This window comes from Leucoraja erinacea, chromosome 26, assembly GCF_028641065.1.
Source record: "Leucoraja erinacea ecotype New England chromosome 26, Leri_hhj_1, whole genome shotgun sequence".
NCBI lineage: Eukaryota > Metazoa > Chordata > Chondrichthyes > Rajiformes > Rajidae > Leucoraja > Leucoraja erinaceus.
This window is the reverse complement of record NC_073402.1, coordinates 24,381,331-24,446,585: the sequence shown is the minus strand read 5'-3', so window position 1 is coordinate 24,446,585 and position 65,255 is coordinate 24,381,331. Positions and strand designations below refer to the sequence as shown.

Sequence of the window (65,255 nt, the reverse complement as noted above, 5' to 3'; positions counted from 1 at the left end):
CTCAATCGGATCAGAGCTGGTCTACGACTTTATCTTCCATGGTCTTGTAATCCTGTGCACAAAATGAATGGAAATACGGGTAAGGAGTAAAGGTTATGAAATATTGTGCAGAGACCGCTGTAAATGATGGTTCTGATGGCTGAATCACTGAAAGGTGTCTGAAAAGCGGGCAGGTCCACATCTGATTTACTACAACAGCCTTTTAAAAAAGAAACTTAAGTCGAAGTAATAGTGAAGTGAGACTCCACGGGGCTGTTAAATGCACAGGGATTTGGGTGTACGATTTGCAAAAGACTTGCCTGCAGGTACAGCAAGTCATTAGCAACGCAATCAGAATGTTAATATATATCGAAGGAGATACAATCAAATGCAAAAGTGGAGAGAATATGCTTCAGTTACACAAGGCATTGGAACTGAGACTACTTCTGATGCACAATATTGACTCATAATCCAACGGTTGATGTTAATGAATTGTAAACAGGAGAGAGAGACCTTAAAACTAGATTAAAACTGGCCGTCACGAAGAGTTGGAATAAACAGATTATTTTCAGACTGGAGAGATGTCGGCAGTAGAGTACCTCAGGGACGTCCTTGGCCATCAATTATTTACATTAATGACCTGAAGGAGGAACAAAATCGCAAGTCTGAAGAGAAGGGTCCTGACCCGAAATGTCACCTATCCGTGCTCCACAGAGAGGCTGCCTGACCCGCTGTGTTACTCCAGCACTTTGTGCCCTTGTGTGTATTAACCACCACCTGCAGTTCTTATTGATTGATTCAACAAAATCGCAAAATCAATAGTTCTCAATGGAAAACCAAACAAGGTGGTCGCATCCCGGCCACTCCCTCTTCTCCCCTCTCCCATCAGGCAAGAGGTACAGAAGTGTGAATACACACACCTCCAGATTCAGGGACTGTTTCCTCCCAGCTGTTATCAGGCAACTGAACCATCCCACCAACAACCAGAGAGCGGTCCAAAACGACTATCTACCACATTAGAGACCCTCGGACTATCTTTGATCAGAGTTCACCTTGCACTGAACTTTATTTATGTTCTGTATACTGTGGACGGCTCGATTGTAATCATGTATTATCTTTCCGCTGACTGGTTAGCACGCAACAAAAGCTTCTCACTGTACCTCGGCACACGAGACAATAATCATAACTAAACTTAACTCAAAGGCTCTCCCATCCCTTCTGCTGTGCCAACACTTGGCAACAACACTCCCAATGAAGCTCTACCAATGGCAAACTCTTTAGATGCATGATCAAACATCTTGCTTCCTGCAACATGACAAATCACCACATAATTAATCTCTCTAACCAGTATCGCACCAGTGGGTTCTTTAAACATTAGTTGGACAGATCACAAAGTGTTTATAAACACTGAGGTGCATAATGTCACAATTCAAAACTAATTATGAAGTTCGTACCACCATCCACATCGTTATAGATTCCACTCCTTGATGTTTATATTCTACTTAATAATCCCACATACTCCCTTACGCTGCATATTCTTAAATACACAACACAATAAATTGTGTCGCTTCTGTAGGATGAGAACTCTAGTAATAACTATGACTGAACATTTCTAAACTAACTTAAAGATGTATTCGTGATCCCCAAACAACCGCGTAGCATTTTGAACTTTTTTTAATCTGCTTTTTCTCTCCAGCCGTAACATTGTATTCTGCAGAGTTCATTCACCATCTCACTGCCTGTGTACGTGTGTGTGGTTTTGATTATACTCACATATGGATGTTTTTTTAACCTGGATAGCACACACAACTATCTCTGTACACGTGGCAATAACAAAGCTTTACCGCAAAGATAAATCAAGCAACAATTTAGCTTCAGGTCTTTCTGAATGGCTGCATATGGAGTACTGTGAGCAAATTTGGGCCCCATATCTGAGGATGTGCTGGCTCTGGAGAGGGTCCAGAGGAGGTTTACAAGAATGATTCCAGGAATGAGTGGGTTAACATATGATGAGCGTTTGACAACACTGGGCCTCTACTCGCTGGAGTTTAGAAGGTTGAGGGGGGACCTCATTGAAACTTACAGAATAATGCTAGGCGTAGATAGAGTGGATGCTGAAGGGTGTTTCCACTGGTGGGAGAGTCAAGGACTAGAGGTCATAGCCTCAGAATTAAAAGGCGCTCTTTTAGAAAGGTGAGGAGGAACTTCTTTAGTCAGAGGAGAGTTAATTTGTGGAACTGATTGTCACAGAGGGCTGTGGAGGCCAAATCGGTGGATATTTTTAAGGCAGAGATAGACAAATTCTGATTCTGATTAGAACAGGTGTCAAGGATTACATAGAAACATAGAAAATAGGTGCAGGAGTAGGCCATTCGGCCCTTCGAGCCTGCACCGCCATTCGATATGATCATGGCTGATTATCCAACTCAGTATCTCATCCCTGCCTTCTCTCCATACCCCCTGATCCCTTTAGCCACAAGGGCCACATCTAACTCCCTCTTAAATGTAGCCAATGAACTGGCCTCAACTACCTTCTGTGGCAGAGAATTCCACAGATAAATTCCACAGAACTCCACAGATTATGGGAAGAAGGCAGGAAAATGGGATTAGGAGGCAGAGATCAGCCATGATTGAATGGCAGAGTAGACTCGATGGAAACAAATGGCCTAATTCTACTCCTATGACCTGTGAACTTGTGAAGGCTTTTCATTCTCATTCCCTCAGCTTCCACACTATTGAAACATATCATTAGTTCTCAACATGGCCATTCAATCAATCCAAAGGTGGACACACAGTGGTGAATAACTCTGCGGGTCAGGCAGCATTTCTGGAGATAAAGGATGGGTGATGTCATCCTCTTGCAGATTGGTAACTCTCTGTAAGTCTTTTCCCCCACGGGTGGTGGAGGGCAAGTCATGAATAATATTTGAAATGTAGAAATATGAACGATCAAGGAATTGAGGGCTACTGGGAACTGACATTGAAGGGGGTGGTAAGGGGTCACACTTCGGAGGTCTGGTGGCCTTCGCCCCCTAGTTTATTGCCTCCTTGTCAAAGACTAGTACCTTCAATGGGCAGATCATTTTAGGAGGAAAGGTTGAAGAGACTGTGTTTGCAGCTGCTGGAGTCTAGAAGAGAAATGGAATGAAGGATGAAGCATGAGATGGTCTTGAGTGGGATGGATGCGGAGAAGATGAAACCTTGTAGTAAAAAAACCTAGATTTGTGTCTTAAGTAGGCAATCCTTTTTCTCTCAGAGGGATGTGGACCCTTTGGCTGCTCAGCCTTAAGGAGTAGAGGATGATCTTTGAACTAAGGGAGAGATCAATGGACACTTGATTGGTGAAAGGATGAAAGGAGACTGTGTATAGACAGGACACTGGAGTTGAGAATACAACTGGACAGGCCCATGATTCTCCAAAATGGCAAAGTGGCCATAGTAACACAGAACATAGAAAATAGGTGCAGGAGGAGGCCATTCGGCCCTTTGAGCCAGCACCGCCATTCATTCATGGGTGATCGTCCCCAATCAATAACCCGTGCCTGCCTTCTCCCCATATCCCTTGATTCCACTAGCCCCTAGAGCTCTATCTAACTCTCTCTTAAATCCATCCAGTGACTTGGCCTCCACTGCCCTCTGTGGCAGGGATTCCCACAAATTCACAACTCTCTGGGTGAAAACGTTTTTTCTCACCTCAGTCTTAAATGGCTTCCCCTTTATTCTAAGACGGTGGCCCCTGGTTCTGGACTCGCCCAACATTGGGAACATTTTTCCTGCATCTAGCTTGTCAAGTCCTTTTATAATTTTATATGTTTCTATAAGATCCTCCCTTGGAAGGTGAAGGTGGGTGGTGGAGAATCCCTTGTCATAAATTGCACCTTCACAGAAGCTGCAGTTCCACAAGGCTCTAGTTAGAGTCTGCTGCAGTGAATGTTTGTCACACGACTTCAGGAAGGAGGGAATGCTGCATCAGTTAATCAAAACGGTTCTGGGACACATGTGAACGGTGAAGGCAGGTTACGCAAGATAGTGTTGAATCCCCGAACTGTAGAAGATTAAATGGCAATTGGATTCCTGTGCTGAATAGGGTTTGATAGGGTGGTTGGCAAGAATCCAATTGGTAGGGGGTGGTGGCAATGAATGGATCAGTATGAATGAGAGTCTAGATCCTTAATTTCAAGCTCTCAGCTTCAGGGGTATTCAAAAACAATTCTTTAAACAGGCAAAGGAAATTCAGTACTCTGCTCCCTCAAGAATCTGTTGAATTTCATTTCCATTAACAAAGATTTCACTTTCGAATTTACAGAATCAAGGCTGTTACGTGGATATCAGATATTGATCAGATATTGATCAGATACAATGTGATGGAATAGTCTTTGCTAAATCTTTGCACATCCCAATCCTTCCAACTCGTCAGTTTAATTTCATGTATTTTGTATTTTTATGACTGTTGGCAGATCAATTTCCCTCCTGGGATAAAGTTATATCGTATCATATTGTGATAGAATAACTCCACGATACTCACCAAGATCTTAACTCGTTGGTTTGTTCATTGGAACATCAGAGATTCAATTTGCTTTAATAATCAAAAGTCATGCTATATTTTTACATATTTAAAGCATATATTTCGCTTCAATGCCAACTGTGTCCTTGGCGTTGCTTGCAGCGGCAGGTTCATAATTCCAAGAGGCTCTAGCATAGTATCGGAGAGTTGGTAACACTGGCCACAGACCTTCCCCATGCGGCCAAGAACTGTCACATTGAACTCTACATTAACCCCCCCCCCACACACACACACACACACACACGCACGGACACAGAAAAAACACAATAATGGGACTTTTAAACACATTTACTGAATTACAATTAATTTCCCTAGTAGAAAAATATTTGTCTTTAAGAAAATGGTTATATGTACAGTGCAAAAACCGGAACAAAAAAACTACAAGGGCTCCGTTGCTTAACAGATCCTAAATGGAGAGGACTCTTTGCAAACCAGAAATGGGATTTTCACAATGTTTAGTTCCTCATTGCCAGCATAGAATTGATGTCCCATATGAGACTCCGTAGCTGATCCATAATGTGCTTCAGTTCTTGATTCTTCTGATGTAGTTTCTACGAGAGTAAAATAACAATGTTGAAGAGCGTGAAAAGCTGTAAATACTTTTCCATTAGTCACAGATTCCAGCAATCCCAACTTTAATTATCTGATTAGTTAAACAAAATTCCTGATGCAAAACAATGGAGAGGGGGGGGGGGGGGGGGGCACAGTGGTGCAACGGTGCAGTTGCTGCAATACAGCGCCAGATACCCGGGTTCGATCCTGACTATGGGTGATGCCTGTTTGGTGAGTTTGTACGTTCTCTCCATGACCGTGTGGGATTTCCCTGGGTGCCCCGGTTTCCTTCCATGCTCCAAAGACGTACGTGTTTATAGCTAATTGTGTTTGGTAAAGACTGTAAATTGTCCTAGTGTGTCGGATAATGTTAGAGTACAGGGATTGCTGGTCGCCATGGACTCTGTGGGCCACAAAGGGCCTGTTTCCACACTTTATTTCTAAACTACCCCCATCCACATGCACACCCCCATCCACATTAACGGGACGGAGGGTGGAACGTTTGGCTCATCAGCGTCTAAAGGACTGTCTCCTCAGATCCTGGTAAATTGTCCTAGGCATTGTGTGTCAAAGGATAATGCGCTAGGACTGTGTACAGCTTCTTTCCGGCCGGTCACTCTACTGCTGGTCGCCATGGACTCTTATTTATTTGGGCCACAAAGGGTCGGCCTAAATGCATTTCGTTGTCTCTGTACTGTACACTGACAATGACAATTTTATTGAATCTAAACTCTGAACTAAACTAAAAATCCATTTCATATCCTATGTTGCATTTGTTGTTCTTGAATCCACATGAACCTGGAATGCACGGTTTCATTCCAACAGCCACCCCCATGCACCAACAATGAGACCGAGTAATATTTGGAACTTTATTTCCACTTAGATGACTACACTGACCTTTTTACTGATTATTTGCAGTTGGTTTTCAAGCATGAATTAACCATCAATTGGGGAATTATTTGGCATTTAAAACGGAAAACCAAAAAACCTAATGAGCAACCTTTTACATAAATTGTACAAGGTCCAATGCAAGTGGGCATCAAGGCATTTTAGCAAGGCCAAATAGCAAAATATAGCCTGACCTGCCATAGTTTAATACATGCACTCCAGTAGCCTTTAGACTTTAGAGATACAGCTTGAAAATCGGCCATTCGGCCCACCGAGTCCGTACTGACCAGCGATCACCCCGTACACCAGCACGATCCTACACATTGGGGACAATTTACAATTGTATTGAAGCCAATTAACCTACAAACCTGTAGGTCTTTGGAATGTGGGAGGAAACTGGAGCACCCGGAGAAAACCCACGTGGTCACAGGGAGAACGTACAAACTCTGTACAGACAGCGCCCATAGTCAGGATCGTACCCGGTTCTCTGGCGCTGCAAGGCAGCAACTTTACCTCCATGTACCTCCATGCCACCCCCAGTAGCTCAATACAATAGTTCGCTGTCATTCTCAAATTGACCTGGAACAGAGACTTTATTTGTCCAGGTACAGACCTTGGTCGGATGATGAAAGGAAATGGAAGGGGATGCAAACTGAGGAGACGGTGTACCCCATGGGTGCCTACCACAACCCAAAGGGATGTCCCAACATGCATTTTAATGGAAATGCCACTGAATATTAGTGAAGAGTGTTTTATTGTCGTATATGTCCCTAAACAGAACAATGAAATTCTTACTTGCAGCAGCACAACAGATGTGTAAACATAATACTCAGTGAACAAAAATGTGAATCTCAATAATAAAAACATTACAAAATAACAATCACATTTGTTTTGTGTGTTCTGGTTTACATCAGAGATAGACACAAAATGCTGACATAACCCAGCAAGACAGGCAGCATCTCTGGAGATAAGGGATGGGTGACATTTTGGGTCAAGACCCTTCTTCAGAAGAAGCATTTTGTGTCTATCTAATTAGCTTTTTGTCGGGTCCCACATACAATTATTGCACTATTGTATTAAGTGTTAATTGTAAGGCAAGTATTGGCCAGGACAAATCCAAAATCTCCCTCTGTTTAAATTAGTGTCAGGATTATTTGTTTACATTTACCCAAGGCTTTGCCTCATTTGCAGGGTTGCCTAATGCCATTTAATTTGAGTGCAATGTTTAGGTGACACCAGCTTATTTATTAGATGGGTTGAAGATACTGAAGGGTTCCGACCTGAAATGTCACCTAATTCGTTTTCTCCAGAGTCGCTGCCTGACCCGGTGAGTTACTCCAGCGTTTTGTCTATTTTCTTGGTATAAACCAGCATCTGCCGTTCCTTCGCACACACTAGCTCATTTGTTGGGAGACCAAGCAAAAAGTTTGCAGATGCTAGATTTTAGGTCAATCCATCCTCATTTCTAAGAAACTTTCTGTAAACCACAAGTTAGTTGGGGTCCCTGTATTTTAAGTTGCCATTAATGTCCATCCGGGACTTCACCTAAACCACACAACCAGAATCATTACTAGACACAGCATGAACGGGAGCTACAGAGCTATTATTGCTGTGCTGGGGGTTTTTGGTAGAGTTACCCAATTAATAGGTTTAAGGTGAGGGTCTCACCTCACCAGACTCCACTGCTTTTTTTTTTTAATTGCTGTTTTTTTCCCTTTTTCATAGAAACATAGAAACATAGAAATTAGGTGCAGGAGTAGGCCATTCGGCCCTTCGAGCCTGCACCGCCATTCAATATGATCATGGCTGATCATCCAACTCAGTATCCCGTACCTGCCTTCTCTCCATACCCCCTAATCCCCTTAGCCACAAGGGCCACATCTAACTCCCTCTTAAATATAGCCAATGAACTGGCCTCAACTACCCTCTGTGGCAGAGAGTTCCAGAGATTCACCACTCTCTATGTGAAAAAAGTTCTTCTCATCTCGGTTTTAAAGGATTTCCCCCTGATCCTTAAGCTGTGACCCCTTGTCCTGGACTTCCCTAACATCGGGAACAATCTTCCTGCATCTAGCCTGTCCAACCCCTTAAGAATTTTGTAAGTTTCTATAAGATCCCCTCTCAATCTCCTAAATTCGAGAGAGTATAAACCAAGTCTATCCAGTCTTTCTTCATAAGACAGTCCTGACATCCCAGGAATCAGTCTGGTGAACCGTCTCATACAACCGTCTCATACATTTCCTTCCGCATACAATATTTAATATGGAAAATAATACGTGATTCTGTTACATTCTGTTTGTAGTTTGTTTGTTTGGTTTGTTTGTTTGTCTTTGTGCACAAAGTCCACGAGCATTGCCACTTTTCATTTCACTGCACATCTCGTATTTGTGTATGTGACAAATAAACTTGACTTACTTGACTTGACTTGAGGGGTGGGGGGAAGATTTAATAGGAATCTGAGGGGTAACATTTTCACGCAAAGTGTGGTAGGTGTATGGAACGAGCTGCCGAAGGAGGTAGTTGAGGCAGGTTCTATTAGATAACATTTAGACAGGTACATGGATAGGACAGGTTTAGAGGGATATGAGCCAAATGCAGGCAGGTGGGACTAGTATGGATGGGAATGTTGGCTGGTGTGGGCAAGTTGGGCCGATTGGCCTGTTTCCACATTGTATGACTCTAAGCTCACTGTCCTGTTCTTTTTTCATTCTCCTGCAATCTGTTGCCATTCAAAGTATTCATCTAAACTTCATTGAGTTAATGGCCATTACCACCGTCTTTGCCAGAGTCTTGCGTTACAGGTGACAACAACATACAATGCAAAATAAACCTTGCTGGTGCTGCTTCTAATTCACTGATCCTCCAGACCAGGCAAAGGCAAGGGTGGGGGCTACCTGGTCATTAAAATGGCTGCAGACAGCGACCTACTGAAGCGAGGTACTGATGATTCCAAGGTCAAGTTCCACGCGCATACATTACCTCAAGGATTTCTTGGTACTCTGTATTTATCAACCCCCCAACATTCGGAAGATCTGAAGGTCTGAAAGGCTCATCACCCACAAAGGGAATCAACTGTGGACCGAAAATAACAGGCAAAGTTTAGAAAGGAATATATTTTCCACATATATACATAGTTGATGTATACCTCAACAGAAATTACCCACGTTAGGTTGCTTAATACTCAAAAATATTTGCCTTGAAAGATTAAAGTGAGTCCTGGAATCCACGGAGTTGCAGATACGGATGTAGAGGATTTTTACCATAGTGGTCCGCTCAGTCCCTTGTGTCTGCTACATGTTTATTCAGACCAAGGCTGATGGGGAGTTGAGGGAACAATCAGTATCCATCCACCCATGGTTCCCCAATGTCATACAGTGATAAATATCTACCATTATCGTAATAGCTAGAGATTCGGATCCCACCGTCCTTTGAGGAAGAATTTCAAAGACTTCCAACCAGAGAAATAAACGAAGGAGATTGAGGGGAGACCTGATGGGAGTAGATCACAATTCTCAGGGCCACAGATAGAGTAGGTAGTAAGAATCTTTTTCCCTGGATGAAAATTAGAAGCAGCATCAGTGAGGGACAAATTAGTGTTTGCACAAAGGATGGGTGGGTGGATGTAACACACTGCTAGGGATGTTGGTGGAGGCAGATACAATAGTGGTATTTAGAGGCATTTGGATAGACACAGGGATATGTAGGGAATGGAGGGATATGGATTACGTGCAGGCAGATAAGAATTAGTCTTGACATCATATTCGGCACAGACACTGCTGGCCGAGGAGAGTGTCCCTGTGCTGTGTTGTTCTATTTTCTGTTCAAAAACATTGGCCCAATTCAGTATTAAGTTAAGAGAGAGGTGCTTGCTAATACTACACTTGTTTCGGATGTCCTCTGCTGCATTGAGAAAACCAATTAACAAGTCACTAATTACATTACGATACGATGGAATTTTATTCGTCCCAGGGGGGAAATTGATCTGCCGACTGTCACAAAACGCAAGTGACTAGTTACCTCTGTTACGGAAACGTCTGTCACCCCGCACATTTCTCCACACTTGTCGTACAACAACCGCAGCTTCTTGAAGAGCAGGGTGAGCTGGCGCAGGTGCTCCTGCAGCTTGTTGGACCGTTCCTGGTACACCGCATGGTTCTGAGTCACACCATTTGGCAGCTGCATGGAAACCGGGGTGGAATACAACAAGAAATAAATAACATCCCCACACATACACAGTCATTGTGGACCACAAACTCCTCATCTCTCCCTCCCTATTTCTCTCCCTCCATACAGTGGCACAGCAGGTAGAGCTGTTGCATCACAGCATCAAGAGAGCCAGGTTCCAACCTAACCTCAGACGTTGTCTGTGTGGAGTTTGCAGGTTCTTCATGTGACCCCCCCCACCAGGCTTCCTCCAGTTTCCTCCCACATCCCAAAGATGTACAGATTTGTTGGGTAATTGACCCCTAATGTGTAGGGAGTGGATGCGAAAATGGAATTAGTGTGAACATGAGATCGATGTTTAAATTCCATTTGGAATATTTCGGAGGACAAAGAAACTAAATGCGGACTCGTTGGGCCGAAGTGCCTGTTTCCATGCTTTCAATTCAATTCAATTCAGTGCACTGAAATATCAAGAGACACAGGATAGGTTTTAAAATGTTTGAGAAGGATACACAAGATCCCCCTCATTACCTTTTCACCCCAATTGTGCTTAGGGAGAAGGAACAAAGATCTACTATAGAGGCACGAGGAATGAGGAACTTGAGTTAGTGGGAGAGAATAGAGCAACCATGATTATTGAAGTGGAGTAGGTTACTGGGGATTTAAGAGACATCGAAGTGAAAAATAAGAAATGGGTTGAGGTTCGTAGTTAGCTATAGGCACTGAATGTAAAATATAGTACAGCCATTACTGCAATTTTTTTCCAGTTACTGAACCTTGTATTGAAATGAAATTCAACGCAAAATGTTTGTTTAGTGCACATAGCAAAGGACAAATGCTTAACTGCGTACGCAGGCAAGAGGGGCAATAACAAGTGGACAAAGAGGTAAGACAAATGTCGAGAAGTCGATGGGCTGGCGATAGGGTGAGCGTCAGGAGAAGGGGAGTGCGCGAGAGAAGGGGAGATTTGTTTTTTAAACGCACAAATGTCTGCAGCGCACAGTTTGAAAGGTCGGAGGAAAGCAATTTAGTGAGAACGATCAAATGAGAATTAATAACAGATGTGAAGAAGAAGTGTAGAGAAGAGCAGAGGGAGTGGAACTAATGTGATGGCTTTTTCAAAGGGTTGACACTGACAGGGTGATTTGCTGCAGGATCAACACATTTGTGACTTTTTTTTATTATATCTTGGAGCAATTTTTTTGCTTTGAAGATTTTTTCTTTTACAGAATAAAAGCAAGTGACATTTCAACATCGCGGCTTAATTAAATCACGTCACAGGTGCTGAAGGAATTAGTTACATCCTGACTGCTTTAATCACAGGATGTTTAACTGGGACACTGCATTGGTAATTAAAGAAGAAAATAAAAAAAGATAGAGCAATCAGAATGATGTGAGCTTTTGCAATTAATGTCTATGCAAATCCAGTGGGCACATTGACCTAAGAGGTGGTTCAACATGGATTCAATGTGACACCAGGGCTAAACGGGTTACATTTAGATGTTTTACAAACTCTGCTCATGTTCTCGTGATTACAGAGAGTCAAGGTGGATCCAATTCACAAGTTTAATAATAATTCACATGTTTGATATTATGCAGGGAGAAATGATTCTCTTAGTTCAGAGGGCCAGAACTACATAATTAGAGCTGGATAGGTCATAGTGACACCGACAATCTCCTCACACAGTGAGGGCTGTGATATCCTCAACACACCAATCTTACCACCTCACAAAGTGCTGCTCAATCTGGTACATCAGGATGTTTCAATTTGAGATTGATAGCTTTTGCAGGGCACAAAAAGTTAAGAGTTACAGAATTAGGTATGACAGGCAGCACAGTGACACAGCAGGCAGTGTGGTTGCTGCCTCACAGCGCCAGATACCCAGCTTTGATCCAGACTACGGGTGCTGGCTGTATTGAGTTTGTACGTTCTCCCCGTGACCATGTGGGTTTTCTCCATGTGCTCCGGTTTCCTCCTACTATCCAAAAACGTGCAGGTCTGTAGGTTAATACCAAAGATCCTATAGCGGAGCAAGATAGACCACTCCTTCTAAATGCAATGGGCTGACGTGTAATACGCAACGGTGCGGAATGTGGGCCTTTTTTTCATCCATTTCAGTAACCCAACCCGACCCGACCCGACCCGACTCGCAGTGTAATCAACGTTGCGGGGGAACAGTTTGTGTTCATAAATTATAATTCTGAAAATGAGGAGAAGATTTTTACCAAATAAAAACTTTTATTTTTACGAGGATGTTTCCGTAACCGGCTTCCGTCTCCGCACTAGTATCTTTGCTCCGCTACGGGATCTTTGGTGCGGAGACGGAAGCCGGTTACGGAAATGGGGCTGAAAATTACCCATGAATCTGCCCATGACCGTACTATGTCTTTTTCGTCGAGTGATCTATCTTGCTCGCTGTAGGATCTTTGGTTAATACTAGATTAGAATACCACATTAGAAAGCTCCACGATCAAGCAGAGCTGATCATCTAACTTTATTTAAATGCACAGGACCGGGCAAATTGGACATATGCTTACTTCTCCAATATGCAGTCGTTCATTAACTGCACTCACGGTCTTAATTAGTAATATTCCTTACACAAATCATCCTTATAAAACCTGGCTATTGCTTGGGGCTGGAGGATATCTTTAACCATCTCACAGGAACAATATGGCTCCTGTGGGTATTGCTGTTCACTGGCCTGTCCTTCTAATGCTTGGGAGTACAAAGTTACACATGGAAACCACAAAACATAGTTCTGTGAAACCTGCAGTTGAAAATTATGAGGTGTGGAAACTTTTAAAGAGAGTTTTAGAGAAACGTGCAGTGCTGTTGTGAAGCCTTCGAAATGTTCTAAAGGACATTCGGCCCTTCAAGCGGTGCTGGCTCGAAGGGCCAAACGGCCTACTCCTGCACCTATAGTCTATTGTCTATTGACATTTCACATCAGCTCAGTGAATAGTGGCTCCTTCAATTAAAAGTGATGCATATTCTGTCAGGGTGTGGTGTCCCGTTAGGTAACATGTCTTCCAGAACGGTGCAGTTTCAAAATATCTGCACTAGTACTCAGAGGGAGTACAAGCTGATATTGATTCAGTGAACGTAAAGGGACTGGATGAACCCATCTGAAAGGCTAGCCCATCTCCTCCTGTTTGTTAATCTGGCACAGTGGCAGAGCAGTGGAGATGCTGACTTACAGCACCAGGGACCCACGTTTGATCCTGACTAGGGGTGCTACCTGTACGGAGTTTGCATGTTCTCCCTGTGACCCTGTGCGCTATCTCCTTGATCTACGGTTTCTTCGCGCGCTCCAAAGACATACAGGCTTGTAAATTAATTGGTTTCGGTACGTTGCAGAAATTGTCCCTAGCGTGTAGGATGGTGTTAATGTACAGGGTGATCGCTGGACGGCACAGACTCGGTGGGCCGAAGGGCCCGTTTCTGCACTGTGTCTCTAAAGTTTAAAGTCAAATCAAGTGGAGGATTGAGGCAGAAACAGGAAGGAGGGAATGAAGGAATAGAGTGTATTACAGACAACCCCAAACCAAGAACGTTTTAAAACCCACAGAAACAAAGGTGTAGATTTCAGTTCTTTCCCATCCAAGTCAGAGGTTGATTAGTATTACCCAGTGAATTGGCTTCCCTAGTCCTAGTTTACTTATCCAATTATTTAAGTTTGTATTAGATATCTAGCCCACCTTTCCAGAATTCGTGTTTTTTGTCCTTTCCCTCATGTGCAAGAAGGATTGGTTTATATTGAAGGAGCAAGCTCAGATCCCTTGTTTCTAAATGAAAATGGACACTGGAGCCTTGCACCAGAAAACAGCTGGGATTGTTCAAAGAACAGTGTCATCTGGTGGTTAGTGATTATATTGCAGCTCGTAAATAGCTGGTGACTCGAATTACAGCACCGCTTAGATGTAAATATATAAATCGACCACAGCCAATACAAGCCTAGCCTTAATTTTTTCCCGAAGGTAGACACAAAATCCTGGAGTAACTCAGCGGGACAGGCAGCATCTCTGGAGAGAAAGAATGGGTTGTTCTTACCTAACCTATTCTTTCAGCATCTGCAGTTCTTTCCTGCTTAATGGGTGGGGTGGGGGGGGGTAGGGGCGTCGAGAACAAAAAGGGGTCATAATGAATATTTGTAACTTTGTGACCTTGTCAGCGCGCTATTAGTTGCAACTTTTTGCATATTTGTGCATTGTATGCAAAGCTAAGAATTTCCCTCTACCCAGGTACATGTCATAGGGTTTTATTCATTCATAACAATCATGAGCATGCTATTTTCATGCCAGGAATATTAAGCAAATCAGTCTGTCTATTGGTAAATTACAATCCGTCCACAAGGAGTTATTCGTCAACGTAGAAACATAGAAAATAGGTGCAGGAGTAGGATCATTCAATATGATGTTTAAGAAGGAACTGCAGATGCTGGAAAATCGAAGGTAGACAAATGTGCTGGAGAAACTCAGCGGGTGCAGCAGCATCTATGGAGCGAAGGAATTAGGCAACGTTTCAGGCCGAAACCCTTCTTCAGACTACCTTCAGAATGTCTACCTTCATTCAATATGATCATGGCTGATCATTCAGAATCAGTACCCTGTTCCTGCTTTCCCCCTTGATTCCGTTAGCCCTAAGAGCTATATCAAACTCTCTCTTTAATACGTCCAGTGAATTGGCCTCCACTGCCTTCTGTGGCAGAGAATTCCACAGATTCACAACTCTCTGGCTGAAGAGGTTTTTCCTCATCTCAGTCCTAAATGGCCAACTACCCCTTATTCTTAAACTGTGACCCCTGGTTCTGGACTCCCCCAACATGGGGAACACGAGAAAAGTAGCTCTAGCCAAAACACAAGTGGTTCTAAAACTAACCAAGGAAACTGTATGATTGAGGTGGCTACAATGAATTAAGGAGCTTCATTGAAAATCATAATGATGGCTAGACTTCAGGTGACAATGCAGGATCAGCAGCTTTCACCTTCCTTCTCCAATTACTGCAATAAAAGCCACCCACACAATTACTAACATAAATTATAGGATTACATTTATGGTCAAAGTTGTCATTAAAAAAAATAGCAAATATGAGGATTGGGGACGATTCAGAATGCAACAAAAATAGACGAAAATACATTGAGTCATACAGCGGGAAAACAGGCCCTTTGGCCCATCACGTCCATGCTGACCAAGATGACCCATCTAAGCAAGTCCATTTGGTCCATATCCCTCGAAACCTTTCCTATCCCATGTACCTGTCATGGTTGATTAAGGGATCAAAAGTGGAGTACAAGTGTATGAATCTGGCAATGATTATTGGCGTAGACTATTAGTGTGCATAAGTACAAAGGAAAATTAACAAAGTCAAATGCAGATCCTTTACAGTCAAAAAGGGAACAATTAAACGGGGAACACAAAGCAATTAAACTAATACTTTAATTCTGTCTTCACCAGAGGGCACAAATAACCAGAAATACTAAGGAACCAAGAGTCTAATGAAAAGAAATTAAAAGGAAATTAATATCGGTAGAAAATTACTACAGGAGAAATTAATGAATGTGAGACTAGAATGTGATAAATCCCCACAGCCTTATTGCAGAGAACTAAAAGAGGTAACCATGGAGACAGTGACATCATCCAAAATGAGCAGATGTAAACTCCTTTTTTTGAGAAAAAATAAGGAACTACACACCATATAGCCAGATATCTTTAGACTTTAGATACGGAGTGGAAACAGGATCTTCGGCCCACCGAGTCAACAATGACCTGCGATCACTCCACACACCAGGGACAATTTTCTACAATTTACAGAAGCCAATTAACCTACAAACCGGTACGTCCTTGGAGCTTGGAGGAAACCGGAGCACCCGGAGGAAACCCACGTGGTCGTGGGGAGAATGTAAAACTTTGTACAGACAGCACCCGTAGTCAGGAACAAACCCAGGTCTCTGGTGTTGTAAAGCATCAACTATCTCTGTGCTGCCCTAGTGAGAAAAATATTGAAGTCTATTGCAAGGCTATGAAAGCAGGACACTTAAAAAACTGTTTGATTAAACAGAGTCACCATGGATTTGTGAAAGGGAAATTGTGTTTGACAAATCTATTGGAGGTTTTTTTTAAATAGATAAGGGAGAACTAGTAAATGCAGTGCATTCAGATTTTCAGAAGGCCTTGATAAAGGATAGTGTACAAAATTGAAGTGAATGGTATTGGGAGTGAAATATTGACATTGTTGTGTCTATTTAAGGCGGGTAATGAGATTTCTAGACACAAGAGGCATGAAAGAGTACGGGAGAAATTAGAAATGGTGTGGAGGCAGTATCAACCAAAATCCAATGATAGAATCAACTCAAAGGGCTGAATGGTCTATTCTAAGTCCTAGGGCAAACAATGTTTGATAGCATGTTAAATGGTAATAGAATAGGAACATAGTCAATTTTAAAAGAGTGTCCTAAAAGAGAATGCACCAGAGAGAGAGCGCTAAGGAGGGAATTCCTCTGAACCAAAGCAGAGGCCTGGCCTCAATCCTCACCCCTGCCGCTGAGTATGTGGAGTTTGCACGTTCTCCCCGAGACCCCATGGGTTAATAGATAAAAGATCAATAAATAATCATTGCAGTGGCATTCTTTGCCACAGAAGGCTGTGGATATTTTAGTGCCGGCATGGTGGTGCAGCAGTAGAGCTGCTGCCTTACAGTGCCGGAGACCCGGGTTTGATCCTTAATGACTACGGGTGCTGTCTGTACGGAGTTTGCACGTTCTCCCCGTGACCTGCGTGGGGTTTTTTCCAAGATCTTTGATTTCCTCACACATACCAAAGACGTACAGGTTTGTAGGTTAATTGACTTGGTATAGATGTTAACATTGTCCCCGGTTGGTGTAGGATGGTGTTAATGTGCGGGGATTGCTGGTCGGTGTGGACCCGTTGGGCCGAAGTGCCTTTTTCCGCACCGTATCTCTATACTAAACTAAAAGTCATGAAGTCATACCAGTCCAGAAGAACCTGCAGCACTGAAACTAACCACTGATTTGCCACAACTCCATTGTTTATCCCTTTATGGGCTTTCTTCCAGTCTTACTTTAACCCACCTCTTCACCACTCATGCTAACTCTTTCTCCTCCCCCGCCCTCCCTCCACTTGCCTGACTTCCTCTTCTATGGAACTACACTATTGGCCAGTTCTTTTTTCTGACCACTGAGAGAAAAAGCAAAACCTCTATTCCTTATCCCTTTGAATCGTGACAATCTTAGAAGTGGGGAAAAAAAACTTCCATACATCTACCCTATCAAATCCGTTCATAATTTTTAATATCAAATCCTTGTGTGATTTTTAAAGAGCTCCAGCAATCTCCCGTTCCCAGCAAACTGCTCCACCTGTTCCTTTTCCCCCCCACATATATTTATAACTACCTCATGTATTATCAACCGTGCAAATATTTTATCGTTTCTGCAACAATTCTGTCCTGATTATGCGAGGTGGTCCTTATGCAATAAAAAGACCGGCATCAGTAAAGAGATCGCGAAGCTATCAGGCTGTAATACAAATCCATCCAGTTCACAGTAACCTCCTTCTGCAGCGGGATGCATACGTGGCTGAAACAGCGCGAGGGAGATCTCTCCAAGATGCAGTAAGGAGGGGGCGTCTCTAGAGTGATTATGAAACGGTAGCTCATTCCTCATCCCTATCCCAGCTCCCTTGGCAAGTGGGTGGTGTTGCTTGTACCATAGAGACCAAGCCAATACAAGAGTTGCTGACTAACACAAGACCAAATTGACATCGCCTTTCAGTATGACAAAAATGCTGGAGAAACTCAGCGGGTGAGGCAGCATCTATGGAACGAAGGAACAGGCAATGTTTCGGGTCAAGACCCTTCTTCAGACTGATGTCGGGGGGGGAAGAAAGGAAGAGGCGGAGACATAGTATGCAACTTTTCACAGAAGTAATTGTATCAAGCGACTAGTTATTCCAAGACAGTCTCGGACCCAAGATAGGCAAAACTCCCAGTGTGGAATACTATGTTTCAGTTTAGTTTATCTTCAGGTGTGCCGAGGTACAGTGAATGAAAAGCTTTTGTTGTAAGCTAACCAGTCAACGGAAAGACAATATATGACTTTGGAAATTATAGGTCCAAAATGATTTCTCACAAACACGCTACACCCACCACGTCATGTCCTAAATTAGCTCCAAATTGCAGCCCAAAATCTTATCTACATTTCAATGAACCAAACCCAGTACATCCATGTAAATGCTTTTTGCACCTTGCCCAGTTTATCCAGTGTAATGACACCCATCCTCCAGCAGGGTGACCAAAATTGTCCACAGTCCTCCAAATGTGGTATTATCAATGTCTAAAACAGCATTTAGACAATAGACAATAGGTGAAGGAGATGGCCATTTGGCCCTTCAAGCCAGCACCGCCATTCACTGTGATCATGGCTGATCATCCACAATCAGTACCCCTTTCCTGCCTTCTCCCCATATCTCCTGACTCCGCTATCTTTAAGAGCTCTATGAAAGCATCCAAAAAATTAGCCTCCACCGCCTTCTGAGGCAGAGAATTCCACAGATTCACAATCCTCTGTGTGAAAAATATTTTGCTCATCTCCGTTCTAAATGGCTTACCACTTATTCTTAAAGTGTGGCCCCTGGTTTTAAGATACTATAATAGAATTGAAAGGTTTTTATAACAGCGTTTTAAAATGCACTTGGACCAGTGCATGGGCAGGGAAGGTTTAGAGGGATATGGGCCAAATGCAGGCAAATGGGTGTAGCTGAGGTGGGGCATCTAGATTGGCATGGACTAGTTGGGCCAAAGGGCTGTATCCGTGCTGTATGACTATAACTCAATGAAGTCATAATAATGATAACAGTTACAGTTGGGGCCAATGTTTCCAACTTCTGCTCCGGGGAGCTGGATCCACAGGTCGACTTAAATATTATTTGTCCAGACCAGTTGCAAAGTCCAATCACTTATCAAGACTTAAGTTATCCAAATCCTTTGTGACCAGTGTGGCTCAGTCATTGCACCATTAGGAGACCACATGTCTACTTCATGCCAGGTGTTGGCAGAGCAATTATGCATTTACTGTGTTTGTGTAAAAAAACCCTCTTGCTCCTGACTTTCAGCAGGAAATACTGCTGCAGCCTCCAATTTTAATAGCTCTGATAAAGATGCACAGCTGTGGCTGTATGAGCAACACTTCCCCCCCTCCCTCCCCCCCCCCCCCCCCCCCCCCCCCCCCACCACCCCCCTCCCCCAAGTCTCAGAGCGTAAGCTGGAAGGAGGCTCCTTGTAATAAAAAGGAACTGCAGATCCTGGCTTACAACAAAGGGACACAAAATGCTGGAGTAACTCAGCGGGCCAGGCAGCATCTCTGGAGAAAATGGATGGGTGACGTTTTGTGTTGGGTCCCTTCTTCAGCTACTTCAAACTGCATTTGCTGCCCTCTCAGGAGAACGTAAAATAATTTAGTTGGGTTTTTACTTTTAGTTTTGGAGATACAGCGTGCAAACAGTCCATGAGTCAGCGGCGACCAGCGATCACTGTACACTAGTTCTAACCTGACCATTACTGGTCTCTCAAGCCAAATCATTCAGCCAGATTGCACGATGATTTTAATCACATTACCTTTGAAAGCCTCTCTCATTTTACAATTAATAGCAATATTTGATTAGTACCAAAGCCCTTGTCAAAAAATATAAAGTTTTTACTAAGATCCCTGCAATACATTGATGTGCACAAATTAAGCTGCTGTCCCATTGTCACACCCCACTGATTGATCAAGCAACACGCAGGAACATTCTTGTGCCGATATTTTGGGTTTGAAAGGAAAGGTTTTACCAGCAGTAATTTAAAGTGGATGGTGTGGGTTCTCGATTAGTAAGGACGTCAAAGGTTACAGGGAGAAGCCAGGAGAATGGGAGAATGCGGGAAAAATTGATCAGCCATGATCAGCCATTGATCACCATTTGATAATGGTGGAGCAGATGCGGTGTTTAGTTCAGTTTAGAGATAGACTGAAATAGGCCCTTCGGCCCACAGGGTCCGTGCCGACCAACGATCACCTGTGCACTTGTTCTATCTACACACTAGGGATAAGTTACAGAAGCCAATTAACCTACAAAGCTGATGTCTTGGGAGGAAACTGGAGCACCCAGGGAAAACCTACATGGTCACAGGGAGAATGTACAAACTTTGTACAGACAACACCCGTAGTCAGGATTGAACCCGGGTCTCTGGCACTATACGGCAGCAGCTCTACCGCTGCGAACAGTGCCACTATACTGGTTAATGGGCTCGATGGGCCGAATGGCCTCATTCTGCCTCTACGTCTAATGAACTGCTCCCACAATTCAGGGGAGATCATGGGCGGACAATATTTCACACAAAAGATGGTGGGTGTATGGAACGAGCCGCCAATGGAGGTAGTTGAGGCTGGGGCAATTGCAACGTTTAAGAAACAATTAGACAGGTACATGGATAGGACAGGTTTAAAGGGATATGGGCCAATCGCAGGCAGGTGGGACTAGTGTGGAAGGGACATGTTGGCCGGTGTGGGCAAGTTGGGTTGAAGGGCCTGTTTCCATGCTGTATGACTCTAATATATCTCTAGCAGAAACCACATCCCATGATTAAATAACGTATTTTTTCCAACAAAAAAGAAAATCATGGGTTTGACGAGAGCGCTGGTGAGAGGCAGTTACATAGAAACGTAGAAAATAGGTGTAGGAGTATCCCATTCAGCCCTTCGAGCCAACGCCACCTGTGGGAGCCTTTCATGCTGAGGCTAGTTACTGTTAGCATATTATATTATTTTGTCTAGAGATTTCTAGCAGTATCATTTTGAACACTTGGGGATGGGCATTTGATACGTAGATGGGTGTGATAGAGGGAGAGGGTCTGACCAGACCAGCCATGGGATTTGGAGAGAAAACAGTTCTTACCGGATAGTAAGAACGGAAAGCTACAATTCGTATAAGAATAAAGAGGATCTGGCATGTTCATTTTTTGTTTGTAAAACTACTTCACGAAAGAACCAATAACGACTGGAAGACTGGCAACTGATTGAGAAACAATGTTTTTTGTTTCATCTGTGTATGTAAGTACCCAGTTAAAATGACATTAAGGTAAATACTGAATACTAAAGATCATTTTTTTCTTGTCTGCGTAAGATCATTTCCACCACCCGTGCAGTAATGGCAACGGAAAGTTGGACATCGGAAAAGTTTGAAATTGCCATTACACCGCCATTCAGTATGATCATGGCTGATCATCCAAATTCAGTACCCCGTTCCTGCTTTCTCCCCATTCCCCCTGATTCCTTTGACCCTAAGGGCATGAAGCAATTACCTGTGTTGCCCGCAGCATGTGGAAGATGTCCATTGTGCGAGCCACGATGTCCTGAACAGTCTCCTGACCAACCTTACAAAGGGTGACGCAGGTGATCTCACGCAGGGCACTCTGTGGCTGCTGTGGGGGGATGGACGGGGCAGCGGGGTGGACAGGGGCGACGGGGAGCGAGTGGAGGCCAGGGATCCGTGGCCCACCCCCTGGTAGTGCCGTCATTGCCAGTCCAGTCAAATCTGCAGGGAAGAGGAAAGGGTGAATGAAAGTGATGCAAATGATTAGAATGGCAAAACACAAAGTGCCGGAGTAACTCAGCATCTCCAAGACAGCATCTCTGGAGGACATGAATAGGTGACATTTCGGGTGATGGACCATGAAGGAGGGTCCCAATCCGAAATGATGCAAACCATGCCTGGACCACACCTGGGGTACTGTGTGCAGTTTTGGTCCCCTAATTTGAGGAAGGACATTCTTGCTATTGAGGGAGTGCAGCGTAGGTTTACAAAGTTAATTCCCGGGATGGCGGGACTGTCATATGCTGAGAGAATGTAGCGGCTGGGCTTGTACACTCTGGAGTTTAGAAGGATGAGAGGGTATCTTATTGAAACATATAAGATTGTCAGGGGATACAGGGAGAAGGCAGAAACGGGGTACTGATGTGGATGATCAGCCACGCTAGAGGCAGGAAACATGTTCCCGATGTTGGGGGAGTCCCGAACCAATGGCCACAGTTTAAGAATAAGGGGTAAGCCATTTAGAACAGAGACGAGGAAACACTTTTTCTCATTGTGTGTCTGTGGAATTCTCTGCCTCAGAGAGCGGTGGAGGCCGGTTCTCTGGATACGTTCAAGAGAGAGCTAGATAGGGCTCTTAAAGATAGCGGAGTCAGGGGATACGGGGAGAAGGCAGGAACGGGGTACTGATGTGGATGATCAGCCATGATCACATTGAATGGTGGTGCTGGCTCGAAGGGCCGAATGGCCTACTGTTGCACCTATTGTCTGTTGTCTATTGAATCCATGTCTTCCAGGGATACTACCCGAATGCAGTACTTTGTTTTTTCATTATAAATGAAGCAGATCCCCTCCCATAGCAGACTCCCAAGGCCTATATCTCGGGTCCCCGGCAGCATAGGCGTACTGTTCTGATTCCGATCGACCCCTCTAGGAGGCCGTGACCTCTGATTGTCTGGCAATATGGATAATCCAGAAAGGCTTTGGAACCAAGACTGCTGGAAAATTGGTGGTGGTCCCTGTATCTATCCAATGGCTTGGATAGAGTGCATGTGGGAGAGTCTCAGACTAGAAGTCATAGCCTTAGAATGAAAGGATGTTCTTTTAGGAAGGAGATTAGGAGAAATGTCTTTAGTCAGAGGGTGATGAATCTGTGGCATTCTTTGCCACAGAAGGCTGTAGAGGCCAAGTCAGTGGATATTTTTAAGGCAGAGTTAGATAGATTTTTTATTGGTACAGGTGTCAGAGGTTATGAGGAGAAGACAGGAGAATGAGGTTGGGAGGGAGAGATAGATCTGCTATGATTGAATGGCAGAGTAGACTTGATGGGCCGAATGGCCTAATTCTACTCCTATTAAATGAACTCATGATCTCTCACTTACCAAAAATGATGTCCATTACTCAACTGATCTGCATGTTTATTAACATAATCCTGCATTTTGTCACAATCATCCTGTCTATTAATTACACCTTCTGACTTCCAGGCATGCTGCAAACTTTGACATGACAGGTAAAAAACTACATCCCGCAGTCTGTTATAACTAACTCCGAGCATCCACAATGATTCAGAAAAGGGAATTTCTATTTATCACTTTGTCTGAAAAGCTGCTCATGACTTCAGTGGTACATAGCCTGATTTATAAAGATCACTCTGGATTTCCCCCAGAGAAAATAGTTTGCTTCAACCCAAGCCTACTTGAAATATATATATAGAGAGAGATTAGAGGAATAGCCAGTCTTTCCCCTGTGTTTAAGGTAAGAGGGGAAAGATTTAAAGGGGACCCAAGACCAGGTTTAACCCATGCAGTGGGCGGTAGGGGATTTGTAACAATCTACCAGAGGAAGGGATAGAGGTGGCAAATTTACAACTTTTTAGAAAGAAACTTGGGACAGATACATGGGTGGAGAAAGTTTGGAGGATTATGGTCAGATTGTGATTAGATCCATTGGGACAATTGGTTGGCATGTCTGAATTGGATTGAAGGGCCTATTTCCATGCTGTGTAAGTCAGTGACTATTTGCTCTCAATTTTTAAAACCTGGAGTTTTCACAAGCAATGATTATGCATTCCCTCTTTAAGTGTTAACTTAATGAAATATCTAAGAGTGGATAGTGGGAGAGCTGTTGAATTATTATTCTTCGAAAGTGCTGAAGGGTCTGATGAAGGGTCTCCACCCGAAACGTCACCTATTCCGTTTCTCCAGAGATGCTGCCTGACCCAGTTACTCCAGCACTTTGTGTCCATCTTCAGTGTAAACCAGCATCTGCAGTTCCTTCTTACACAAGTGTTGATGTCAGAATGGGGCAGATCCGAGGGAGAGAGAGGGGGATGGGGGGGATCTGAGAAAAGAGAGGGGGGGGGGAGGTAGGCTGGAGGAAATGAGGATTGAAAGAGTCTACAGAACACTTCCACGTCCTTACCTCTTCAAATATCGAATGTTCAAGATCTTCCTCCTTCCACTGAGTGGTCAAGCTTCCGAAAGCCAACAGTCTGTGCCTGCCTTTATGCAAAGAAGGGAAACAGAAGGAATTGGACATCAAGATAGACACAAAAAGCTGGAGTAACTCAGCGGGACAGGCAGCATCTCAGGAGAGAAGGAATGAATGGGTGACGTTTCGGATCTGAAGAAGGGTGTCGACCCGAAAAACGTCACCCATCCCTTCTCTCCAGGGATGCTGCCTGTCCCGCTGAGTTACTCCAGCTTCGTCTTCGAATTGGACATCAATTTGTGGACAGCGACTCTTTTGCCTTTAATCCTGAGAGCAGTAACTCCTCGTGGACCCCTCCCTCCAGAAGGTTTCCCACGTAATGTATCTCATGGGGAGGAAAGCGATTCTCGGAATGCATTCAAACCCGAACAATCAGTGGTATCGGGAGACACAAATGTGATGTTGATTTTTAAACCGGTTACAATATAGCTTGGTATACAATATAGAGAGGAGAACAATTCTATTCAAAATGATACAAGAATTTGAAGCAAATGATCGGCCCTTTGCCAGCTCCACCATTCAATGGCTGATTGAAGATAGACACGAAGTGCTGGAGTAACTCAGTGAACCAGGCAGCATCTCTGGAGAAAAGGGATGGGTGATCCGAAACATCATCCATCCTTTTTCTCCAGAGATGCTGTCTGACCCGCTGAGTTACTCCAGCACTTTCTGATATGATCCAGCATCTGCTGTTCCTTTCCACACATCATGGCTGTTTGAGTTGTCTTATTCTGCAGGAGGGGGTCAGAGCTTCGACTCGGAGGGAGGACGAGAGGAGATGGGTGGTCTGGGCAGTTCCTCTTGGTATATATATATACTGCTGGTCTATGCCGCAGATAGACACAAAGTGTCGGGGAGTTACTCAGTGAATGAGCTCCGGTCAGTTTCAGCCGCCCCCAGACACATTGCAACAGCATTTGGAACACAGCGAGCCCAGCGCTCGCTACATTCCCGCACAAAACGTTACACTATTCCAAGTTCACAACACAAAGTATCGCCGCAAACAAAGCGACGCCACTTCAGGCAAAGGTCTCACCCCACAAACAAAACGTCTGTTCTCATTCAGGATGGAGCAGGATTCGCGAACAAGTGAGCGGGCAATGGTCTCACAGAACAAGCAAGCAATCAATCACACCGCAAGGACACAAAGAACTGGAGATGCTGAGATCTAGCGGAGAGCACAGAGTGCTGGAGTAAGTCAGCGGCTCAGGCAGACTGCCCTGGAGTATATGTAGAGGCGGCGTTTCGGGTCGGGACCGGGGGGGACTCTGCAAAGCAGAAGCGATCCTTCTTGCTAGAAACAGAAAAAGTGAACATGTTATTTCCCACGAATTCATTCAAATCAGGAGAGGGGAGGCGCCGCATTTGGCAAACAGAAACATGTAACTTTTTTATTTTACCCTTTCAAGATGAAAATCCCAAACCAGCCACCTCTCTGCCCGTCCTTGCGTGTAACATAAAGTTTCAATATTGTGACAGGAAAGGGATCTCGATATTCGGTAACAAATCAGAGATGGGAGGTGACTTCACTTCCGTATTTTGAATTGTGCTGTTTCATTGGCCTTGAGGAGGGGAGGGGAGGGGGCGTAGTGTTAATGTTGGGGGTAGAGGGACATCACTGCACAGAACTGCATCCGTCCGCTTTCATGAAACGACAAAGAGCCTCTCGCCGTGAAATGCAATAGGCACTATTAAACTGTGGTGCAGAATCGCCGTTCCGTGTCCGATTTTTTTTTTCTCCACCGAAAGCATGTCCCACACACACTGGACCAGAGATAGACGCAGAATGCTGGAGTAACTCAGTGGGACAGGGTGCATCCCCGTGTGAGTGCGGACAAAGTCTGAAGAAGGGTCTCGACCCGTTCCTTCTCTCCAGAGATGCTGCCTGTCCCGCTGAGTTACTCCAGCATTTTGTGTCTATCGTGGGTGCGGACAAAGACTCGCTACTCCCTTCTTATCTCGCCAGTGGCGAGCCGCCGCCAGCAGTCTGGAGATGGGCTCTCGTTCCAACCCCCGCCCCAATACTTGCAGAGGAGATCCTTTTTTGGACCAGGTGGGGACCTCGGATGCCAGAAGCAAGACATTGAGGATGCCCTTGGATACTTGAATCACTGGCCATTAGGACTCCACCAGCTATCTTACCTGGGGTGAACTGTTTGTGTGGATTCTCCCTCTTGAAGGATGCTCTGGCATTGTGCTGGACCACTTAGAAAGTCCAGTATAGGCATCGTCCTCAGAGACTGAGATCATAGGGTTGTCAGAGGCTGTGAGGGCTCTTGTACATCTCTCAACTCGTTATCTTTCACCTTGCTATCACTTGATGAATTCTTCTGTTATGTGTAATCACAGTCATTTCATTTTATTCCCCCACCTTCCGTAAGGGCAAGACCCCTGATGTTGGTGAACATAGATTGGTGATATTTAGGATTAGCAACTATTTCAAATTGGGTGTGAAGAAGAGTCCCGACCCGAAACATTACCTATCCGTGTTCTCCAGCGATGCTGCCTGACCTGCTGAGTCATTCCACCACTTTGTGAACCAGAATCTGTGGTTCCTCGTTTCTACCCCTGACTTTGATTTATTTTTAATTCCACAAAAATCTCAAGTTTTCTCATTAGAATATATCTGATTCCATGTTATCCGAGAAAAATCCCACTGAAGTAAGCTCCCTACCAATTTAGAAGTTCCACTTTAAATCATTCCTTGACGTTTCCCCATTGCTAACCGATATCTTCTGATACCAAGATCTCACTTGCTCCAGTTTCTGGCCCACCTGATCCACATAGTTTGGGAGTACTGGAGAATTTCCCACGAACTGACATCCGTCTCCTCTCAAAGATAGACACAAAATGCTAGAGTAACTCAGCAGGATCTCTGCAGAGAAGGAATGGGTGACATTAAATCGAGACCCTTCTTCAGACACCCTCTCCTCTCCTTATCTGGCCATCTTTGTATCCCAGGGGCATCTCCTCTGACTAACCTTCGGTGATGCATTCTAATGCCTCATTTTGCTCAGTCACAGTGACACAAAGTGGGATGCTTTATGTTGAATATGCTATTTAAATTTCAACTTGTTCTAGTGCATCACAGGGGAGTCATGGATTGATGTAGAATGCTGGCTGGGCTTTCAATGGATATTCCCTGCCTTTCTTAAAGGAGTGCCATACACAATACAATACAATACCCTTTATTGTCATTTGAGCCTCAGTGAGGCTCAAACGAAATTCTGTTTCCACAGCCATACAAACAACGACAATTCCCAGACACGCACACAATTCAATTCACACAAACATCCATCACAGTGGACCCACAGTGAATCCATCCATTGTCATCACATCACTTAATATTCACCAGAGTTGGACATTTTTCACTGGCAAACAACCTTGTGTGATAGTGAGGTGGAGATGAAGTATCAGCCCAGATTGTGTGCTCAGATGCTGCAGTAAAAGTTATTCTCTCAAGAAGGGCACAGTGGCACAGTTGTAGAGCTACTGAGACCCGGATCAATCCTGACTACGGGTGCTGTCTGTGTGCAGTTTCTACATTCTCCTTGTAACTGCATGGCTTTTTACCGGTTGCTCTGGTTTTCTCCCTTATCCTATAGACGTGCAGGTTTGTAGGTTAATTGGCTTCTGCAAATTGACCCTAGTGTGTAGGATAGAACTAGTGTAAGGGTCGGTGCGGACCTAATGGGCTGAAGGGCCATTTCCATACCATGTCTCTAAACTAAACTAAAAACTAAACCTTGTGGTCAGTTGATAAGTTGCCCTAACTAAAAGCTCATAATAATACCACACAGGAAGCCACTGGGCCCAACTAATTAGTCCCACACTGTAGCAATTATTCAGGTATTCTTGAATCCATTTCATGCATTCCACCAACACCACACATTGGCTAATGCATTTTTCATCTGTGACTCTAATGTCAATTGCTCTACCCAGTGAATCAGACACATGATACTCAATATACACAAAGCCTTGGAGTAACTCAGTGGGTCACACAGAATCTCTGGGGGGAAAAGGATGGGTGATGTTTCAGGTCAGGTCCCTTCTTTAGACTAACCATCACCCATCCTTTTTCTCCAGAGAAGCTGCCTGACCCACTGAGTTATTCCAGCACTTTGTGTCTACCTTCAGTATTATCCAGCATCTGCAGTTCCTTTCTACACACAGAACATTACTGGGGGAAAAAAAAAAAGATTGCCCTATCAATAGAGACAACAACATTTTGTAAATGGGGTTTATTTTTGCTAAGCGTAAACTTACATTACGAATTCTTGCACGAATATGAACAGTTTGGACCCATCAGTGAACATAATCAACAATATTTTTTTTTAAAAGTGCCCGCGTTAGTCTCTCTTCAGTCCCATCGACGTAAAGGGTGTCAGAAGAGCAACATATTGCATCCATCAAGTGTGGCTTCATTCCCTTCCCAAAAGGACAGACATACTCAGAGATTATCCCTACTAGTGCCAGCTAGCTAAATATCCATATTTATGGTCACACCATTTTCAAGTCTCAAGTTTGGCTGCTCTTTGGTTACAAGAGCCCGATTCTCGAGCTTCCAACATACAAAAGCAACACCCTGCAATATTTGCTCCCATACATTTTCCAGTGTGGATGTCTGTGGTCAGATGGCATGCCTCTCTATCAGGCATGTTGGAGAAATTCCAAGGACCTCTGCAGTTAGTCTCTAGGCTCCTGGCACTCTTTGCACTCGGTCATATCGTCAGAGTAATTCTCGACTTGAATAGTGATGGAGCAAAAGTCAAACTTTTTCTGGAGCACTTGGTTAGCTTCAGCCAAAATAACCTGAGGATTGGCCACATCATCTGCAAGAAACACGACTGTTAGATCAAATCTAGTCGAGTCAAGTCCAGTGGAGTTGAGTCTATTGTCATGTATACAAGTCTGAGGTACAGGTAACAATGAAAAATGTTGCTTGCAGCAGCCACCCAGGCAAATAAGCTCAGACATACACCCAAAACAGAAATTCTACAAGACATTGAAAAGAAAAAAAAGACTGCAAAAAAAATATTTTAGTGCAACAAAACATAATTAGAAAACATTACACAACATCAAAATCTGCTGGATAGGCTAAATAATATCAAGATAAATTCTGGAGCTATATCCCAAGTGAAGTACGGAATGGAGTGAATGTAATAGTTTTACTAAACTCTCATTAGTCTATTTCTTGAGGATTTAAAAAAATCTGCAGAGGTTGAAAACCTGCAATATAAACCAATAAATGATTGAGTGGATCATCAGCCTGCAACAAAAACTCATCCTCTTTCTCTGTAGCTGCTGCCTGATACTCTGAGTATTGCCTCTATTTTCTATATTTATATTTTGAGGACTGTGCTTTACTGGGCAGCAAGTCCCAGGAAGTTTATATTGAACTGGGTGCAGCAGAATGATAAATGCTTAAGAATTCGCAGGTAAATTGCATGGACTACATTAATATTGCCTTGGATTTGGAAGATTAAGGGGTGCTCTAAATGCAAGATTAGAATTAGTTAGAAGACAACCAGAAAGTTATACCTTTATGGGTTTAGACCGTGGGTCCAATATTAAAATGAGATAATCTATTCAGAGAGCGTGTCATCTTAGGACATGGATCTCTGGAGCTTCCCCAAACCAGTTAATATTAAGTTTAATCTGGATATACATCGTGGAAATAGGCCCTTTGGCCCAACAAATTCCACGCTGACCTACGATCACTCGTACAGTAGTTCTATGTTACCCTTGTTTCGCATCCCGCACACTAATGTCAACTTATAACAATACAATTAGCCTACAAACCTGCACGTCTTTGGAATGTGGGAGGAAACTGGAGCACCTGGCTTGGTTAAATTGTAAATTGTCCCCAGTGTGTGCAGGATAGCGTTAGTGTGCGGGATTCGCTGGTCGGTGCGGACTCAGTGGGCCGAAGGGCCTGTTTCTGCACTGTATCTCTAAACTGAACATCCTCTTTCCCCAGCCTCCCACTACCCACGTCTCCAGCAGGCAGCCAGGATTTGCCAGTGTCTTTACAATAAATGGAGCTTTGAAACACCATTTCCCTCCCAGGAAAGCCTCGATTATGGTCGATGCCTTCAAATTCTACTCAAACACCAGGAGCCTAGCGTAAAATTCTCAAGTATTCAATATCATTCAAAACTGGATGCAGGAAATGTTAGATACAAGACTGAAATAGTTAATTATCTGAAATTGTTGGATTAAATGCAAGCTTCTGAAAAGCATCTTATATGGGAACTGGGAAGGAATGAAACTGGTGCCAGAGGATCATCATGAACTGTGATCTTGTTCATTGCTGGTCGTGACCTTATTTCTTATATTCTCATGATCTATTGTGCTATTTTAGATTCCATTCAACTCCAAAGAAGCACAAATTTGCATCATGGTCGGCATGGACAAGTTGGGCTGAAGAGCCTGTTTCTATGCTATGATAGATAGGCACAAAATGCTGGAGTAACTCAGCGGGTCAGGCAGCATCTCTGGAGAAAAAAAGAATGGGCGAGTTTGAACCAAAACATCATCCATCTGTTTTTTCCAGAGATGCTACCTGACCTCCTGGCGTTACTCCAGCACTGTGGGTCTACAGTATCTTTGGTATAAACCAGCATCTGCCGTTCTTTGTTTCTCCATGCTATACGACTGACTACTTCTTATTTCACTTCTGCTTTTACAATCTTCTTTCTGCTTCTAAATTTAATAACATTTGTGCTATTCGGCATCATGTAGTGCCTCTCTCTCTCTCTCCCCCTCTCCCTCTCTCTCTCTAATCCAGACCACCAAGGACTCATCCCCCTCCTCCACCTTTCCCATGAATTTAAAATGCATTTCAATTCTACTTTTTCTCACGTCTGATAAAAGGCGAATATCCTACAACAGTAACCCTGTCTCTCCCTAAATGCTGTTCAAGAAGGAACTGCAGATGCTGGAAAATCGAAGGTACACAAAAATGCTGGAGAAACTCAGCGGGTGCAGCAGCATCTATGGAGCGAAGGAAATAGGTAAAGTTTCGGGCCAAAACCCTTCTTCAGACTGAACCCTTCTTCAGACGAAACACTTCTTCTCCCTAAATGCTGCCTGACCCGGTGAATATTTCTAGCATTTTAATATTTTTGTCGTTGAACAACAATCTTGCTTTATGTGCACTGTAGCCCCATCATCTGGCGTTTTCTGGTATAATAAATATTCATAATCTGGGCAGATCCAAACTTGTAATCATTCTTGTGCAAACAATCAAATTTCCATAAAACTGAAAGAATTTATTAAAAGTTGCATAAAATAACAATGTGACATTATTTCCCAATATAAAGGGGAGGAAAGAAACAATGGCTTGTCTAAGTTTTGGATATCATTATTCCAGCAGTCCAAAGCAAGGGTAAGGTACACAAAAAAGCTGGAGAAACTCAGCGGGTGCAGCAGCATCTAGATGCTGCTGCACCCGCTGAGTTTCTCCAGCTTTTTTGTGTACCTTCGATTTTCCAGCCTCTGCAGTTCCTTCTTAAACACAAAGCAAGGATAAGGTTGACAACTGCCTGAATTGCCTTTGGGTTTTCAGGAACCAAAGATTCATTGCTGTTGACTATTCTGTAAGGAATGGAGTGGGCCAGTGGTTTCCACCATTCAATGGGATTATGGCTCTATATAAAGTTCCACCACATCTATATTTCCCTAAGAATTGTGCCTAAGAATCCAGCAATTACTGTTTGGCATATATAGACCATTGCATTAAATACTTCAAAAGATCTCCGAGCCAACTAAAAACTTTTCTCATCCCAATTACAAATTGCTGGCCACTTACCTGACAATATTGACCCCCCTAGTCCCAGAACTCTGGCCCTGGAGAAAGATTCTCAGTAACTACCCCCTTTGAACCTTACAGAAGTTGTAAAATTGTCCCTAGTATGTGTAGGTTAGTGTGCGCGGGGGGGGGGGGTGGTGTTCCCTGGTCAGCCCGGACTCGGTGGGCCAAAGTTCTTTCTCTAAAGTCTAAAGAATCGTTGGTTCAATGGGATTAGCCAGGTATGCACAACGACAGGGCAATCTGCTCATTCTCACGAATTAATTAAATCAGTAATGCAATGCTGTGTGAATTAATATTAATAAACTAGTTACAAGACTCCAAGAGAGGTCTCATCATAGCACTGTACCGAAAGCAATTTTAAAGCAATAAATGATCAAAGAAAAATATATTTTAATGGTTTCCTTCTTTGATCATTTGTTGCAAAGGTTTCAGAAGGTGGAAAGGCTTTTTGACTGATACTCAAGTAGCGGCACAGTGGTATAGTACTCAGTGCTGCTGCCTCATAGCTCCAGGGGCTCGAGTTTGATCCTAACGTCGGGCACTGTGTGATGCAGGTTGTATTTTCTTCCTTTGACTGACTGCAGCTTTCCATTGCATGCTCTGGTTTCCTGCCACATTCCAAAGTCTGCAGTTTTGGTTAACTACTGTAAGTTGCCCCTTTGTGTAGTCAGTGGCACCCTGCAGTGTTATAGCGATGCCCAAAGCAAGCTCGAGGAAGAACATCACATCTTTCATCTGGGCAATGGATAACTTGTTAATGGATATTTCAGCTTGTATCCAGAATGGCCAGTTTTGACAGCCATCCTTCTCTTTTGTAATCGGCCACACTATACAGCATTACCATGACTTTATAATATCTGCAGCACACTACACAAAGGAGCTAACCAAGCCATAAAGCTACATTATTTCACCCCATCTTAGAAATCCCCCCCCCCTTTATCGACTTATTACAAGCATAAGGTGCAACGCAACCTTAGAAATTAACTGTTTCAGAGCGGGTGAGGGGTGGGTAAAGATACGAAGTAGGTATATCCCTTTCAATGTCTCTTTTTTCTTCTTCTTTATTCTCTTTTTCTTATTTCACCTTTTTTTGTTTTCCTTTTCGCGCTATACAGCCTTATAGGCTTTTTTTTTTCTCTTTCTTCACGAACTAACAAAATCACTACTTTATATAATATTCTCTTTCTCTCTATTTCTTGCTTCTCTTACTCTTTTTTTTAACTATTATATATATATATTTTTTTTAAATATTTTATTTTAATAGAAGTACAGTCATATGGCACCAAAGTGCCTAATATATATTTTCATAATACATTTTATGTACAACTTCTTTTTTTTTGTTACATTGAAAAAAGATAAGAATAAGAAAAAGAAGTTAGATAGTAAAGGATAGAAAGATGTGAAATATATAGTGTGTGAAGAAAGAAAACGAGTAAATGAAGAAAGTTGAGAGAGAAAATAGTGAAAAGAAAATAAAATTTTTAAAAAAGGAGATCATTATTTATAATCTTGACCAACCCTCGTCCAGTCCTGAAACAGTTATTTTTTACAATTGTGTTGCACCATATGATTCCTTAACTATAATATTTAAAATGCGTTGTACATGAAATGTAATATGTTATTCATCTTATATTATTGTACACTACTTCTAATAAAAATATATATATTTAAAATAAATCCCCTCGCTCGCTTCTCTGCTGCCTAGACTTGTTTTCTATCTTTCTCGGTTCTGACAAAGGATCTTTAACATGAAACGCGTGCTGTGAAAGTTGAGTTTTTCTCAGCATTCTGAGTTTGTACTTCAGATCTGCAACAACTGCAGTTTTTGTTTTGTTCATGATATAGATTGATCAGAATAGGATGAGCTCAAAGCTCCTCCCCGAGATTCTTTCCCTGCATTAATAAAGCACAAACAAAAATACGTTTTGCAAACATGCGAACTATACATTCTACCCGTTTTAATATTTTGAAATATCTTTTACAATTTCAGGATCTCGTTTCCTCTTCCCAGTTTTTATCAGGCAACTGAGCCAACGAGAGAGCGGTCCTGAGCTACCATCGGAGACCCTCAGACCATCTTTAGTCGGACTTTATCTTGCACTAAACAGTATTCCCTTTATCCTGCATCTGTATATTGTGGTCGACTTGATTGTAATCATGTACAGTTTTTCTGCTAAATGGATAGCGTGCAACAAAAAAAGTATTTCACTGTACCACAGTACACGAGTCACATAAACTAAACTAAATCTCAAGCCACTTTACTGCTTTTAAAGTGACTGGGAAATAGTTGACCATGTGCGCTCAGTTACTCAGGGGCTACACACACCATGGAGAGTTTCCCTGCTTCTCTTTCTAATAAAGCCACGTTCTTTTACATCTATAGATGGGGACAAACTGTGACACTGTTTAATGTAGAATCAAGAAACTGCAGATGCTGGTTAATACACAGCAAGGCACAAACTGCTGGAGTAACTCTGCAGGACTCTGGAGAACATGGAAAAGTTGACATTGCAAGTTGAGATCCTTCTTCAGACCAAAATGGTGTCTAGCACCTGATGACTAGGACTCCGTCGATACCACTCTAGAAGCATCACGTTGGATTGCAGCCCGAGATTTTTTGCAGTGCGGCTTAAAGCAATAGCAATTAAATGTAATTACAACTGGCAAACGCAGGCGAGCAAACATACAGGCACCAAACATACCAAGATGGCGAGTGCCATCTTCTTCACTGTCGTGTGCTGGGGCTGCAGGGCGAAGGTCGCAGACGCCAACAGGATTAACAAGCTCATCAGGAAGGCTGGCTCCATCCTGGGGGTGCAGTTGGATTGATCGGAGGTGGTCTTGGAGGGGAGGATGCTCCTCAAACTGTGAAGCATCTTGGACAGTACAGCTCACCACCTCCATGACACACTGGTCAACCTGAGGAGCACCTTCAGCAACAGACTGGTTCCACCAAGATGCAGCACAGAAAGCCACACGAGATCCTTATTCCCTGTGGCTATCAAACTGTGCAACTCCTCCCCCTTCGGTCATGGGGTAGACCGACTCTCCCCATCCCCATCTCCCCCCCAAAAATCTTTGTATATCCCCAATCCTTTCCACTGGTCAATTTAATTTCATGTTTCATGCATCTTGTTGTGGTTTGTGACTGTTGACAGATCCATTTCCCTCCTGGGATAAATAAGGTTCTATCGTCACGTATCTCCACTATTGTTACTTACTGGTGGCGATGTGAGCGGATAGCACAAGCTGGTTCATGGTGAGGGCCCAGATGCGGAGGCTGTGCACCGCTTTCACCTCATCAATTAACAGGAGAGTCTCCTTGACGTTGTTAAAATCCATTCCTATTGGGGTACCTGGAATGAAATAAAGAGCATAGCATTGCTGCATGAATCGCTGTACAAGAACATTTCTTTTTCCTGGAAAATACCCTCGCCCCCTCTCATCTCAAGCAAAACTCCACGATTTCCAGCATTCTGTAGCTTCTTTGCGTAGTTTATCTCAAGACTCTTCCTGCCAAGCATCAATATTGGGCGTAGTTCAAATCTTATTAACCCTCAACTATCTGCTGTCAAATTGGACCCGCACTCTTTGTCAACAGAAATCAAACACATTCTTTCAAAATGGAGTAATTGGTCTTCCGACTCTCTCTTTGTTCCCTCTTGAAGCCCTTCATTCAGCTTATCAAAATCAATCTTACAATGATCCCTCTGGCTACAAGTATAAATCATGGTATCCCAAAGGGCCTGGTTCCTTATGCCCCTGTCCCACTTAGGAAACCTGAACGGAAACTTCTGGAGACTTTGCGCCCCACCCATGGTTTCCGTGCGGTTCCCGGAGGTTTTTGTCAGTCTCCCTACCTGCTTCCACTACCCTGCAACCTCCAGCAACCACCTGCAACCTCCGGGAACCGCACGGAAACCTTGGGTGGGGCGCAAAGTCTCCAGAGGTTTCCGTTCAGGTTTCCTAAGTGGGACAGGGGCATAACTATTCTCACTTCATCCTCTCCTCTATGGACTGATTGTCTCTCAAACTAAACGGATCTGTTTGCCTCTTCAATGCAAACGTTCCTTCTCAAATTAATCACTTTCTACAATGATGAATGCCAACACCTTAAACGCACTTCCTCTGCGCTCCAACATATTTTAACCTGCAAGTTGTTATTGTGTATTTCATCAACTCCCTTAGTTCTCCAGATTTATTTTTGCACCTTCATTTTATTTGGCATTGAGAATGTTTTTTTAGTCAAAACTCCAGACTTGCCTTCCATCAGTACACGAAGGACATCTTTCAGGATAGAGAAGGTAGTCCCGAGAACCAGTACCGAGAAGAGGAAGGTACAGATTGGATCAGCAATTTTATATTCAGGCTAAACACAAAGTAAAAGAAAATAATACTGATAAGTGCAATGGAACCATCTTTTACTTAAGACATTGGAGAGATAACTCAGAAATAGGCCCTTCGGCCCAGGAGGTCCATGCCGACCAGCGATCACCCACACACTAGTTCCATCCTACACACACTAGGGACAATTTACATTTTTTCTTAAGCCAATTAAATGACAAACCTGCACGTTATTGGAGTGTGGGAGGAAACCGGAGCACCTGGTGAAAACCCACGGGATCACAGGGAGAATGTGTAAACTCTGTACAGACAGCACCCATAGTCAGGATCGAACCCGGGTCTCTGCCGCCGTAAGGTGGCACCTCTACTGCTGTGTCACTTGGACCACCCTGATATATCAGATGGGCTAAAATGGAAAATGTTAGCTCATTGTATGTAGAAGTGGCTTTAATCTCTTGGCTCTGGTGCCAAACTAATCCCAAGAATGTTATCACTCTAGAACAGAGCTGGACAATGACACAGGAATCAGGCTCCCAAATTAGTGCAGTACATCTCAAAATGTGGGCAGCACAGTGGTGCAGCTGGTCAAACCACTGCCTCGTAGCCACGGTGGCTTTACAAATACAGTTTGGAAACAGGCCCTTCAGCCCACCAGGTCCATGCTGGCCGGCGATCACCCCACACACTAGCACTATCCGACACAGTAGAGACAATTTACAGAAGCCAATTAACCTACAAACCGGTACATTTCTTGGAGTGTGGAAACTGGAGCACCCAGAGAAAACCCATGCACCCATACTGACAGCACCCATAGTCTGGATCAAACCCAGGGCTCAGGCAACAACACTACCACTGCACCACTGTGCTGCCCAAACTGCGCACTGGGACACGTTGGGCCGAAGGACCCGTTTCCACACTATACGACTCAAACCCACTTTCCCCTTCCAAAATTCCGAGTAACAGCGCAGCGACACACCTGAAACATTATCCACGTACCCGAAAATAGATGACAAAAGCAGCGATCAGCACTCCAAAACTCTGCAGCAGATCCCCAACTACGTGGATGAACGCAGCCCGTACACTGGGGTTCCTACGGCCACTCAACTTTGACCCCTGGGGGGTGGACTCCGTGTCATGTGATCTGCCCTCGCTTGTGCCGCCATGGGTGTGGTTGTGTCCAGACTGATGAAGGATTACGGCCATTCTGTGGAGCGTGTGGAGAAGTGGAGGGAAAAACAAATCAGGGTTGAGGGAGCAGTCAACTTTACAACACTTGGGCTGAAATCATTGGTCAAAGCGCCTGTTCTGTACTGTTCTATGTTCTGAATGGAACTGGGACATTTTTTTGTTTATTCGGCAATCCCTTTAAACCCAATCCACCATCACCAAGTGATAACTCTGAAAAAGGCCAACACAAGGTTTTAAGTACTTGCCTTTTCCACTTTAGTTTAGAGATACAGCGCGGAAACAGGCCTTTCGGCCCATCGAGTCCGCGCGGACCAGCAATCCCCACACATGATGCTACCCTGCACACACTAGGGAAAACTTACACTTATACCAAGCCTACAAACATGTATGTCTTTGGAGGGTGAAAATGCAACTAGGAGGTAAGTGACTGAAAACGGTTTCCCCCTATTCCCCCCCACATACAAACATACCGAGAAAAATACATACATTTAGACATGCTAAAAAAAACAAAAAAAGTCAAAATGACCGACACACTGCATCAAGCACCCACGATAATGGTCAAATGTAAATTGCTGGATGGTGGTTTATATTTAGTGTCATTGATTCCAGCTGGTTTAATCTAGATTTTAGTTTTGTTTAGAGATACTGAGTTCACACCGACATGCAATTACACTTACATTAGTGCCATCCTACACACTAGGGACAATTTGTAAAAGCCAACTCTGAATGAGGGAGGAAACCAGAGCACCCGGAGGAAATCCACACGCTGACAGAGAGATCGTACAAACTCCATACAGACCTGTAGTCAGGATGGAACCCGGGGCTCTGGCACTGCAAGGCAGCAACTCTACCCTAACACCACCGTGCTACCCCTAATATTGTACATCATCAAAATTGCACAGACAGCTGTGGAGGCGAAGACATTGGGTGTTTTAAGGCAAGGATTAGCTGAAGGCGGAGAAGGCAGCAAGTCTACAGCAGCGCCACTGTGCCGCACAAAATCTGCAAAGTGGTGTCCACGAAACTGTGCCACAGCTTGGATTCAACAGACTCGTGACACGAACAGAACAAAAAAAAATCAGAAGAGTAAAATAAAAAATGCAAAAACACTCTACATGCTAGAGGATACTCACACAATGTTTATGGCAACAGCACATGCTGAGGTGATCAGCATTATTGCCCCGTTAATCTCATACTCGTCAGATATGAGTCGCTGAACTGCCAGGTAGACCAGTATTCCTGTTACCATCCAGATTGACAAGACCGACACCAGGGCCCCAAGAATCTCTGCATGTCACCAGCCATAGAAAGAAGAGTTATTTACCACAAAAACAAAAGAAAGGAACACAAATAATTATCAAGAAATACCTTGATATATGATGCCGTAAAGCATTTATTCTCTCGTCTGTGGATTATAAACGAGAAAATGGAACGATGGCCAGATAGAAACATAAAAGTACAGTGAAGTTAAATAAAGTGGATGTAAATATATATATTTTTGCTTGTGGAAACGAATACAACCAGAGGCCATGGATATAATGTGTAAGAAGGAACTGCAGATGCCGGTTTAAACCGATGATGGACACAAAAAGCTGGAGTACCTCAGCGGGACAAGCAGCATTTCTGGGGACTCCATCTCCTGCTCCCAATTCCTCCGTCTATGCCGCATCTATGCCCAAGATGAACTCTGGAACTCTCTGCCACAGAAGGTATTGAGGCCAGTTCATTGGCTATATTTAAGAGGGAGTTAGATGTGGCCCTTGTGGCTAAGGGGATCAGAGGGTATGGAGAGAAGGCAGGTACGGGATACTGAGTTGGATGATCAGCCATGATCATATTGAATGGCGGTGCAGGCTCGAAGGGCCGAATGGCCTACTCCTGCACCTAATTTCTATGTTTCTATGTTTCTATGAGGTGTTCCATACTAGAACTTCCGAGATGTCCGCATTCTCCAGGGAACGGGGGTTTCCCATCATAGATGAGGCCCTCACTCGTGTCTCCTCAGTACCCCGCAGTTCTGCTTTTGCTCCCCCTCGTCGCAACAGAGTCCCCCTGGTCCTTACCTTCCACCCCATTAGCCTCCTCATACAACACATAATCCTCCAAACATTCGACCTCCAACGGGATCCCACCACTAGCCATCTCCACCCCTTTCCACCGAGATCATTCCCTCCCCAATTCCCTGGTAAACTCATCCCTTCCCACCCAATCCAACCTCGTCCTTGCAAAAGATGCAACACCTCTCCCCCCCTCGACTCTGTCCAGGGACCCCGACAGTCCTTTCAGGTTAGGCAGAGGTGCACTTGCACCTCCTCCAACCTCATCTACTGTATCCGTTGTTCAAGGTGTGGACTCTTATACATCGGCGACACCAAACGCAGACTGGGCGATCGTTTCACGGAATACCTTCGCTCACCCCGCCTGAACCAACCTGATCTCCCGGTTGCCCGACACTTTAATTCTCTTTCCCATTCCTACACAGACCTTTCTGTCCTCGGTATCCATCATTGTCAGAGTGAGGCTAAATGCAAATTGGAGGAACAGCATCTCATATTTCTCTTGGGCAGCTTACAGCCCAGTGGTATGAATATTGATTTCTCTCACTTCAAGGTAGCCCCGGCATTCCCTCTCTCTCTCTATCCCTCCCTCACCCAAGTTGCACTAGCTTCTCATTTTCACCCTACAAACAGCTTACAATGGCCTGTATCCTTTATCATTGTTACTTTTTTTGCATATATTTCATTCATTGTTCTTTATCTCTCCACATCGCTGTCCATATTTCTCGTTTCCCTTATCCCTAACCAGCCTGAAGAAGGGTCTCGACCCGAGACGTCGCCCATTCCTTCTCTCCAGAGATGCCTCCTGTCCTGCTGAGTTACTCCAGCTTTGTGCATCAAGCCATGGATATATGATAGTCACTGCCACATCCCGTGTAGAATTCGGGAGGGAATCCTAACCCAGATAGTGGCTAGAATGTGGAATTCACTGCCAGAAGGGAAAAGAACAGGGAGGCAGTGGTGGAGTTGCTGCCTTGCAGCGTCGGAGATCAGGGTTTGCTCCTGACCATGGAAATGAAAAATGTAAAGTAAATTACAGACTCTTCTATAAAGAACATTTTAATGACCACAGATGACGTCTATCGCATGGAGTACATCCAGAATTTTCTGCTTTTATGACAATTTGGTTTTGAGCATTTCTATCGGGTTCATATTGCCATGAGAATGCTATTTTAATGAAAAACAAAATGCCAGATTTGAATGCATTCAGTTTACTGGGATGAATTTACAAATGAAAGACTAGATAACCGGCCAGCAATTATAGCAATGTGCCCATATCCAGATACAAGTAGCAGATCCCATCTTACCTGACCGGTGCCAGCCAAAGTTCATGGTTTTAGTGGCAGGACGAGCAGAAATCCAGAGGGAAAACAGGCTAAGGAGCATGGAGGCCAAGTCGGTCAGGAGGTGAGCAGCATCAGTCATGACAGCCAGGCTTTGAGCCATGTATCCCCCTGTACGAGGAGAAGAAATAGTAGCACGGTTCAGAACATTTGATTACCACAACCTCCCTATCTCCCTCCCTATGGCACAGTGGTAGAGATGTTGCCTTACAGTGCCAGAGACTCGGGTTGGATGCTGACTACGGGTGCTGTCTGTGCGGAGTTTGCATGTTGTCCCCGTGACCTTTCTCCAGGTGCTCCTGTTTCCTCCCACATTCCAAACACGTGCAGATTTGCAGTTCAATTGGCTTCTGTAAATTATCCCTAGTGTGTAGAATGGAACTAGTGTATGGGTGATCCGTGGTTAGTGCGGACTCGATTTGGCCGAATAGATTGTTTCCACGGTGTATCTCTAATCTAAACTAAACCCCCAAAAATATACAAGACATCTTAATAGGTTCACCAGACTGATTCCTGGGATGGCAGGACTTTCATATGAAGAAAGACTGGATAGACTCGGCTTGTACACGCTAGAATTTAGAAGATTGTGGGGGGATCTTATAGAAACTTACAAAATTCTTAAGGGGTTGGACAGGCTAGATGCAGGAAGATTATTCCCGATGTTGGGGGAAGTCCAGAACAATGGTTTTTAAGGATAAGAGGGAACTCTTTTAGGACCGAGATGAGAAAATCATTTTTTACATCAGTATTGATGTGGATAGACAACTGGCTGGCAAACAGGAAGCAAAGAGTAGGAGTAAACGGGTCCTTTTCACAATGGCAGGCAGTGACTAGTGGGGTACCACAAGGCTCAGTGCTGGGACCCCAGCTATTTACAATATATATTAATGATCTGGATGAGGGAATCGAAGGCAATATCTCCAAGTTTGCGGATGACACTAAGCTGGGGGGCAGTGTTAGCTGTGAGGAGGATGCTAGGAGACTGCAAGATGACTTGGATAGGCTGGGTGAGTGGGCAAATGTTTGGCAGATACAGTATAACGTGGATAAATGTGAGGTTATCCATTTTGGTGGCAAAAACGGGAAAGCAGACTATTATCTAAATGGTGGCCAATTGGGAAAGGGGGAGATGCAGCAAGACCTGGGTGTCATGGTACACCAGTCATTGAAGGTAGGCATGCAGGTGTGCAGCAGGCAGTAAAGAAAGTGAATAGTATGTTAGCTTTCATTGCAAAAGGATTTGAGTATAGGAGCAGGGAAGTTCTACTGCAGTTGTACAGGGTCTTGGTGAGACCACACCTGGAGTATTGCGTACAGTTTTGGTCTCCAAATCTGAGGAAGGACATTATTGCCATAGAGGGAGTGCAGAGACGGTTCACCAGACTGATTCCTGGGATGTCAGGACTGTCTTATGAAGAAAGACTGGATAGACTTGGTTTATACTCTCTAGAATTTAGGAGATTGAGAGGGGATCTTATAGAAACTTACAAAATTCTTAAGGGGTTGGACAGGCTAGATGCAGGAAGATTGTTCCCGATGTTAGGGAAGTCCAGGACAAGGGGTCACAGCTTAAGGATAAGGGGGAAATCCTTTAAATCCGAGATGAGAAGAACTTTTTTCACACAGAGAGTGGTGAATCTCTGGAACTCTCTGCCACAGAGGGTAGTTGAGGCCAGTTCATTGGCTATATTTAAGAGGGAGTTAGATGTGGCCCTTGTGGCTAAGGGGATCAGGGGGTATGGAGAGAAGGCAGGTACGGGATACTGAGTTGGATGATCAGCCATGATCATATTGAATGGCGGTGCAGGCTCGAAGGGCCGAATGGCCTACTCCTGCACCTATTTTCTATGTTTCTATGATAGAGAAACAAGAGACTGTAGATGCTGGAATCTGGAGCCAAATATAAACTTCTTGAAGAAATCTGCAGGTCAGGCAGCATCAGTGGAGGCAAAAGGGGCAGTCGACATTTCAGGCTAAGACCCTGCTTGAGGATGAGAGGGGAAAAGGGGAGATTTAGCTGGGAGGGGTGGGACAGGGGTTTGTAGGTGAGAGGTGGAACTAGATGAGAGGTGGGGAGGGAGAACGATGGACTGATGGAGTCAGGTGGGGGAAATAGAAAAGGTGAATAAACGGAGAGAGAATCTGGGACGGGTGGGAAAGGAATGCAGTGAGTGTGTATTACCTGAAAGTAGAAAATGTTACATTCTTTCCATTGGGTCGTAATCTACAAAACTGAATATAAAGGCAAAGGAACTGTAGATGCTGGTTTCTCAAAAAAAAAGACACAAAGTGCCGGAGTAACTCAGTACGTCAGATGTTTCGAGCAGGGGGGAGAAAGCTGGAAAAGAGAGGTGGGGGCAGAACAAAGCCTGGGATAAGTGTATACAGGTGATGGGGATGTGTAGAAGGAAATACAGATGCTGGTTTACACCAAAGATCGACACAAAAAACTGGAGTAACTCAGGGGGTCAGGCAGCATCTCTGGAGAAAAGAAATAGGTGACATTTTGGGTCGAGACCCTTCTGAAACAAGTTACTTGCGAACTTGTCCAAATTCTATCAAAATCCTAAGTTGCCAGCACTGGTTGTTGTATCCTTTCCCCACCATGGAGTAACAGACACAAAACACAACATCTTACTGGAGTGTGGAAGAAGGAACTGCAGATGCTGGTTTAAACCGAAGATAGACACAAAAAGCTGGAGTAACTGAACGGGTCAGACAGCATCTCTGGAGAAAAGGAATAGGTGATGTTTGGGTCGTTTCGGGACTGAAGAAGGGTCTTGACCCAAAACATCACCTATTCCTTTTCTCCGGAGATGCTGTCTGACCCGCTGAGTTACTCCAGCTTTTTGTGTCGATATTACTGGAGTGGCTGTACACCAGACTATCTGCTCGAGGATTTATTTTACATGTAGCCTTGGGAATACTCCTTGAAGAGACTGAACAACTGTTTCCCACGGAATGAGAAATGAATGCGATGGGTTGGAATCCCTGCAAAAATGGACTTCCATTTATCTGCAAACAAGGTTTCAACGGAAGGAGGAAATCTTTCACTGCCCCAAGTCAGCAGACTGCAGGTTCTTTACCCTCTCCGGAGAGCAGGACGAGCAATCTATAGCAAGATGCCAGCGCTGCGGTGATGGAGAGCTACACTCCAAGGCACAGTTTATTGGAAAAGCTATTAAACTGAAGCTTCATCAAAGACTCAGCCGGATGAGAAAGGGAACACATCACGATTCAAAGACGAGTGCTGGCAACGTGGCTGCTGCTTGTGCTAACATTCATCTCTCAACCCACAGATCACCAGGTCATTATCGTAGCGTGCTACAATTCATCCAACAACAAATCACTTGTATCTAATTACCTCCAACACTCTTATGGACACATGGATACAAGTTATTTCTTTGGTTACCTATCACTTCTGCTATTATAAAGACCAAGCAGACAGCAGAAGCCAGGTAGAGCCGTCGGCGGGCGAGCTGCTTATCTGCATCCCTGTGCTTTCCAGACTGGTTAAGGTGACAGTGCCAAACTTCCAGCTTGTTCATCGTCATTTCTGCATCCGGCAGACAACCATACAGCACATCCGCCGAAGTCCTGCGAGCCGAAAGATTAAAAAAAGTACAATTGTGGCAAATTGTTGTAAGTTTTTAATCCATAAAAGCCAATTGGGCCATGACGTCTCCATCTTTTCAAATGCAAATTTCTCATATTTCACCGTTAAATGTCAATTTCCCCAAAATATTTCCATTCAGCATATGTTATTATCGATGAGGATAGAGTGGGCAGGCTGGACTTACATGCAGATTGAATGTAATTTGATTGAAACATAAGACCCTGAGGAGCCTTGACAGAGGGGATGTGTTGAAGATGATTCTTGTGGAAGAATCTAGATCTCGGGGATCAATGGTTAAAACTAAGAGGTTGCCTCTTAGACAATAGACAATAGGTGCAGGAGGAGGCCATTCAGCCCTTCGAGTCAGCACCGCCATTCAATGTGATCATGGCCGATCATCCCCAATCAGTACCCCGCTCCTTCTCCCCATATCCCCCGACTCCACTATTTTTTAAGAGCGCTATCTAGCATCCAGAGAACCTGCCTCCACCGCCTTCTGAGGCAGAGAATTCCACAGACTCACCACTCTCTGTGAGAAAAAGTGTTTCCTCGTCTCCGTTCTAAAAATATAGAGATGAGGCGAAATGTCTTCTGTCAAACTTGTGTAACCAGTTACTGATTCTTTGGCCAATCCATTGTTCATTCTCGGATCTTTTTTAGTTGTTTACCAATCTATCCAAGAGAGAGCTAGATAGGGCTTTTAGAGATAGCAGAGTCAGGGGATATGGGGAGAAGGCAGGAACAGGGTACTGATTGGGGATACCCGCTCTGCACCCGCTGAGTTTCTCCAGCATTTTTGCGTACCTACTGATTGGGGATGATTAGCCATGATCACATTAAATGGCGGTGCTGGCTCGAAGGGCCGAATGGCCTCCTCCTGCACCTATTGTCTATCACAAACCAATTTATACCTCAGACTTTCATAATTTGCTTTGTTTGAATTCAAGAGCCTGGTTTCTGATTGAACTTGCAATTTTTATTTCACATTCTATCATACAATGATTACTCTACCCTTCAGGTCCCTTCACTTAGTACGGGTGTCAGGCATTACGGGGAGAAGGCAGGAGAATGAATGGGGTTAAGAGGGAAAGATAGACCACGCATGTCTGAAGAAGCATTTCGGCCCGAAACATCGCCCATTCCTTCCCTCCAGAGATGCTGTCTGTCCCACTGAGTTACTTCAGCTTTTTGTGTCCAGCCATAATTGAATGGCAGTGTAGACTTGATGGGCCAAATGGCCCAATTCTGCTCCAATCACTTAGGAACTACCAGGTCATTAATAAACCCTTTCTCGTTGCAAATACCGACCTAAAATAGTCTTTTCCCTGGCAGGTTCGTCAATATTCTAGAAAATCTTTTCTTGTACATTCCATGATTTTCCTTTCACGCATTATTTTGATTTGACCGTTCTATATATCAATTCCCCCACGATTACTCTTATTTTTTCCTCTATACCATAGCATGAAATAGGTCATGTGGCCCATCAGCTCCATGCAATCCCATTCCCCACAATAAGGTCTTAAGTGATAGGAGTAGAATTAGGCCATGCAGACCATCAAGTTTACTCCACCATTCAATCATGACTGATCAATCTCTGCCTCCTAACCCCATTCTCCCCATAACCTCCGACACCCGTACTAATCTATTGTCTCTGGCATGCACTACATGAACTCCTCCCAAATTCCCTTGCCACTTGTCGATATTCATTAACCATTTAACTACCTGCATGGCTTAGTGATGTGGGTTGAGGGGGGAGGTTGCTGCAAACGAGAGGTGGGGCGGGGGGTGCAAAGCCTGACAGGCGATAGGTGGGTACAGATGGCAACAAAGGCTGGGTTGGTACCATGGTGCAGCAGTAGAGTTGCTGCCTCTTAGCGCCAGAGACACGGGTTCGAACCTTGACTGCGTGTGCTTGTCTGTACTTTCTCCCCGTTACCTGCTTGGGTTTTCTCCGAAATACTCATTTTTTTCGCCCCCATGCTCCAAAGACGTGCAGGTTTGTAGGTTCATTGGCATGGTATAAACGTAAATTGTCCCTAGTGTGTGTGTGCGTGTAGGATAGTGTTAGTGTGCAGGGATCGCTGGTCGGTGCGGACTCTGGTTTCTGCACTGCATCTCTAAACTAAGCTAAGATGAAATGAAGAGAAAAGTGTCAGATTAGGCAGGAAGACAAGGAGTGTAATGTAAACCTGTGGATGGAATGGCACAGCATGAATAAAGGGGAGACATGGGTGATGGAGTAAGAAGTGGAAGATGAGTGGAAAGGAACAAGGTGTTCATAGCCAGAGACCCTAAAGGAAGACCCCCTGGCCACAGTACTGCAAGCATATGAGCTACCTCCTCTGCTCTCAGGTGCCTTGCTCTTCTTGGGGTTTGAGGACAGAGGCTATTTCAGCACCACTTTTTGGATTCCCCACACACACCATAGTCATAGGCAAACCCTTCCGTGCTTACATAACAAATACGGCATTAACATGTGCATATATATAGAACTAGCTACCAGAGGACAGACACAAAATGCTGGAGAAACTCAGCAGGAATGGCGCCATCTCTGGAGAGAAGGAATGGGTGACGTCGCCCATGTCATCCCTTCTCTCCAGAGATGTTGCCTGTCCTGCTGAGTTACTCCAGCATTTTGTGTCTATCTTCGATTTAAACCAGCAGCTGCAGTTCCTTCCCACACATTTTGTTAGCTTCCAGAGGAAGTAGGCAGGTACTATAAAAATATTTTTGAAACATTTGAACAGGTAGATGGATAGGAATGGTTTAGATGGACAAAGGTCAAATGCTGGCAAATGGGACAAGCGTAGATGAGCATTTTGATCGGCATGGATAAGTTGGGCTGAAGGATCTGTTTCACTGCTACATGACTCCATGAATGAGATGAACCTCCATTAACACACACACTCTAGGTAACTTTCCTCAGGATCAACCTATCCTATCCATGTACCTGTCCAAATGTTTCTTAAACGTTGCGATAGTCCCTGCCTCAACTACCTCCTCGGCCAACTTGTTCCATACACCCACCATCCTTCACGTGAAAAAGATTCCCATTAAATCTTTCCCCCTTCACCTTAAACCTACGACCTCTGATTCTCATTCCCCTACTCTTGGAAAGATACAGTGCGTTTACCAGATCTATTCCCATCTTGATTTTGTACACCTCTATAATATCACCCCTCATAGGAATAAAGTCCTAGCCTGCTCAACCTCTCCACATCTCCAGTCATGGCAACATCCTTCTCTGAACCCCCTTCAAGCTTTGACAACAGTAGATGCTAGCCCAAACTTTTTTTGGAGCCAAAATTCAAGTGTTGTTTCCGAGAGATAGGAAAGTGTCCAGTTGCTTCCTATTGAGCGACGGGGGGAGAAGGACAGAGGGAGAGAGAGGAGGGAAAGAGGGGAGCGCATGGCACTCCTGACACAGACACTCACCTGGGGGATGGACGGGTTGCCTGGGGCGAGAATTGCTTCACAAGCGGCGAGGTCTCGCTCATTTCTTCCATCAGTTTATCAATTAAAACCCTTCGGAAGGGCGACCCTTGTGAACTGGAGTTTTAAAAATGAGCAATGGTGCGTTGAACAGTCCCGGAGCTCCTCGGGGGCGAAAGAACAGTCATGAGACCAGAGGGACGTGTGACTTTCGAACAAGTTTTGGACCGTGTGGAAGCTCTGAGTCCCTGCACTAACTCAGCGCTCGGGCGCAAACTTGCTTTGGAAGTCATTGTCCTACTATTTGTTCAACTATTTGCATTTTGGGAGAAAATGGAGCGGTGTGCACACGAAATAAAACGCAACTTTACTGCAAATTAGGTCTGTGCGGATAACTGTCTCTCTCAATAAGAAACAAGACGGGTCTGCTCCCGGCCCGCCAGCACTGAGACTTTGTTGGGATAAGGGCGGGGCATTCAGCTGTTATCTATCACTCGCTGAGTTGTATTGGAGCGACCCAGCGCTGGGCAAACTTTTATACCGCCTTTTAAGATTTAAATAAAAAACTTTTCACAAGACTGTTACCAATCACCATTTGAATTTAGTCACGCTATTAACCTGATGTGGGATGACATTCAAACTCGTCAACTTTCAGGACAGGACGGCAAACAGGCAGTATGCTTGTTTTCAACGTTAAAATGTTAGGAGCTGTGATTGCTTTCATCTAACGTGGAAGCTATTGGAGGTTTGGGTTCTAAGGCACATCTTTAAGGAATGGATGGGGGGTGGGTTATGCATTTAATTCCGACGCTGGGTGGCCAGGCCGTGGTGAATCTGTGGGATTCAGTGCCACAGAAGGCTGTGGAGGTCAAGTCATTGGGTGTTTTTAAAGTGGATGTTGATAGAGTCTTGATTAGAAAGGGCTTCAAAATGTACAGGGAGAAGGCAGGAGAATGGGGGTAGATCAGCTACCATGGAAAGGCGGAGCAGACTCGATGGGCCGAATGTCCCAATTCTGCTATATCTTATGGCTGAAGGGACTGTTAGCAATTGTGGAGCAATGAAAAATAAAGTGGGCGGGAGACGAGGATGGGACACACAGAGAGATTTTGGATGTTGTGCGACTAAGTGGCATGAGGTTAAAACAAAGCTGAGAATAAATTCTTAAATCGTAGGAACAGAATCAGGCCATTCAGCCCATTGAGTCTACCCCACCATTCAATCATAGCCTTCCTCCATTCTCCCACCTTCTACTCATAACCTTTGACATCCTTACTAGTTCTCTGCCTCAGAGTGGAATTCTCTGTCTCAGTTAGTGGATTAGTTACTTGATTAGTTGTACTCACATAAATATTCGTAGTTACATTATTTTCTTAAGAGGAAAGATGCAGGTTCTCTGGATGTTTTCAAGAGAGAGCTAGATAGGGCTCTTAAAAGTAGCGCAGAGAATATGGGGAGAAGGCAGGAATGGGGTACTGATTGGGGATGATCAATCAATCAATCAATCAACCTTTATTGTCATCTTGCAAAGCAACAGTTGTACAGTGCAAAATGAGAAGACGTTTCCCAGGGAATACCAGAGCATCGCACATAAAACTTAAAGCATTTCACACATAATAACAGTAAAAACAATCCAGATGAAACAGTATAAGTAGTTAAAAGCAGGTAAAACAGCAACATTAAAATACAGTAAAAACAGTCATTAAAATGTCCAGGGCAGCTGATTTGAGTGGCCAGTGCCAGAGTTATTAAAATGTCAGTGCAAAGCTGCAGAATCAGGTGGAGTGATCATATTGAATGGTGGTGCTGGCTTGAAGGGCCGAATGGCCTACTCCTGCACCTATTGTCTATTGTCTATAATCAAGAACCTGTAAATCTCTGCTGTAAAAATACCCAATGATGGTCTCTGCAGCTGTCTGTGTCAAAGAATTCCACAGATTCACCGCCCTCTGTCTAAAGAAGTTTCTCCTCATCTCCTGTCTACAGGTGTGTCCTTCTGTTCTGAATTTTAAAACGCAGATGTTTAACATGGATTGCATGGGTCACTGAGCACAGAGGTGATGGGGGAACTGGACCGGTGGGAGTTAGGATGCAGGCAGTGGTGTTTTGGTATGAGCTCTGGAGGAAAGAAGGTGAGAGACCTGCAGTAGCATGAATTAAAGGAGCCTGTTTGAGCAAGGTCAGTTTTGAGGAATGAGACTCATGTAAATTCTCATTAATTCAATGTTATCCTTTAGGTCCCCTATCTGCGTGCAACTTTCCCCAACCGCCTCCCTCTTATTGTCACCTGTCCTGAGATGCAGTGAAAAACTTTGTTTTGCATGCTATCCAGGCAAATCAGACTAGACCTGAGCACATCGGGCACAACAAAATATAACAGAGTGCAGAATATGGCATTATAGCTATTGAAAAACTGCAGGTACAAAATAAAATCCAATTATTACTGGGGACCAATGTATGTAGCTTTGATGGAGCATCTTGGACAGCACGGGAGAGGTGGGCCAATCTGTGTGGCAAATCATGTCTGATATACGGTAGTAGTTCTTTGTGAAAAGTTTCCGGAATATTTATACAATAACACTATCCACATTATTAATCTGACAAAGAGCTCGACCACAAATGTCATCTTTGTTTTTTTTCAGGATAGTGGGTATCAATGTGAGGATATGTTCAAATCCCAGAACCATCTCTGCAAACTGATTACCACGTCACTGGTCACTTGGGCTGTGGTATTGTCTCTGGATATCCACCTCAACACTGGAGTTATGGAGTGATACAGTGTGGAAACAGGCCCTTCGGCCCAACTTGCCCACACTGACCCACGTGTCCCAGCTCCACTAGTCCCACCTGCCCGTGCTTGGTCCATATCCCTCCAAATCTGTCCTATCCATGTACCTGTCTAACTGTTTCTTAAATGGTGGGATAGTCCCTGCCTCAACTACCTCCTCTGGCAGCTTGTTCCATACACCCACCAGATGTTAAATCATTGTTAAATCAAATGTGAAAATGTTACCCCCTCAGATTCCTATTAAATGTTTTCTGTAGAGCTATTAACAAATACTCCAAGTAACGATCCAACAAGTTTATTAGCATATAATAAAGTTACACTGCATGTTGTCATCACTGTGACTACATCCCGACTAACCACTAGTGTCTGAAGCAATAAATGGTGACTGTATGGTAAACCCCAGACTGGATTATAGATCTGAGTGGTGTGTGGCATGTGTGTGTTAGTACTAGGCAGAGTAGATCTGCATCTTTCCTCTTAAGAAAATAATGTAACTACGAATATTTATGTGAGTACAACTAATCAAGTAAGTAATCAAGTAACTAATCCACTAACTGGCATCTATAAGAATAGGCAGTCGCTTCAGCACTGGAGCAGGTTAAGCATCGTCCCCGTATCTAAGGGAAGGTTTGCAAATGCGACCCGCACACGTACGGTACAAGCTCGCATCTCCATCCTTCACCGGCGACAGTGATCCTTCACCTCCTTCCTTCCCTGCCCTACCATGGTCCACACTGGCAACAGACATTTTTGAATGGGGAGGTAAACAATACCTGGTTTTGGTCGACTCGTACTCGGGCTGGTTTGAGATCGATCTGCTTCCCAGCCCCACTTCAGCAGTGGTGGTTCAAAAAGTAGCGCAACACTTATCAAGCCACGTGGAGCCCGTGAAACTCCCGTCTGACAATGGGAGCCAGTTCACCAGCTAGTGCTTCAAGAATTTCGCCCAATGATGGGACTGTTGTCACGTTACCAGCAGTCCCGGATTCCCTCAATCGAATGGGCTGGCCGAGCGGGCAGTCCGGAGTGCCAAACAGGTGATGGAAAGATCTCTTTTGGCAAAATCTGATGTTTACCTGGACTTGCTCAACTTAAGAAACATTGACCGTGACCCAGTGTGAGGTCTCCTGCCCAACGTCCCATGCCCAGGCAGACCTGTACCACGCTGCCCATACCCAAGCGACTACTACAGTCACAGGTTTGCAAGCCATCGGTAATTCAAACACAGCTTCAGCTTAAGCATGAGATCCAGAAACACTCGGATGACAAAACAAGCAAGCCACTCGAGCCGCTGGCAAGTGGTCAAATCATATGACTTTAAACCGACAAGGGTCATGGACGCCTTGGTTGAACCCGCAGCGCTGCCCAGAACCACGTTAGTACATGGTCTATTCAAATGGTGGGACTTACTGGCAAAACCATCAACACCATCTACCAGTGAAGGAACCGCATCCCACTTCTGCCATCATTTGTGAGCTATTAACAAATACTGTAAGTAACGATCCAACAAGTGTATTAACATATAATAAAGTTACACTGCATGGTGTCATCACAGTGACTACATCCCGACTAACCACTAGTGTCTGAAAGCGTTCGTAATAAATGGTGACTGTATGGTAAAACCTGGACTGGATTATAGATCCGAGTGGTGTGTAGCATGGATGTGTTAGTATTAGGTAGGGGTGGAAGATTGCAACCTTCACGTGGTCAGCCCTGTTTCGACTAATGCAATCAACTCGACGTGCACAAACGGAAGATCAAATAAGAACAAGTTGTCCTACAACTTTAGGCTGTGCACGCCACACGAAAGAAGAAGAAGAATTAGGTATAGTAGATCTACACTTTGCCCTTCACCTTGAACCTATGTCCTCTGGTCCTCGATTCCCCTACTCTGGGCAAGAGACTCTATGCATCTATTGCACCCATAATTTTATAGAAGGGTATCGACCCGACACGTCATGCATCCTTTTTCTCCAGGGATGCTGCCTGACCCGCTGAGTTACTCCAGCACTTTATCTTCAACGCTGGTCATTATTGTTGGAAGGAAAGAAAGTAAGAATCGGACACTTGCAAGAAAAATGCAAGAAATTCAGGTAAACTGGAGAACATCATATAAATAAGTTTATTTACATTCAATAAATTCAAAATTACAGGCGTGAAAATGAAGCAACAAGCACAATGGAACCTGCAAGGTTACTTAAAACTGAGTTTGCAGGAATCAACTACCCCAAAAATCTCTAACCCTTTCAGATGCAGACTAATCAATTGTGTAATTGTATAATTTCCCATTTTAATTTCAAGTCACCGACATTCAGTCACTTGAAATTGAAAATTTATTTCCACCAATTCAATTTTAATTTCTTGATTTCTTTTAAAATCCCTGTCATGTGTTAAAGCTTCACCTGAGTGTGATTTCGGGAGGTTTTAGTTTAAACATGTTATCCTCCACTGATCGTAATCTATTGTAACACAGCAGAGATCAATCTAAAATACTAATGAAGTGGTGTAACCCCCAAAACCTTAAATTGCCTTAAAAATGACAATGTCTGTTTTTTGTATCATATACAAAAATATAAAATGTACAAAACCATCCGTTTTGCACCATATAAAAACGTTTTTTTTTAGCAAATGTGTTTAACGAACAAAAAGGACATTGTCAATCTAATTTGTCTTCCTCCTTGGCTGCCTGTGCTTCAGAACAAGGACTATCCCAAATATTCACACAAGGTGTTCCTCCTCACAGGTGCTCGAAGTCTTAAAGCAAGACATCAAATATTTGTCACTGCCAAGGCAATATCACTGCTGGCCTGTGGAAACAAACATAAAACAAAGATTATAACCCCTCTGATACCATGTCTACAATACCACTACTACTCATCAGCCCTTCCCAGAGTGTTTTAACCATTCCTTGGTTGTCATGGTCATAGAGTCTTGCAGCGTGGAACCCTCCTCCCCCAGCCCAACTTGCCCACGTCACCCAGCATGTCCCATCTAAACTAGTCCCACTTGCCTGCATTTGGCCTATCCATGTACCTGTATAAATGTTTCTTAAACAAAGAAACCCCAGCCTCAAATATCTCTTCCAGCAGCTCATTCCATACACCCACCACCCTTTGTGTAAAAAAAAGTTTTGGTTGGCAATTCTAACTCCATGTTTTCCTGCCCATTATCACCAATTTCTTTCTGATCACTATCCCAACGATATCTTGTATTTGTGCAACCTCTGCTACCGGATACCACCAACCTCTGCTAACGGAAACCATATGATGCTGATAGCCTGGGTATCTGCTGATAGCTGATAGCAATGCAAGGTCATGAGTCTCAAACCCACAGGGCAAGCTGGCCTTGTGTTGAAGGATCCCAGTAGCTAACGGCAGCATTCAAACAATGCTTGCACTTTTTCTACATCATAGATTATAATGAGATGGCTGACCTGGCATTATTCACAGAAACAGTATTGCAGTATGATCTCGGTATCTATCCATCCTCAATAAGTAAGATTTGCTGAGCCTTTCTTACTCTTTAAACAAGAGTTGCAACATTATTTGACAAGATCGTTTGTCAATTGTTAAATGAAACGTATCTGCAGCTTCCGAACATGAAATCATTAGAATAAATTACTCAGGCTGGCTATTAACTTCAACTAGTCAATAATTCTAACTAAACAATTGACAGGTTAAAAATGTGATTTTAATTGATTTAATATTGTAGGCTGAATATCCTTTCATGACTGAAGACCTAGAACTCTCCTCTAACTTAGATTGCTTAGTTTATTATTGTTACGTGTACCAAGATACAATGAAAAGCTTTTTTGGTGCATGCTATCCAGTCAGTGAGAAGACTATACACAATTACAATCAAGCCGCCCACAGTGTACAGATATAGAATAAAGAATATCACGTTTAGTGCACGATCGAGTCCAGTAAGGTCCAATTAAAGATAGTTCGTAGATCTCCAATGACATAGATGGAAGATCAGGACCACTCTCTAGTCGGTGAAGGGACAGTTCAGTTGCCTGATTACAGGAAGAAACTGTCCCTGTCCTCTTAAGCCAATGCTGACCAATATGCAGCTATCTCACATGGACCAAGAATGTTTTAGTCGGTGCAACAGTACTTTAAAAAAGAAATGGTGTCAGGATCTGGTAAGGGGGGATGAAAAATACGAAGTTGGTATATCCCTTTTTGCGCGGTTTTCATAATGGAGCTTGTGTTTCTTTTTCTCTCTTTCTTTTCTATGGCCTATTTCTTAACTTTTTTCCCTAATTCTTTGTTTAATGGGTTTTTCTTTTTGATCATTTTCACACTAACACGATTCTCACTTTATTTACTTTCTTTATTTTTATCTTTCCTTAAAGCTTAAAAAAAAAAAAAAAAAAGTATAAAAAAGAATGTTTTAGTCTCTGCTGGGCTACATAATGCCAGATAGCCAAGATGACTTGCATTTCAGCTAAAGACAGTACACAAAGGGGAACAAAGTTGGGATGGGGGGGGGGGGGGGGGGGGGAGGGGGATGTTACTCTTCATGGTCACCCACCCGTGAGTGGCCACCCGATGAGGTTATAGTTATAGGGAGGATAGGGTGGGTTGGTAGATTGGGAGCAGGGCGATGATGCATGAACGGGAAAGTGTGAGTAAGTGGCAATGTTTTAGACAAACTCCATTTTACAGAAGACACAACGAGAAAGTTAACCATGAGAAACTATTGGGTGAACAATTTGCAGCTTATCAAGTTTTTTTAGTTTAGTGATATAGTGCAGAAGTAGTTTTACTGATAATAATCTCCAATAAATGCACTGGATTGAATTAACCTTTTGGATTCTTTGTAGGTTTCTTGCCAAATGCACAAAGGTAAACTTAATGCAATTCAACTGGATTTCTTTGTTAATTAAATAATTTATTTTTCTCACCATGAGCTTGATCATCATCTTCATCCTCAGTCTCCACATCTTCCCCAATTTCATCTTCTTCTAGAGGGAATACATTCAGATTTATCAATCCAGTTTCAAAGCAAAATCTTTTCACACCAGGCTTCTGGTCTATTTGTTTTGAACTATTGCTTTGAGATAAATCCAATTAAACTGAGATTCCACATGGACAGTTTTTTGGGAGATTTTATGCAATTCTGAAATTGAAAAATCACACCAAGAATTTCCCCAAATTATATTTGGTTGAAAATAAAGTAAGTTAGACAGCAAACGGGTTCTTTGCAAGTATTCCTAAGTGTGGCATTTAGTGTGGAAAGGTTGGAGAGAGAATAATTGAGCAGCTCCTTCAATGAAGTGAGATAAGCACAGTATGATGGACAATGTCTCGTTTGGTGTTGCATCTGTTGCGTACCCAACCTCAATCCCAAGTGTTCTGTTAACTGATCAAAGCCAAGTGCATAATAAGACTGCAAGAAATGGTTTGCATGACCCTTGAGCAATGGGGTGGCATGGTGGTGCAAGGTTAGACTTGCTGCCTTAGGGGGCCAGGGACCTGGGTTCGATCCTGACTACGAGTGCTGTCTGAATGGAGTTTGTGCATATGGAGTTTGTGTGTCTGCATGGGTTTTCTCCGGGTGCTCCGGTTTCCTCCCACACTTCAAGGTTGTACAGATTTGAAGGTTAATTGGGTTCGGTAAAATTGTAAATTGTCCCTAGGGTGTAGGATAGTGCAAGTGTACGAGGTGGTCGCTGGTCATCCTGGACTCAGTGGGCTGAAGGGCCTGTTTCTGCACTGTATCTCTAAAGCCTAAAGAGAGAGACATCAGTTTTGAATTTCCAGTCACTGTGCCGTAACATATCATCTGATGATTTGTCACGCTCTGCTCACTTTCCAGTTACCTAATGTTTAGTTTGTCTAATAGCCCTGTCCCACGGTGCGAGTTCATTCCAAGAGCACTCCCGAGTTTAAAAAAAATCAAACTCGTAGTAAGCACGGAGAATGAACGTAGCGGGTACGTCGGAGCTCGGTGACGTCACTTAGCGCTAACGGCAGGTACTCGGGAAGGCTCGTTAAGGGCAGGTAAGCACGGGAAGACTCGTGAAGATTTTTCAGCATGATGAAAAATGTTCACGAGAGCCCCGAGTACCGACGAGTGGCCATTACCGTAAATCTCCGAGTTCGAATCAGGGCAAACTTGGGAGAACTCTTGGAATGAACTCGTACCGTGGGACAGGGCTTTAAAGAGTCCTGGAACCAGCATGAAGCAAAGATGTGGATCGGCGTGGGACTAAATAAATGGTGAAATAGATTGGCTGAATGGCCTTCTGTTCTTTTGCTCCTTCCTATATCCACTGACTTACTCAGGCATTTATTGGCGCTAAGCTTTAGTTTAGTTCAGTTTAAAGATACAGCACGGAAACAGATCGAGTCCAAGCCATCCAGCGATCACGCATACACTAGTTCTATCCTACGCACTGGGGACAATCTACAGAAGCCAATGAACCTACAAACCTGCATGTTTTTGGATTGTGGGAGAAAACCTGTGCACCCTGAGAAAACCCACATGGTCACAGGGAGAATGTACACCCATAGACAGGATCGAAACCCGGGGAAGACAGCGACTCTGCCATTGTGTTGCCCTTTCATGCAGCCTTTGTGAAAAGTGTTATATTGTGTTTTATGTTGTGTTATGGTTCTGCCAGGAGTGGGAAGATGGAAAGATCATTGTAATATCTCCCTTATTACAACATTAATGTATTCTTGCCAAATGGCAACATCTGAAGTCAGCATACCTGTTACAAATGTGATATTTCTCAGCGTTTCCTCTACCAGTTCCAGATTCACTGAAAACTGGTCCATGTCCTCAAACCCGTCTTCATGTTTTGGAATATGGGAGGTTCGGGAGGCATCAATGATTCTGAAATTTGATTCAAAGTAAATCATTAAGTTATATTTGTACACCAAGTGAACCAAGGGATATGGAATGACAGTCGAACAAAAATAGATCAAATTAGCTCAGATCTTTAGCCGAAGAGCAAAGAAACTTTAACAATGCCCAATTGATCCTGTTATTCATTAAAAGCACAACTTAAACTAAATGCTTACTGGTGAGGAGGGATAATTAAGACCAAGTTAAACATACTGATTAATTAACCTAATACAAAGCCCTTGGAGTTAAAAAAAAAAATTGGATATATTGAAATACAATCATAATAAAGTGACAAAATTCATAGATACTTACTTTTCTAGGAGATCCTTGGAATTCTGCATAAAAATTAAAAAAAACGTGATTAGATTTTTATGAAATATCCTGCAGTGCTATCATAGAATTTGAAAAAAAAAAACGTTGTCAGTCAGCCCACACTGTGCACACTGACTTTTGTTCATTCTCCTTGTCTTGTTCCCTGAAAAGTTTAGTTCAGAGATACCGTGTGGAAAACAGGCCCTTTGGCCCATCGAGTCGGCTCTGACCAGCTATCACCCCGTACACCAGCACTGTCCTACACACAAGGGGCAATTTGCAGAAGCCAATTAGCCTACCAACCCGCACGCCTTTGGAATGTTGGACGAAACCGGAGCACCCGGAGGAAACCTTCGCGGTGACAGGGAGAACTGTGCAAACTCCACACAGAGAGCACCCGTAGTCAGGATCGAAAGCTGATCATATTGACTGAAATTGGGATTAGATTATTCACAGATCTCCAGCCCAAGGGGGGCTGGTGATTGTGAGCTCAGCGCATCTGGCATTGGGTGTGATGTTGTGCATCCAGGTAGATGTTTCTGTGCTGGTTCAATAGCTGAGAGTTGCTGTGGCTTTGTGCCTGACACTTGGTGTGTTTCAGAAGTGGTGGAATGAGATAGACAGGAGGACAATACTAATGCCCTCCAACTTCATATTTTTTATAAATCACATGACTGGGATCGAATATTTCCATAGAAGAAAAGACAACATTACTGCAGAAAAGCACAACCGTGTAGAGAATGGTGGAGAAGGGCCTCACCCAGAACTTTGCCTATCCATATCCTCCAGAGATGCTGCCTGACCCGCTAAGTTACTCCAGAATTTTGTGTCGGAAGGAACTGCAGATGCTGGTCCAATCCGAAGACAAACACAAAAAGCTGGAGTAACTCAGCGGGTCAGACAGAAAAGGAAGAGGTGACTTTTCTGGTCGAGACCCTTCTTGTGCTCTGTTGTCATTTATCGTTCTGCGTTATTGGGGCGTGAGATTATGTCAACAGGCATATTCAGGGAAAGGAATACACAAGTTATGGGGAGAAGGCAGGAGAATGGGGTTAGGAGGGAGAGATAGATCAGCCATGATTGAATGGCGGAGTAGGCTTGATGGGTCGAATGGCCTAATTCTACTCCTATCACGTATGACCTTATGACCTTAAATGCGACTTACAACAAGGAAGGCAGCAATTGCAGGCTCCTCCATGAACTGAATGGCTTTCTCCACTAGCTTAGAGGATCCGTCAAGGTGTTCCTTGTATTGTTTGATCAGGTCCTTGATGAATGTTATTTTATCCTCCTGTTCCTTCGAAATAGACTGTAGCATGTCAGTTTTCCTTTGCTCCAGGGTGGCGTATAAACGATCAAACTGTTCCATGAGCATGTTTTTCTGGTGCTGACTGTTCTCCTGGGGAAGTAAACCAATGAGAAAAGCTTCACTATACAGCGGTAAGAAATCTGGGACACATGACAATCAAATCTCTTGACTTGACTTGACTTGACTTGACTTGACTTGACTTGACTTGACTTACTTAACACAAAGGGCAATTTACAAAAGCCAATTGAGCCACCAACACCTTCCATCCATGGGATATGGGAGGAAACCTAAGAACCCTGGGGGACCCTACATGGTGACAGGAAGAATGAGCATTCCCCATTCCGACAGCATCAGAGGTCAGGATTGAACCCAGAGTGCTGGAGCTCTGAGGCAGCAGCACAACTGTGCTGCCAGTTAAATCTGCTGTTTAATAATCAGTGGATAATGAAAGCTTCTGACACCTCCTGCTCAAAACCCAAAAGGTCAGAAGGATCGTGAGGCCCCGCTTTCACGGTCCGTATTGATACTGAAAATCAAGATCAAGCGAGCTTTTGCCCTTCAGGATTATTCACTGGAATTTAGAAGGATGAGAGGATATCTAATAGAAACGTATAAAATTCTTAAAGGATTGGACAGGCTAGATGCAGGAAAAATGTTCCGGATATTGGGGGAGTCCAGAACCAGGGGTCACACTTTAAGACTAAGGGGTTGGCCATTTCGGACTGATATGAGGAAAAACGTCTTCACCCAGAGAGTTGTGAATCTATGAAATTCCCTACCACGAAAGGTAGTGGAGGCCAATTCACTTGATGTTATCAAGAGAGAGTTAGATTTGGCTCTTGGGGCTAAAGGATCAAGGGATATGGGGAAACAGCAGGAACGGGGTACTGATTATAGATGATCAGCCATGATCATATTCAATGGCGTTGCTGGCTCGAAGGGCCGAATAGCCTACTCCTGCACCTATTTTTCTCTGTTTCACCAGAAATGGAAAGCAGGCCTTCCAAGAATATAGTTACTTCTGTACAAGTATTCATCTCAGTGACGAACGCACAGCTTTAATTATCTCTAAATTTGTAATAGCAGCCTTTGTCAGCGGACAAACACTTATAAAGTGAGTAGCTCTTGCCAAGTAACAAATAATGTACCCCCGGATTTCTTTTTAAGAACGAAAAGCACTCTACCTAAGGAGATGTTGGGACAGTGACTGAGAGAAAAGAAGTTGTTTTAAAGGAACATTTTAAAGACGCTGTCTTGGCAGGAGGAGAGATTTAAGTTTAGGAAAGGGATCATAAAACTTCGGTCTTTAAAGTTAAGATGTTTATGTAAGCTCATCTTATCAAGTCAGCATTGTAAAGGAGTTCTGAAGGGAAGTTGGACAATATGCTGAATGCACATTCCCAATCCCTGGAACTTTTTTTTCAAAAACAGGATTATTTTACATGCTCTATTTTGGAAGAGATGTAAGGAACGACACAGCTGTTGCCATGGAAGTGAGGGAAGCAAGAAGAAAGCAATCTATTTAAGGGACGCACGGCTCAAAGTTTGCTCCTGGTTTCTCCATACCTCAATTCTTTTGCTTGTCTCTTCCAACTGGTCTGTGATGGCGTTGACTCTGTCATTACCAGCCACTAGCATGGCGATCCCATCCGTTAGCTCTGTCTGTGGAAACACAGTAAAAAAAATTGCCTCGTATATCGTTAGGGCAGTTTACAATTCTTGGTTTCTCTAACTTCAAGTAATCCTTGCAACCCCTCTCTCTCCGTCTCCCCCCACCCTAGTGGTCGTACTGGTTTCACTGTCACTCTAACGTCAATTTCACATTCCTCACAGCCAATAATGGACCATTTTGGGCTTCATCTTTCTTTGATCATCGTTGCCTTTTGCATATCATCCGTTAGTTCTATGTGCCTTCCATAATCTCTCCTTTCCCTCTCCCCTGACTCTCAGTCTGAGGTAGAGTCTTGACCCGAAACTTCACCTATTTCTCTCCTCCAGAGATGCTGTCTGGCCCGCTGAGTTACTCCAGCATTTTGTGTTTATCTTTGGTGTAAACTAGCATCTTCAGTTCCTTCCTAAGCAAAAAACATGAATGTCCTTGAGGTCCTGAGGGAGAACCAGACATTGGATCATGTTGGGCATTTCCGATATGCTCCTGTCCTCTCTCTCACCTCTGTTTGAGTTTAGAAGGATGAGGGGATATCTTATAGAAACATATAAAATGATAAAAGGACTGGACAAGCTAGATGCAGGAAAAATGTTCCCAATGTTGGGCGAGTCCAGAACCAGGGGCCACAGTCTTAGAATAAAGGGGAGGCCATTTAAGACTGAGGTGAGAAAAAACTTTTTCATCCAGACAGATGTGAATTTGTGGAATTCTCTGCCACAGAGGGCAGTGGAGGCCAAATCACTGGGTGAATTTAAGAGAGAGTTAGATAGAGTTCAAGGGGCTAGTGGAATCAAGGGATATGGGGAGAAGGCAGGCACGGGTTATTGATTGGGGACGATCAGCCATGATCACAATTGATGGCGGTGCTGGCTCGAAGGGCCGAATGACCTCCTCCTGCACCTATTTTCTATGTTTCTATGTTTCTAATTTGCATCAAATCCTGTTCACCTACCCACCTGATGCAGGTGCTGATTTGCCTCTCCTTAACATCTCAATATTAAAACTTGTGTTCCAATTCTTCTATAAGATAATCGTTCCTTGGCACCTGTAATGTTCTCTGAAATATATGATATGTGCTCTGCATGTCTAATTATCCATTAAGTAAATGACTCCATTATTGATTTGCATGCCTTTGACTGTCAACAAGCAAAGCATTGGAATCTCCTACAATAACTCCCCACCTATCGTTCCACTTTTTGGAGATACTCCTTAAATCCTTTACATTTTTTAATATAATTTTTTTTTTCATTTAAAAATGTTTCTATTTTTCTTCTAGGAATAATTATTATTATACCAGTATTCTATACTTGCAGGGATAATCTTCATTTTACCAAGATAATGGTATTGATCATTACCATAGGATCATCATGGTAACATTGACCATATTTTATGGTCAATAAAATATGACAAATATTTTATTCATATGCCTTCATAATATGAATATTGATTTCTCTAACCAAGTAACCCCTGCATTCCCTCGCTCTCCGTCCCTCCCCCACCCAAGTCTTACCAGCTTCAAAGATGGATTGTTGACTTTTATTATCTGTACTCGTTCTCACCTACCAAACAGCTAACAATGGCCTGTTTCCATTCTCATCATTGCTTTTTTTGCATATCTTTCATTCATTTGTTCTATAACACTCCACATCACCGTCTATATCACTCATTTCCCTTTCCCCAGACTCTCAGTCTCAAGAAGGGTCTAAAACGTCACCTATTCCTTTTCTCCAGAGATGCTGTCTGATCCGCTGAGTCTCTGCAGCTTTTTGTGTCTATGCCTTTATACGGTTTAGTGTCATTTTTTTTTTTGATTATTGCTCCCAGGAAATACCTGGGACGTTTTACCCAAAGATCCTATTTACCTGTGTAAAGCCTGATGTTTCTTGAGTTAACTGACTTCAGTCACTTGGAGGCAGCACAAATGAGCTCAATGATCTTGGGGAGAAATAAGGCAGGTTTTCTATTGCAAAAAGAGCCCTTAGCCCATCTGGAAAGTCAAACTAGTTTGGGCACTGCTCTGATGACAACTGAGGTCGAACAATCCTCTGCTGCAAGCATACTTGTTAAGGTTATGCAGTGGCTTTGGTATTTGCCCCTTCCCCCTGCAGCTCAGCTATATATAACTTGCAGTTAGTCACTGTATTAGAAACACGATAAATGGTGGCCAAATGTCGTATGATTATTACAACTAGTGGCTCGTACTCTCTCCGATGTTCATTGGTAGTGACTGAAACAAGCCACAATGACATGAACACGTTTAAAGAAGCTTAGTGTGGGTTTGATTTCCCAGTAATCAGGCAGGAAAGCTGCAAAGTGGAGCATTGTAGCTCCAAATAATTGTCTCCTGCTTCCTGCTGTCCCACGACCAGTTGCCGCACTGCGACACTTCTGCACTAAAATTAGCCTGAACGTCAAGGCAGCTCATGCATAACGTTATTTTAACTCCTTGTTACTGAGGCACATCCAAGCTGCTTTATTTGTGTTGAATAGAGCACAGAGGGAGACTACGTGGATGAACAGATATTAGTGTTCAATGCAAATCTCCTCCTAACCCCCTCTTCCTTCAATAACACCCTTCAATTCCTTGAGGGCACAAAGTGCTGGCGTAACTTGGTCAGGCAGCATCTCTGGAGAACATGGATAGGTGACGGAAGATAGACACAAAAAGGCTGGAATAACTCAGCAGGTCAGGCAGCATCCCTGGAGAAAAGGAATAGGTGACGTTTCGGGTCGAGACCCTTCTTCAGACTGAGAGTCAGGGGAAAGGGAAACGAGAGATATAGTGTTGGAGAGAGGAGGATAGGTGATGTTCTGGGTCAGAACCCTTCTTCAAACTGATTGTATGGGGGGGGGAGAAAGCTGGAAAAGGGGACATTGCTTGGCAGGTAATAAGCGGGCAGAGCCGAAGGAGGGTTTTGATAGGCAAAACAAAGGCCAGTGATAAGAGCAGAAGGTGTGAGATGGGATTGGAGAGTTGTGGATTCTGAAGCCGGTGGGAGGAAAGTAGAAGGGGGAGGGGGGGGGGGGGGGGTGGGGGTGAGGGGGGGGGTGGGGGGGAGGGGGGAAATAAGTGTGGCCAGGCAGGGCACAGGGAAAGAAGGGAGGGGGGGGGGGGGATGAGGTGGAATAATGGATGGGTGTGAGAGAGAAAGGGGGAAGATTTGGGAGTGGGGTGAACATATTACACAGGCAGTAGCACAATATGCTCAGATGTGATCTATAATTTCCCTGCTTTTGTATTCTATTCTCCTGGGAATAATCTTCAATATTTGTACGTACTTTTTTGTGGTTTTACATTGGCCGATTTGAAATACCTGTGCCGTCATTTCCATTTACCTTCTGTTGTTGAAATATATTCTGTAGAGGTGCCACCTCGCAGTCTTTGTGAGCACCAAACACCTTGCACATTGAGCAAGTGGGGACTTGGCACGTGACGCAGTAAATGTTGATCTTCTCGTCCTCGTGTTCTTCACACATGGGCTGGTTGCCTTTCTTCAAAGGTCTGCTGGATATCAAAAAAGATGGATTTTCATCAGCGGCTCGTTTTTTATTGAAGAAGCTGCACAGGAAGCAAGTTAAATCTGACGCACATTTTGTCTTTTTTCATCTCTGGCCATTGTCCACCCATCTGCCCTTTCTCTCATCCACCTGCATCCACCTATCACTTGCCAGCCTTTTTCCCCCCCCCCCCCCCCCCACCTCCCTTTTCCAGCTTTCTTCCCCCATCACAACCAGTCTGAAGAAGGGCTGCAACCCAAAATATTGCCTATAAAATTCCCTCCGCGGATGTTGCCTGACCCGCTGATTTACTTCAGCTCTTGGTCAGCTCCTCTGTATCTTTGTTTATGCTCCACATGAACCTACTCCGGTTTCGCCAAACACAGGTTTTCATTCCTTTCTCCCTCAGACTCTTGCCTGGCTTCCCCCTAAACATGTCCAAAGGGAGTCAAACTAAGGCAGGAAGCTACAATAGACATAAGGACACCGGGCAGGCAGTTACACGCAAAGATCTACTCCTTTCAGTTACTCTTGGATCTGTGGTGCGTTTTTGTTTGAGTTTCAGATTTCCATCCTTCTTAGTTGTTTGCCTGTGATCATGAGAATGCAACCTTCCTCTGAACTGTAGCATAACAGATTCCTGACACTGTCCTGAACACCATGTTATCACCTGAGCACAGTAGGAGCCTATATCTACAGCATGCAGTAAATATATTGAACTGTCATATGGAGACAGGCCAAACCGCATCACAACAATTGATAAGAAACATGGTTGGAAAGGGTAAATGTTTATTTCCTAGTCGGACA

The 65,255-nt window shown here is 43.8% G+C and overlaps 3 protein-coding genes across 6 annotated transcripts in view; all 3 read right to left on the bottom strand.

Annotated features, from left to right (window-relative positions):
• Window positions 1–4,815: 4,815 nt before the first annotated feature.
• On the bottom strand, window positions 4,816–25,746 carry LOC129709841 (mediator of RNA polymerase II transcription subunit 30-like). Of its 3 annotated transcripts, none has more exons than XM_055656452.1 (6): window positions 25,619–25,746; window positions 24,150–24,229; window positions 21,499–21,731; window positions 10,001–10,159; window positions 8,963–9,055; window positions 4,816–5,094 (listed from the first exon to the last, which is right to left on the bottom strand). In XM_055656452.1, the coding sequence occupies exons 3-6, from the start codon at window positions 21,712–21,714 to the stop codon at window positions 4,999–5,001; spliced, it is 564 nt and encodes a 187-aa protein (XP_055512427.1). In that variant the 5' UTR covers window positions 21,715–21,731; window positions 24,150–24,229; window positions 25,619–25,746; the 3' UTR covers window positions 4,816–4,998. The 3 variants fall into 3 exon arrangements, with proteins under 3 accessions (XP_055512427.1, XP_055512429.1, XP_055512428.1); XM_055656454.1 differs by having other exon boundaries at window positions 24,150–24,225; window positions 25,619–25,637; XM_055656453.1 differs by lacking the exon at window positions 25,619–25,746 and adding an exon at window positions 25,255–25,389.
• Window positions 25,747–28,429: 2,683 nt separating this feature from the next.
• On the bottom strand, window positions 28,430–48,709 carry LOC129709840 (proton-coupled zinc antiporter SLC30A2-like). Its single transcript, XM_055656451.1, has 8 exons — window positions 48,018–48,709; window positions 44,379–44,563; window positions 40,931–41,077; window positions 38,700–38,853; window positions 37,375–37,582; window positions 36,298–36,403; window positions 35,256–35,390; window positions 28,430–29,050 (listed from the first exon to the last, which is right to left on the bottom strand). Exons 1-8 carry the CDS (start codon window positions 48,086–48,088, stop codon window positions 28,905–28,907), a joined length of 1,152 nt encoding a protein of 383 aa, XP_055512426.1. The 5' UTR covers window positions 48,089–48,709; the 3' UTR covers window positions 28,430–28,904.
• A 4,177-nt stretch (window positions 48,710–52,886) lies between these two features.
• LOC129709839 (E3 ubiquitin-protein ligase TRIM63-like) overlaps window positions 52,887–65,255 on the bottom strand; it is a 16,731-nt gene continuing 4,362 nt past the window's right edge. Inside the window, exons 3-9 of one of the 2 annotated variants that reach the window (XM_055656449.1) lie at window positions 64,287–64,455; window positions 60,848–60,943; window positions 59,138–59,371; window positions 57,973–57,995; window positions 57,524–57,648; window positions 55,712–55,768; window positions 52,887–53,609 (exon numbers count right to left, since the gene is read on the bottom strand). In XM_055656449.1, coding sequence (XP_055512424.1) covers window positions 53,599–53,609; window positions 55,712–55,768; window positions 57,524–57,648; window positions 57,973–57,995; window positions 59,138–59,371; window positions 60,848–60,943; window positions 64,287–64,455 — 715 coding nt within the window. In that variant the 3' untranslated portion in view covers window positions 52,887–53,598. Of the gene's footprint in view, window positions 53,610–55,711; window positions 55,772–57,523; window positions 57,649–57,972; window positions 57,996–59,137; window positions 59,372–60,847; window positions 60,944–64,286; window positions 64,456–65,255 lie in introns of both variants that reach the window. The other variant, XM_055656448.1, reaches the window with a different exon arrangement.

Bases quoted from the DNA above. Each gene is read 5' to 3' on its own strand.
- LOC129709841 (XM_055656452.1), bottom strand. From the start codon at position 21,714: ATGACGGCACTACCAGGGGGTGGGCCACGGATCCCTGGCCTCCACTCG. The intron at 10,160-21,498 runs GTAATTGCTTCA...GTTTCCATGCAG, and splicing joins ACATGCTGCGGGCAACACAG to CTGCCAAATGGTGTGACTCA. The intron at 9,056-10,000 runs GTAACTAGTCAC...TTCGGTCCACAG, and splicing joins CAGACGTTTCCGTAACAGAG to TTGATTCCCTTTGTGGGTGA.
- LOC129709840 (XM_055656451.1), bottom strand. From the start codon at position 48,088: ATGGAAGAAATGAGCGAGACCTCGCCGCTTGTGAAGCAATTCTCGCCC. The intron at 44,564-48,017 runs GTGAGTGTCTGT...TTCGGCTCGCAG, and splicing joins GCAACCCGTCCATCCCCCAG to GACTTCGGCGGATGTGCTGT. The intron at 35,391-36,297 runs GCAAGTCTGGAG...ATTTCATTCCAG, and splicing joins CCTTCGTGTACTGATGGAAG to GTACCCCAATAGGAATGGAT.